This window comes from Lathyrus oleraceus, chromosome 4 (assembly GCF_024323335.1).
Source record: "Lathyrus oleraceus cultivar Zhongwan6 chromosome 4, CAAS_Psat_ZW6_1.0, whole genome shotgun sequence".
Taxonomy (NCBI): Eukaryota; Viridiplantae; Streptophyta; class Magnoliopsida; order Fabales; family Fabaceae; genus Lathyrus; species Lathyrus oleraceus.
This window is the reverse complement of record NC_066582.1, coordinates 478816576-478888664: the sequence shown is the minus strand read 5'-3', so window position 1 is coordinate 478888664 and position 72089 is coordinate 478816576. Positions and strand designations below refer to the sequence as shown.

Sequence of the window (72089 nt, the reverse complement as noted above, 5' to 3'; positions counted from 1 at the left end):
GAAGCATTTTGGTCCGTTTTTCCACTAAATTTCCACTGGTAGAAGCTAGGCATAAAAAGGGTGCAGAAGCATTTTGGTCCCTTTTTCCATTAAACTTCCACAGGTAGAAGCTAGGCGTAAAAAGGGTGCAGAATGTATTTTGGACAGTTTTTGCACTAAACATCCACTGGTAGAAGCTAGGCATAAAAAGGGTGCAAAAGCATTTTGGTCCGTTTTTGCACTAAACATGCACTGGTAGAAGCTAGGCATAAAAATGGTGCAGAAGCATTTTGGTCCGTTTTTGCACTAAACTACCACTGGTAGAAGCTAGGCATAAAAAGGTTGCAGAACATTTTGGTCCGTTTTTGCATTAAACTTCCACTGGTAGAAGCTAGGCATAAAAAGGGTGCAGAAGCACTTTGGTCCGTTTTTGCACTAAACTTCCACTGGTAGAGGCTAGGCATAAAAAGGGTGCAGAAGCATTTTGGTCCGTTTTTCCACTAAACTTCCACTGGTAGAAGCTAGGCATAAAAAGGGTGCCGAAGCATTGTGGTTCGTTTTTGCACTAAAGTTTCACTGGTCCAAGCTAGGCATAAAAAGGGTTCAAAAGCATTTTGGTCCGTGTTTGCACTAAACTTTCACTAGTCGAAGCTAGGCATAAAAAGGATGCAGAAGCATTTTGGTCCGTTTTTCCACTAAACTTCCACCGCTAGAAGCTAGGCATAAAAAGGGTGCAGAAGCATTTTGGTCCGTTTTTCCACTAAACTTCCACCGGTAGAAGCTAGGCATAAAAAGGGTGCAGTAGCATTTTGGTCTGTTTTTCTACTAAACTTCCACTAGTAGAAGCTTTGCATGAAAAGGGTGCAGAAGCATTTTGGTCCGCTTTTCCACTAAACTTCCACTGGTCGGAACTAGGCATAAAAAGGATGCAGAAGCATTTTGGTCTGATTTTCCACTAAACTTCCACTGGTCGAAGCTAGACATAAAAAGGGTGTAGAAGCATTTTAGTCCGTTTTTGCACTAAACTTCCACTGGTAGAAGCTAGGCATAAAAAGGGTGCAGAAGCATTTTGGTCCGTTTTTGCAATAAACTTCCACTAGTAGAAGCCAGGCATAAAAAGGGTGCAGAAGCATTTTGGTCCGTTTTTGCACTAAACTTCCACTGGTAGAAGCTAGGCATAAAAAGGGTGCAGAAGCATTTTGGTCCGTTTTTCCGCTAAACTTCCACTTGTAGAAGCTAGGCATAAAAATGGTGCAGAAGCATTTTGGTCCGTTTTTGCACTAAACTTCCACTTGTAGAAGCTAGACATAAAAAGGATGCTGAAGCATTTTGGTTCGTTTTTCCGCTAAACTTCCACTTGTAGAAGCTAGGCATAAAAATGGTGCAGAAGCATTTTGGTCCATTTTTGCACTAAACTTCCAGTAGTAGAAGCTAGGCATAAAAAGGATGCAGAAGCATTTTGGTCCGTTTTTCCACTAAACTTCTACCGGTAGAAGTTAGGCCTAAAAAGGATGAAGAAGCATTTTGGTCTGTTTTTGCATTAAACTTCCACTAGTAGAAGCTATGCATAAAAAGGGTGCAGAAGCATTTTGGTCCGTTTTTCCACTAAATTTCCACTGGTAGAAGCTAGGCATAAAAAGGGTGCAGAAGCATTTTGGTCCCTTTTTCCATTAAACTTCCACAGGTAGAAGCTAGGCGTAAAAAGGGTGCAGAATGTATTTTGGACAGTTTTTGCACTAAACATCCACTGGTAGAAGCTAGGCATAAAAAGGGTGCAAAAGCATTTTGGTCCGTTTTTGCACTAAACATGCACTGGTAGAAGCTAGGCATAAAAATGGTGCAGAAGCATTTTGGTCCGTTTTTGCACTAAACTACCACTGGTAGAAGCTAGGCATAAAAAGGTTGCAGAACATTTTGGTCCGTTTTTGCACTAAACTTCCACTGGTAGAAGCTCGGCATAAAAAGGGTGCAAAAGCACTTTGGTCCGTTTTTGCACTAAACTTCCACTGGTAGAGGCTAGGCATAAAAAGGGTGCAGAAGCATTTTGGTCCGTTTTTCCACTAAACTTCCACTGGTAGAAGCTAGGCATAAAAAGGGTGCCGAAGCATTGTGGTTCGTTTTTGCACTAAAGTTTCACTGGTCCAAGCTAGGCATAAAAAGGGTTCAAAAGCATTTTGGTCCGTGTTTGCACTAAACTTTCACTAGTCGAAGCTAGGCATAAAAAGGATGCAGAAGCATTTTGGTCCGTTTTTCCACTAAACTTCCACCGCTAGAAGCTAGGCATAAAAAGGGTGCAGAAGCATTTTGGTCCGTTTTTCCACTAAACTTCCACCGGTAGAAGCTAGGCATAAAAAGGGTGCAGTAGCATTTTGGTCCGTTTTTCTACTAAACTTCCACTAGTAGAAGCTTGGCATGAAAAGGGTGCAGAAGCATTTTGGTCCGCTTTTCCACTAAACTTCCACTGGTCGAAACTAGGCATAAAAAGGATGCAGAAGCATTTTGGTCTGATTTTCCACTAAACTTCCACTGGTCGAAGCTAGACATAAAAAGGGTGCAGAAGCATTTTGGTCCGTTTTTGCACTAAACTTCCACTGGTAGAAGCTAGGCATAAAATGGGTGCAGAAGCATTTTGATCCGTTTTTGCACTAAACTTCCACTGGTAGAAGCCAGGCATAAAACGGGTGCAGAAGCATTTTGGTCCGTTTTTGCACTAAACTTCCACTGGTTGAAGCTAGGCATAAAAAGGGTGCAAAAGCATTTTGGTCCATTTTTGCACTAAACATGCACTGGTAGAAGCTAGGCATAAAAATGGTGCAGAAGCATTTTGGTCCGTTTTTGCACTAAACTTCCACTGGTAGAAGCTAGGCATAAGAAGGGTGCAAAAGCTTTTTGGTCTGTTTTTCCACTAAACTTCCACCGGTAGAAGCTAGGCATAAAAAGGGTGCAAAAGCATTTTGGTCCGTTTTTGCACTAAACATGCACTGGTAGAAGCTAGGCATAAAAATGGTGCAGAAGCATTTTGGTCCGTTTTTGCACTAAACTTCCACTGGTAGAAGCTAGGCATAAAAAGGTTGTAGAACATTTTGGTCCGTTTTTGGTCTAAACTTCCACTGGTAGAAGCTAGGCATAAAAAGGGTGCAGAAGCACTTTGGTCCGTTTTTGCACTAAACTTCCACTGGTAGAGGCTAGGCTTAAAAAGGGTGCAGAAGCATTTTGGTCCGTTTTTCTACTAAACTTCCACTGGTAGAAGCTAGGCATAAAAAGGGTGCCGAAGCATTGTGGTTCGTTTTTGCACTAAACTTTCACTGGTCCAAGCTAGGCATAAAAAGGGTTCAAAAGCATTTTGGTCCGTTTTTGCACTAAACTTTCACTGGTCGAAGCTAGGCATAAAAAGGATGCAGAAGCATTTTGGTCCGTTTTTCCACTAAACTTCTACCGGTAGAAGTTAGGCCTAAAAAGGATGAAGAAGCATTTTGGTCTGTTTTTGCATTAAACTTCCACTAGTAGAAGCTATGCATAAAAAGGGTGCAGAAGCATTTTGGTCCGTTTTTCCACTAAATTTCCACTGGTAGAAGCTAGGCATAAAAAGGGTGCAGAAGCATTTTGGTCCCTTTTTCCATTAAACTTCCACAGGTAGAAGCTAGGCGTAAAAAGGGTGCAGAATGTATTTTGGACAGTTTTTGCACTAAACATCCACTGGTAGAAGCTAGGCATAAAAAGGGTGCAAAAGCATTTTGGTCCGTTTTTGCACTAAACATGCACTGGTAGAAGCTAGGCATAAAAATGGTGCAGAAGCATTTTGGTCCGTTTTTGCACTAAACTACCACTGGTAGAAGCTAGGCATAAAAAGGTTGCAGAACATTTTGGTCCGTTTTTGCACTAAACTTCCACTGGTAGAAGCTAGGCATAAGAAGGGTGCAAAAGCTTTTTGGTCTGTTTTTCCACTAAACTTCCACCGGTAGAAGCTAGGCATAAAAAGGGTGCAAAAGCATTTTGGTCCGTTTTTGCACTAAACATGCACTGGTAGAAGCTAGGCATAAAAATGGTGCAGAAGCATTTTGGTCCGTTTTTGCACTAAACTTCCACTGGTAGAAGCTAGGCATAAAAAGGTTGTAGAACATTTTGGTCCGTTTTTGGTCTAAACTTCCACTGGTAGAAGCTAGGCATAAAAAGGGTGCAGAAGCACTTTGGTCCGTTTTTGCACTAAACTTCCACTGGTAGAGGCTAGGCTTAAAAAGGGTGCAGAAGCATTTTGGTCCGTTTTTCTACTAAACTTCCACTGGTAGAAGCTAGGCATAAAAAGGGTGCCGAAGCATTGTGGTTCGTTTTTGCACTAAACTTTCACTGGTCCAAGCTAGGCATAAAAAGGGTTCAAAAGCATTTTGGTCCGTTTTTGCACTAAACTTTCACTGGTCGAAGCTAGGCATAAAAAGGATGCAGAAGCATTTTGGTCCGTTTTTCCACTAAACTTCTACCGGTAGAAGTTAGGCCTAAAAAGGATGAAGAAGCATTTTGGTCTGTTTTTGCATTAAACTTCCACTAGTAGAAGCTATGCATAAAAAGGGTGCAGAAGCATTTTGGTCCGTTTTTCCACTAAATTTCCACTGGTAGAAGCTAGGCATAAAAAGGGTGCAGAAGCATTTTGGTCCCTTTTTCCATTAAACTTCCACAGGTAGAAGCTAGGCGTAAAAAGGGTGCAGAATGTATTTTGGACAGTTTTTGCACTAAACATCCACTGGTAGAAGCTAGGCATAAAAAGGGTGCAAAAGCATTTTGGTCCGTTTTTGCACTAAACATGCACTGGTAGAAGCTAGGCATAAAAATGGTGCAGAAGCATTTTGGTCCGTTTTTGCACTAAACTACCACTGGTAGAAGCTAGGCATAAAAAGGTTGCAGAACATTTTGGTCCGTTTTTGCACTAAACTTCCACTGGTAGAAGCTAGGCATAAAAAGGGTGCAAAAGCACTTTGGTCCGTTTTTGCACTAAACTTCCACTGGTAGAGGCTAGGCATAAAAAGGGTGCAGAAGCATTTTGGTCCGTTTTTCCACTAAACTTCCACTGGTAGAAGCTAGGCATAAAAAGGGTGCCGAAGCATTGTGGTTCGTTTTTGCACTAAAGTTTCACTGGTCCAAGCTAGGCATAAAAAGGGTTCAAAAGCATTTTGGTCCGTGTTTGCACTAAACTTTCACTAGTCGAAGCTAGGCATAAAAAGGATGCAGAAGCATTTTGGTCCGTTTTTCCACTAAACTTCCACCGCTAGAAGCTAGGCATAAAAAGGGTGCAGAAGCATTTTGGTCCGTTTTTCCACTAAACTTCCACCGGTAGAAGCTAGGCATAAAAAGGGTGCAGTAGCATTTTGGTCCGTTTTTCTACTAAACTTCCACTAGTAGAAGCTTGGCATGAAAAGGGTGCAGAAGCATTTTGGTCCGCTTTTCCACTAAACTTCCACTGGTCGAAACTAGGCATAAAAAGGATGCAGAAGCATTTTGGTCTGATTTTCCACTAAACTTCCACTGGTCGAAGCTAGACATAAAAAGGGTGCAGAAGCATTTTGGTCCGTTTTTGCACTAAACTTCCACTGGTAGAAGCTAGGCATAAAAAGGGTGCAGAAGCATTTTGATCCGTTTTTGCACTAAACTTCCACTGGTAGAAGCCAGGCATAAAACGGGTGCAGAAGCATTTTGGTCCGTTTTTGCACTAAACTTCCACTGGTTGAAGCTAGGCATAAAAAGGGTGCAAAAGCATTTTGGTCCATTTTTGCACTAAACATGCACTGGTAGAAGCTAGGCATAAAAATGGTGCAGAAGCATTTTGGTCCGTTTTTGCACTAAACTTCCACTGGTAGTAGCTAGGCATAAGAAGGGTGCAAAAGCTTTTTGGTCTGTTTTTCCACTAAACTTCCACCGGTAGAAGCTAGGCATAAAAAGAGTGCAAAAGCATTTTGGTCCGTTTTTGCACTAAACATGCACTGGTAGAAGCTAGGCATAAAAATGGTGCAGAAGCATTTTGGTCCGTTTTTGCACTAAACTTCCACTGGTAGAAGCTAGGCATAAAAAGGTTGTAGAACATTTTGGTCCGTTTTTGGTCTAAACTTCCACTGGTAGAAGCTAGGCATAAAAAGGGTGCAGAAGCACTTTGGTCCGTTTTTGCACTAAACTTCCACTGGTAGAGGCTAGGCTTAAAAAGGGTGCAGAAGCATTTTGGTCCGTTTTTCTACTAAACTTCCACTGGTAGAAGCTAGGCATAAAAAGGGTGCCGAAGCATTGTGGTTCGTTTTTGCACTAAACTTTCACTGGTCCAAGCTAGGCATAAAAAGGGTTCAAAAGCATTTTGGTCCGTTTTTGCACTAAACTTTCACTGGTCGAAGCTAGGCATAAAAAGGATGCAGAAGCATTTTGGTTCGTTTTTCCACTAAACTTCCACCGCTAGAAGCTAGGCATAAAAAGGGTGCAGAAGCATTTTGGTCCGTTTTTCCACTAAACTTCCACCGGTAGAAGCTAGGCATAAAAAGGGTGCAGTAGCATTTTGGTCCGTTTTTCTACTAAACTTCCACTAGTAGAAGCTTGGCATGAAAAGGGTGCAGAAGCATTTTGGTCCGCTTTTCCACTAAACTTCCACTGGTCGAAACTAGGCATAAAAAGGATGCAGAAGCATTTTGGTCTGATTTTCCACTAAACTTCCACTGGTCGAAGCTAGACATAAAAAGGGTGCAGAAGCATTTTGGTCCGTTTTTGCACTAAACTTCCACTGGTAGAAGCTAGGCATAAAAAGGGTGCAGAAGCATTTTGATCCGTTTTTGCACTAAACTTCCACTGGTAGAAGCCAGGCATAAAACGGGTGCAGAAGCATTTTGGTCCGTTTTTGCACTAAACTTCCACTGGTTGAAGCTAGGCATAAAAAGGGTGCAAAAGCATTTTGGTCCATTTTTGCACTAAACATGCACTGGTAGAAGCTAGGCATAAAAATGGTGCAGAAGCATTTTGGTCCGTTTTTGCACTAAACTTCCACTGGTAGTAGCTAGGCATAAGAAGGGTGCAAAAGCTTTTTGGTCTGTTTTTCCACTAAACTTCCACCGGTAGAAGCTAGGCATAAAAAGGGTGCAAAAGCATTTTGGTCCGTTTTTGCACTAAACATGCACTGGTAGAAGCTAGGCATAAAAATGGTGCAGAAGCATTTTGGTCCGTTTTTGCACTAAACTTCCACTGGTAGAAGCTAGGCATAAAAAGGTTGTAGAACATTTTGGTCCGTTTTTGGTCTAAACTTCCACTGGTAGAAGCTAGGCATAAAAAGGGTGCAGAAGCACTTTGGTCCGTTTTTGCACTAAACTTCCACTGGTAGAGGCTAGGCTTAAAAAGGGTGCAGAAGCATTTTGGTCCGTTTTTCTACTAAACTTCCACTGGTAGAAGCTAGGCATAAAAAGGGTGCCGAAGCATTGTGGTTCGTTTTTGCACTAAACTTTCACTGGTCCAAGCTAGGCATAAAAAGGGTTCAAAAGCATTTTGGTCCGTTTTTGCACTAAACTTTCACTGGTCGAAGCTAGGCAGAAAAAGGATGCAGAAGCATTTTGGTTCGTTTTTCCACTAAACTTCCACCGCTAGAAGCTAGGCATAAAAAGGGTGCAGAAGCATTTTGGTCCGTTTTTCCACTAAACTTCCACCGGTAGAAGCTAGGCATAAAAAGGGTGCAGTAGCATTTTGGTCCGTTTTTCTACTAAACTTCCACTAGTAGAAGCTTGGCATAAAAAGGGTGCAGAAGCATTTTGGTCCGCTTTTCCACTAAACTTCCACTGGTCGAAACTAGGCATAAAAAGGATGCAGAAGCATTTTGGTCCGATTTTCCACTAAACTTCCACTGGTCGAAGCTAGACATAAAAAGGGTGCAGAAGCATTTTGGTCCGTTTTTGCACTAAACTTCCACTGGTAGAAGCTAGGCATAAAAAGGGTGCAGAAGCATTTTGATCAGTTTTTGCACTAAACTTCCACTGGTAGAAGCCAGGCATAAAAAGGGTGCAGAAGCATTTTGGTCCGTTTTTGCACTAAACTTCCACTGGTAGAAGCTAGGCATAAAAAGGGTGCAGAAGCATTTTGGTCCGTTTTTGCACTAAACTTCCACTTGTAGAAGCTAGGCATAAAAATGGTGCAGAAGCATTTTGGTCCGTTTTTGCACTAAACTTCCACTGGTAGAAGCTAGGCATAAAAAGGATGCAGAAGCATTTTGGTCCGTTTTTCCGCTAAACTTTCACTTGTAGAAGCTAGGCATAAAAATGGTGCAGAAGCATTTTGGTCCGTTTTTGCACTAAACTTCCACTTGTAGAAGCTAGGCATAAAAATGGTGCAGAAGCATTTTGGTCCATTTTTTCACTAAACTTCCACTTGTAGAAGCTAGGCATAAAAAGGATGCAGAAGCATTTTGGTCCGTTTTTCCGCTAAACTTTCACTTGTAGAAGCTAGGCATAAAAATGGTGCAGAAGCATTTTGGTCCATTTTTGCACTAAACTTCTACTGGTAGAAGCTAGGCATAAAAAGGATGCAGAAGCATTTTGGTCCGTTTTTCCACTAAACTTCTACCGGTAGAAGTTAGGCCTAAAAAGGGTGAAGAAGCATTTTGGTCCGTTTTTGCACTAAACTTCCACTGGTAGAAGCTAGGCATAAAAAGGGTGCAGAAGCATTTTGGTCCGTTTTTGCACTAAACATCCACTGGGAGAAGCTAGGCATAAAAATGGTGCAGAAGCATTTTGGTCCGTTTTTGCACTAAACTTCCACTGGTAGAAGCTAGGCATAAAAAGGTTGCAGAACATTTTGGTCCGTTTTTGCACTAAACTTCCACTGGCATCGGATGGCAACGTTGTTCGTAACAAGAGGAAAGCGCTGGCATGCAGTGTTATAGACGAGTCAAGTGTATAGTGATGCCTGCATGAAGTTTATGAGGCAGGAATCTGCCGAAGCCAGCAGCCATCGGGTTACGGAATTCGACCGCCATGGCCACACTTTTAGTGTCAAGGAAACAATTGACCACAACCAGGGGCTGCCCAGACAAGAGTATAGGGTCCTAATACCAGACTGTTGGTGCGACTGTGGTCAATTTCAGGCCTATCGTATGCCTTGCTCCCATGTCATTGCAGCGTGTTCACACGCCCACTTGGATGCATTGTCGCTAGTGTCTTTCATCTACAAAGTTGCAACATTGCTAAATGTATACGACAATTCCTTTCCGGTGGTAGCATTGGAGGCATATTGGCCAGAGTATGACGGGGAAATTGTTTGGCACAACTATTCGATCACATATTCGAACATGCGACATTGGACTTTTCATTTTTAAAGAGTGAACTTCAGTCATTAGACTACTTAACAATTTATTTTTACTGAAATAAAAGAACTGATTTATTTTTATTTTTATTTTTTTCTGAAAGCAAAAATAAGTTGCAAAAAATTATTTTAAAACCCTATCCTCCCTTCCCCTTTAAACTCCTAAACAAACCCTAAAGATTCATCGTACTGTCAAGGACTGGGCACTCAAACAAACAATTCTACTGAGTATTAAGGTTTAATTTTGGAATTGAAAGAAGCAATTAACAAAGGGTATGACTAGGGGTGGCAAAATGGGTCCGGCCCGTTGGGGATGCCCGTTTTGCCCGCACTTTAGTGCGGGGCGGCCCAATGATTTAGTCTTTCACCCTCTAATGTGTCTGTCCCGCCCCTTTTTTTTCACGGGATTTTGCTGGCACGAGCATTTACATCAACTTTTGCATTTTTTGACTTAAAAAGTGAAGTGTCCACGAACTTTCCCCTCCCCGTCCTCACTTTTTTTAGGGCGGATCTAATTTTTAGGCCCCCATCCTCAACTATGACCGGCCCTCTTTTTTATGGCCTTTTGCATGGCGGACCTACAAGGGTCTGATGACCATGAAAAAATTCGAGGCGATTCAAAGCTTGTTTGCGAACATGTTAGTTCTCTACATTGTATGCATTTTCAAATTGTTCACAAAATACTACATAGTGATTGTTACTTATTTTGTACTCATAAAACATGTCTGTCTATGTACATTAGACATATTAATAGATTATTGAAAATATATCTTTTCTTCTATTGTGTTGGTATACAAGTCATTTTTTTACTTGATAGCTCTAATTTGTTTAGATTATTGAAAATATAGCTTTTCTTCTATTAAGTTTTTATATAAATATACAACTATAACATTGATAACATTTATGTTCAGCATGGGTGGACATAGTTTATTGTCTAAAACGTTGTGTTGTTTGTCATGGATAATCTTTGGTGCTCGGTTATGTTGAATAGGTGAATGAAGATGCCAATGTGTAATAAATATTATTTTGCTGCTTAAGGTTGATGTATGTAACATTTTTTTTTGATAAAGTTATCTTGCTGAATTGATTTTAGAGTAGTACTATATGTTAAATTGGTTTAGAAGACTATATAAAACTACTTATCGTTGGAAATCTCCCAAAAATCTATGGAGAATTTCAATAAATCTTGATGAATAAGATTGTTATCACTCACACAATAACAAAGAAAAGAGAAGAACAATGGAGAAAGAAAGAAAGTAAAGAACGATGAAGGAGAAGAAGAATTAATTTTTTTGCAGAGTTTCTCTCTGTCCATAAACTATGGAAAACTTTTTATTCACTTTGCAACTGCAAAATACTGTGAATACAATGTTATGAATACTTTATTCACCTCATTACAAAAATAAGGGTTATTCCCTCTATTTATAGATTTAGGTTAACTTGGACCTCAAGTCAAAACGCAAAACTATAAAAGCCCAAAATAAGCTAACACTACTAAAATAGGCATAAGTCGAAATCCTGTGTGAAGCAGCATGCTTCGATACTTGAACACAGTAACACAACTCAACATACTAGGTGGTTCCACACTGCCTTGTTCTGTCGAGCAACCTGCTTCGACAGAAGGAATTACAATTCAACACAGCACCCAATTCATTGTGTCTAAGTTATCTACATTCATCATAACTCTTAGTCTTTTGAACATTTCGACCTGCACTTCCTTCGTCATGATGTCTGCAATCTGATTCTCAGTTCTGCAATGTTCCACATTCATCTTCCCATCTACTACCTGCTCTCGAAGATAATGGAACCTCATTTCGACGTGCTTGCTTCGACCATGTGCTATCGGATTCTTCGCCAGATTGATAGCTGACATGTTGTTGATCTTCATGGTAATTGCTCCATGACTCTTCGTTGTTATTTCTTCGATCAGATTTACCATCCACATTGCTTGACATGCACAAAGAGAAGCAACTACGTATTCTACTTCGCACGACGATAATGCCACTATTGGCTCTTTTCTCAAACTCCAAGAAACTGATGTACCTCCTAGCATAAACACATAGCCAGTTGTGGATTTTCGATCCTCAACATCACTACACCAACTTAAGTTGGTGTATCCCACTGATTTGCATTTTTTCCTTCATCAGCTGCAGGAAACAAAATTCCATAGTCGAGAGTTCCTTTTAGATACCTTAGTATCCTCTTCGTCGCTGCTAGATGTGATACCTTTGGCTTCTGCATGAATCTACTCACCATACCTACACTGTATGCTAAGTCAGGTCTTGTATGACAAAGGTATCGAAGTGACCCAATAAGTCTTCTATATTGGGTTGGGTCGACATCATCTTCATCTGAATCTTTCGACAGTTATAATCTGGGCTCAATTGGAGTCGAAGTTGGGTTGCAATCTTGGAATTTTTTACTCAAATACCCCATATTTAAAAAAAAACAAAATAACTCAGTTTTAAAAAAAAAATCAAATCTACCCCAATTTCAAGAAAAAAATACATAAGGCATAGGCGCCAGACCAATTAGCGCATACCCTTAAATTTTAAGTGGGGGCGCCAAGTGGATTGGCTACAACACATGGTGTTGTGAATCCAATTGGCGCCCATGTTTAAGTTGGAAGAGGTGGCGTCAATTGGTCTGGCGCCTCAGTGTAATGTGCATTTTTTATAAATAGAGGTGTTGTGTCATTCATTTTTCCACATATCATTTCACCATATTGCAAATATGTTTGGTGTTGGTCGCCGCTATGGAAAAGTGATTTATTCGAGAGACAAGTCTCTGATGTTGATGCTCTTCTGGAACATCTGTAGTTTTGATCAACTGAAGAGGGAGCTGGTTTATTGGTTAGATGGAAAAATACCAGAAGGGAAAAAATTAGAAGTATTGAGAGACTCGATAGTATATTTGGTTAGGTGCGAGTAAAAATTGGTAAGGATGCTAGGGAAATGATGTTTGGACGAGATGACATCAGTTTGGTTGTTGTAATCAGTTAGAAATGTTATTTTTAAATCCAAGGTTACAGAAATTGAAAGGAGGTACTAAATTATGATGCAGATGTTGCTCCTAGATTGAGACATTTGTTCTTATTGTGTCCGGGTTGACGCCATATACTACATAATCTTATCATTTTATCAGTCATATCCATTTCTGTTCTAATACGTGTGTTGTTTGGCCGTCCTTTTTTCTTTTTTCACATCTCATCATTGTGCCAAACTATGTCACCTTCATATGGAGTCAAATATTCCTCCATTGGTAGCACTGAGAAGCTTTTGTTATACACATTCATGATGGTAATGGCCTTGTAAACATCAGATAGATGATTGTAAACGTCCTGGAGAGTACGTGTGCATGCCGCAATGACATGGGAGCAAGGAATCGGAAGGCCTGGAACTTTCCACAGTCGCACCAACTTCTGTTTAGTTTGACAGAATATGATAAATTTGGCCTCCTCTCATTGGGGTCTATTGTTTCATGTACACTGAAATTTTACATATGACGGTCAAAGACTGTAACCGCGTGTGTGCTAGCTTTGATACTTTCCTCTTTCATCACTTTTATACAACATTCACTGAATATTTGACCTGATATTAACATTGCACTCCATCTTTCACATCTGGTTGCGAAGGTAGATGCCAATCTAAAATAGGTTGTTCTGACTAATGTGGTTATTGGTAGATTTCTAATGCCTTTGAATACGCCGTTCGTGCATTCCATAAGGTTTGTTGTCATGTGGCCTCATCGTCAGCCTCTATCAAATGCCCTTGTCCACTGCTCTACTAGTATATTATCCACCCACCTTCCTGCATTTACATTAGATAATCTAATCTCATCACGGTAATGTTGAAATGACGGCTGAGTTAGAGCATACCCTGCATTCACCACTTTTTTGCGAAGGTTCTTGTCTTTGATTGCATGCATGAAGTTTTGTGCGATATGTATAATGCAATAGACATGGGTAGAAGGAGGATCATGCCATCCATTATCATGGTTATCGTAAGCACTCTTAATGGCAACATGTCTATTTGAAAATCAAACAGAGATTGGTTTGTGGTACGACATGTGTTCTGAGATGTCGAAGGAAGAAACCCCAACCACCAGCAGTTTCACCCTCAACCAGAGCAAAGGCAATGAGAAAGACATTATTATTGTCGTCTTGTGCAACAACCATAAGCACATCCCAGATCCCCTGGAAAACCTAGGAGAATGGCATCTACGCAAAGTTAACAACCAATGAAACTTTAACCCATGGCAAAGCTTCGCTAGATCTGAGTGTCTCAAATGAAAGCACCGCCAAGACCATGTCTTAACTGACGTTGTGATGCCAACTGAAGAAAAACCAAGTCGTAATTATATGGCTTGGTACATATCAGTTTGATTTGAGTTCATCGCCGAGGTTATGTACCTATACGATCCACGCCAGGAAACTTACACACCAGAAGGCTCAACATCTAATCCCCAACAACATTACTAGACCGACTACTCACAACCCCCTATCCATCAAAATTTCCAATCCATAAACACACAAACCTACAACCCTAACATGCCAAACACCCAACCACAATACCAAGAGCATATCCCGTACCACCACCAACAAGTAGATCATCATCAAGACACCTAACATCGTTATGCACCCAACACATCACCCTATCATAACCACCTTAGCCAAAACACTCAACGATCATTTAACACCAACCATCCCCCTTCTACTATAGCCAAGAAGCCCAAACATCTCAAAACCAAAACCTTCAACAACCATATGTCTACCAAACACCACAACAATCATTTCAACCTTTCCTTAACGCATCATTCACACCAATTTCTCCCTTCAATCGTTCTGGTCTCCCTCAAACAATTCAAACACGACCCAACTACTCTGGCATGGGTCATGAGCTGAGCTATGGCGGTACCCCTTCGATGCATACACAAGACTATGCTGATTTGTCTGACTATCTCAGGCAATCTCCTACAATTAGTGGTGATGTTCCTAGGCCCTCAGATACTTAAACACCTGGGGTGAATCATCAACGTGGGTTAGGGCCATGAGTTCGGGTAGCTAGGGGATGTGGGACCGGAGGTCGGTTAGGTGATCCAGGTCATTGATATTAGTCTTTTTTGTGTAAACGAGTATTAATATTAATATGAATTGGTCCGATTTTGACTTTATCTAAAATGTACAATTTTTATCAAAAAATTTTACAAAACACACACACATGTGTCAGACCAATTGACGTCTCCTTTAAAACTTAACACACAGACGCCAATTGGATTGACAACGCTAGGTGGACTAGTCAATCCAATTGGCTCCTCCTCTCTAAGATTAAGAGCAGACGCCAATTCATCTGACGCCTCTTCTTCAAAGTGGGGTATTTTGGGAAATAATTTGAAAAGTGGGTTATTTTGGGATTTTTTTTTGAAAAATAGGGTTATTTGGGTAAAAAAATCGCAATCTTGCATCTCAAATCTCTTGAGTATTTCTCCTGCATACCTTCTTTGATGCATCACCAAACCTCTACCACTCTTGTAGAATTCGATGCAAAGGAAATATGAAATTTCACCCATATCTGACATTTCAAATTCCTTGTCGGGTCCACCTTTGAAGTCTTCGATCTCCTTCTTGCAGCTACTTGTTATCAACAAGTCATTGACATAGAGACATAGTATAAATAATTCACTCTTGCTTCTTCCATGTTCAGATTTGCACTTCAGGAATTCCCTCTCCCTTAGAAAGCCATCTATCTTCTTGTTCCAGGCTCTTGGAGCTTGTGTAAGCCCGTACAGGGCTTTATGCAGCCTGTACACGTTTCTTTCTTTGCCTAGTTTCACAAATCCAGCTGGTTGTGCAACATAAACTTCTTCTTCTAAGTGGACATTCAGGAATGAACATTTCAAATCCATCTAACACATCTTCCAATTGTTTATGTTCGCTAGACCAACAACCAATATGATTATTTCAATCTTAGCAACAGGTGCAAAAACCTCATTGAAGTCGGTTCCTTCTTTAAGAAGAAATCCTTTCGCCACAACTCTCGCCTTGTGTCGAGTCACTTCTCCTCTGGGATTCAACTTCACCTTGTATACCCACTTTACATGGTTTTCCTTCTTGTCTTGGGGAAATTCGACAAGTGACCAAGTGTTATTGACTTCAATTTATTTTAGCTCTTCGTTCATTGCTTTCATCCACTTAGAATCTTTCAATGCCTCAGCTGCATTGACTGGTTCAACATTTGCATAGAAAACATAATGTACCAGATCACCTTCTTCATTGACCACATCATCTGATGTAACCACACATTCTTGTAACCTTGCAGGCATATGTCTTGTTCTTTGAGGTCTGCTTGTGCTTGCTTCACCTCTGAGTTGGTTCATCATAAAAGATTCTCACTGAATCTTTCTTGACATTCTCAGTCGAATCCCACTCCTTAAGCTCATCTATGATCATGTCCCTGCTGATCACGACTTGCTTATTCACTGGGTCGAACAACTTGTATCCTCCAATCGAATGATATCCTATAAGGATCATTAGATTCGACTTGTCATCAACTTTTCTTCTCAACTGATCTAGCACATGTCTATGTGCTATAGATCCAAACACCTTCAGATGACTCAAGCTAGGCTTGACACCATACCAATATTCTTCTGACGTGATTCTTTATAGCTTCTTCGTCGGATATTTGTTCAGGATATACGTCGCAATCGACACAACTTCTCCCCATAAATTTTTGGATAGATGCTTTCCATTCAACATACTTCTAACCATATTCATGATGGTTCTATTCTTCCTTTCTGCAACTCCATTCTACTGTGGAGTGTAGGATGGCGCCACCTCATGCAGAATCCATTCTTTCACATATAATGCGTCGAAGTCTTTCGACACATATTCTTCACCACCATCAGTCCTCAAAATCTTGATCTTTCGACCGCTCTATCTTTCGACTATAGATTTAAACTTGGCAAATACTTCAATCACTTAACTTTTCTTCTTGATCAGGTAAGACTGTAACACCTCAAAATTTGCCCTCCTCTCTTGGGACTAGCATTAACATATTTGCATTTCATTTTAGGACATTAGGCATTTCATGTTGCATATCATGTGGTTACATTATGCAAGCCATCTTCCCAAGTCTTGATCAGAAGAGGAGGAAGTCAAGTGCAAGCTAGGGTTTTACTGATTGATCATTGGCCATCTGAGGATTGGGCTGTGAATTAGGGTTGCATGATTCCCAAGGGTATTGGTCTTCATGTTGATTGAAGTGGTACATCATCATCATCAGGGTTGGATGTCATCAAGTGGTTGAAGAAGATTCCTTGAGATTAGGGTTTTGACCACTGGTCAACCCTAATCAGCTGCATTGGGCCAATCAGGGCTGGATCAGGAGATGAGGTTTCTGATGGTTATGAGGTTCATTTTGTGATTATATGATGATTATTGAGGCTAGGGTGTCACCCTTGAGCCATTTCAGTTGAAGATTGGGGCTCAGATTGATCTGTGCATTGCCAGATTCATCTGTCAGATGAAAAAGTCAACTGTGGTCAACTGTACATGATCTGATGGATTTGGAGGTGGAAATGAGTTGGATACATTTCATTCATGTTGGAACAAGTGTTGAATGACATCTCAAAGCTTAAAACTGAAGGAAATCAAGTCAGGACAAAAACTGCCAAAAATAGCAAGTGACTTGTAATTGAAGTTTCCAAAAATGGAAAGTTTTGGACTTCAAAGCCACGTGTCCAAGGAAGCTTCAAATGAAAATTTGTCCAACATGAAAGTTGTAGATCTTGCTCTCACCTTTCCAAAAAGTCCAAGAACATGAATTTCTCATTTGTGGTTGGCAAGTTATGGATTGATCTAAGCACAAAAAAGTTGAATTTCAAAGTGGCATAACTCTTGATTCACAAGGCCAATTCATGTGGTTCTTTTTTTGAGCAAACTCCATTTGACATGTACTATCATAATCCATCATTACATTTCATGAAAACTCATCACATAAAAAGTCCATTTTTCAAGTGATTTAATTTTAAAAAGTGGAGGGAAAAAGTGATTTTGAGAAATATTCATGGTTTACACATAATTTCACTTGCATTGGCTTACAAACATCATTTGAAACTTGCTTCAAAACATATTTTTTGAGTAAACTTGAAGAAAAATTCATGCACTATTCACCATGCATTTTCATGCATAGGGTGAAAACTCAATTTGCCAAAACACTCCCTAATTCATTCATTTCATTAACATTTGGCTTAAGTGTGATTAGAGAGTGATTAGTAGAGCATATATATACTCTAATCATAACAGAATTGGGGAGGTTAATCATTTTTTCACCATTTTTGGATCTTGAAACTTTTTCCCTCCAAATTTTCTCTCAATCAAAACTTGAAAATTCTCCACATAGCATAGCATTTTTCTTCCATATTCTGGTTTATTGAGTGTAGTGGATGCAGAATCAAGCATTGGATCATCAAATTCGAGCAAAATTTGTGTACATTTCAAGCAAACTCATGAAGATGGAAGTGGAAAATTAATCAAGATCTAGTTCGTTTCAAGCTTCAATTCACACATAAAGCTTCAAGTTATCATCTCAGGAGCTGATTTGGATCATTTAAAGCCTTGGATCGTGCACATTTAGGGACTGCTCTTCAAGAGGTTCAGTTTTCGAATCTCTCAATTCTTAATTCCATTAACATGTTTAGATAGAGTTTTTCATGCTGATTAATCTGATATAAAATTCGTGTGAAATGGATAAAAAATGAATGAGTTATGCTTGCTTAAAGTTTGACATGTCAAAATGTTTTTGCTCGGATCTCTTAATCCATGGATTGTTAGGTTTAGATATTGATTGATCTGTAATCTACATTGAAAGAGCTTTCTGTTGATGTATGCATCTCAAAATTCTGGAAAATTTTCTGAACACAGCTCCGCCGTCTTCGCGAAGAAGATGGTGGAAACCACCGCTGGCCATACGCGTATCACTATGCGCCATACGCGTATCACTGTGCGTCATACGCGTATCACTATGCGCCATACGCGTATCACTGAGCCACCACTGGCCATACGCGTATCACTGTGCGCCATACGCGTATCACCTGCAGCATGTTTTCAAACTTAAAATCCATTTTATTTTTCCCTACAATTTCCATATGCATTGTTTTCCAAACTTCAAAAATTCATAAGTTCTTCATTTTTTGTCCAAATTTGATGAGACTTTTTGCATTATTCTCCTTGTGATGTGTAGTTTTTTATGGTGATTTTTAATATTTTTTTTCACGTGTAGAAAAATAAATTGCCTAGGGTTTTCTCATGTATGTCCATTTTTGATACATTTTGGTAATTGATCCATGAAATGCTCATATCATAAAATAAATTTGTGCCAATTTTTTGTGATGATTCCTGACTGGTTGATGGTCATTTATATGTAAATTTTGTGGATTTTTGATACCTGGCCTTTGAGTTATGATTTTTGGAACATAGGTGTGACAATTTGTGTCACACCTCTTGATGTCAACTTGTGGAATTTAATTGATTGGCCTATACATGTTAGAATTGAATGAAATTTTGCACGGTGTTTGGTTGACATGTTAGGATGCTTGTTGAATTGTTGTGGAAGTTTATGTTGTATTTTCTAATTGATCATGATTTTTCATTTCTGGTGATTGAATGTGCAAGTTCATATGACCTAGGTTGGTAGAATGATTGGGAAATGCTCATGTTGTACTGTATGGTCATGAAATTTGATATGCATGTAATAGACACATGTTAGGAGCTCCCTGTTTTGGTTTCATCCATTTCTTTGTTGTTTTCAATGAGATATGAATTTTTGAAGTGGAAGCATGTGTTGATGTTGTGATTTGAAGCATGAAATTGTGACTGTTTTTGTTGATTTTCATTGACATGGTTCCATTTGCCCAATTAAGCTCAAATTTGACATGGTAGACCTTGATTGACCCCTGTTTAGGTGTATTTAATTTGAAAATTTTTGGATGTGTTTTGGTATGGATTTGAATGCAATACTTCTGTTGGTATGTTTGATGCTTCATATGAACCAATGTGCCTTGTTTTGTGCATAACATGAACATGATGGATGATATAAACATGAGACCAAGGATGTTTGCTCTTGTTTGATGTTAATTTGATGTTGGATGGTGGATACCTTGCTGTTTTAACTTTTTTCTTGCTTTGGGACCCTAGGCTTGGCCTAGTGGTCTAGTTGCTAATGTTTGCTTGATTTTTCAGGATTAAAAAGCAATGCACATGGAGAATGGTCCAAATCAATTTTGATTGATGATTGTTGATGTTTGTATACTAACATAACATTGTTTTGTAGGTGGTGAAGTTTAGGTTTAAGCTTTGAGCTTGCCTTGCTTTGTGTTGTATTGTTTAAACTGTTTGATTGTTTGCTGTACAATTTGTCTGATTGAATACTGACTGAGTTTGATTGTTTCCAGGTACTTTAGTTGCTCAGTTCCTTGTGAACTATTGCTTTGCTTTGCTTAAGCAACTTGCATTTGAGGTATAACCTTCTTACTTCATGTAGTCTGGAGACCCGGCTGTTACCGGGCCGGGCAAATTGTCTGAAGTCCTCCTTAAGAGGCAATGATTGTGTATGTTTATTTTTAAGCCCAAGCAGGAAAAGTCCTTCAAGTAAGGCAATTGGTGGAAGGTAGGGGCAAGCAACCTGTCCCCCACTATTCAGTTGAGTCTTCTCCTTGCTCCCATTACATGGTTGTAGCATTGAGATCAAAAGCCCAAGATCTGTTGTGTCAGAGTCATCGAGTATAGAAGGGTTCCCCTATTCTGGACCCATGCTCATTTGTCAGCTCTCCCTGGTTAGGGATATGAGCTGTGAGGTCTGATCCTCACTTCATCCTTTCATCTGCTTCACCTTAGCCTCGTAATGGCAAGGTTAAGAGCAAACACAGCCTGTACAGACGATTGCTTAGGCAGTCAAACCTGATTGATTGAGCCCCCTTGTTTGGCTATAGTGCGTGTTATGTGGATATCTGATTGACATGCTTGTTTGAGATACCTGTTCTCATTTGATGATATATGATTGTATGCTTGTGTGCTAGCTTCTTTCCTGGTTAGGTTAGTTTGCTTATGCAAGTAGGATAGAAAACCGAACTTAGGGTTAACTTTGCATGACAACATTAGGCTCGAGTCTCAGCTCCCTAGTGTCGTGTTTTTCCCTCTGTTTCTGGTTAGGAGAGAGTTTTCCCCTGTTTAGGGGAACTACATCGCCCTGATCCTCGTTCCAGACGAGGTATGTAGGCAGGTGGTCGTGCGAGACCACTCCGGGCAACCTTTTTCTTTTTTTTGCGTGTGTTTACTTGTTATCTGACTATGTGTTTTGGTTCGGATGCCGACGTAAGCCCAGTGATTGGCAGTCGGGCTCCACGTTTGCCGTTTTGAGTGTGTTTTGGTTCGGATGCCGACGTAATTCCATCCAGTGGTTGTCGGGCTTCATGTTTGCCATCTGACCTGTGTGTTTGTTTGTTGTTTGGCGTGCGTAAGCCGAACTACAGAGGCTCTGATTCTTGTTCCAGACAAGATATGTAGGCATAAGGTGCGATACCTTATCGAGCCCGTTTCTCCTAACCCCACCTGCGTTCCCCGTGTGTGTGTGTGATGTTTAGCAACCTTTTCTTTTCTTAGGACGTGGATCCCTAGGAGTACCTAGGACGTGAGGGGTGCTAATACCTTCCCCTTGCGTAACCGACTCCCGAACCTTTCCTCTCTGGTCGCGAGACCATGTCTTTCCAGGTTTCTCTGAGCGTTTCCTTTCCCTATCTTGGGATAAATAACGTTTAGTGGCGGCTCTGTGTGTTTTTATTTTTAGGCTCGCCGGTTGATTTTTCGCAGGATGCGACAGCTGGCGACTCTGCTGGGGACTTGCGATGTAGACCTATGCTGGTCCATCGTCCCTAAGCGAGTCTCTCCTAGCGTTTTAGGATTGGTTTGGGTTGCTTATTTTGTATTATTTATTGCATTTATTATTCTAACCAGTGTGTATATATTTGCATTAAATGTTTGCATGCATCATACTATCATGTTGTTGCTGTCCTCTGCAGGTGGTTCTGTTGTGTGGGGTGGGTGTTCTGAGTGGGGCTAAAACCCAGGCCCGAGTATACACCTAGGACTAGTGTGGTCTCACGTTGCCTCTTTCATGTTAAGTCAACATGTGCCTGGCGGCGTGATGTGCCACAAGCCGGACGAGGCTCACTTGATAGTGCTCATCTCTGTGGATATTCCGCTTTGTTTGAGTCACTCCATTTGAGTTGTTGACTCTGGTGACCGATCATTCCCGGATCTTTGGTTTAGACGATTTTAAGGGAGCTACAATGGCACACCCGAAAGGGCAAACCCATTGAGTATCTCCGCCCGATTGTCGAGACCATTATCCGCCTTAGGATGACTTGATTAGAACTTACCTGTGAGGGGAGGGTTGTTCTGTCAGATGTTTGTTCAGATAGCCTTCAGATGGTGACTTTTGATCTGTGATTCAGAGACATAATTATAAGTCGGATTTATGGTCATTTATTGCTGTGACGCCGGAGTGCTGTCCGTGACGTATCAGTGGGGATCCGTTTATTTCGGATTCCCCGGGCCGAGATATTTTATCAGTGGGGATCCGTTTATTTCGGGTTCCCCGGGCCGATTCAGATAAGGGTGATGTGTCTACTCGGATATGGTTTGGTGATGATGGTGATGATGATGTATCTGTCTTCCGTTTATTTCGGAACCCGTGGGTCAGAATTGGGATTGTACATTCCTCAGATGGTTATGATCAGTTCAGAGCCCAGATTCAGTGCAAATGATCAGATGGCTTGGAGGATGGCAACGCATTGCATTCATTCATCAGCATCATTACATTTTGCATTAATTGCATCTAACACATGTTTACCCATATGCAGGGACATTTTTGATCGACATCCTGGTTGAGAGATTTTCTGCTCCAATATGAGGACCGGTTTGAAGAACAACATTGCTTACAGTTTCTTTGATCCAGAGATTGGTGTGCTCAAGGATATGATAGCATTGATTACTCCTGACCATGTGGGAATGTTTAGAGAGTCATACGGCGGTATTCTGAAGATGGTTTTCAGACTCACTGACTGCGACAGGAGCGCCATCCACACTCTTCTTCAGTTCTATGACCCTGGGTTGAGGTGTTTCGTTTTTCCAGACTATCTGTTGGGACCTCTGATGGAGGATTATGTCAGCATCCTGGGTATTCAGATCCGTGATCAGATTCCTTTTCATGTCACCAGAGCAGAGCCAGATGTCCTTGGAATTTCACGTGCTCTCTATTTGAGTCCGGAAATGGTCAAGGAAGGTTTGAAGGAAAAAGGAAAGCTACCCGGGTTTCATTTGAGTTTCTTGGAGGCCAATGCCAAGGAACATGCTGCTGTGGGTAACTGGAAGACGGTCTGTGCTCTGATTGCTGTGAGCATTTATGGGATTGTGCTGTTTCCTAACCAGAAGAATTTTGTGGACCATAATGCTATCAGATTGTTTATGCAGAGAAACCCTATTCCTACCCTGATTGGAGATGTCTACTATTCAGTGCATAACAGGAATGAGAAGAGGCGTGGGGGTCTGGTCAGATGCTGCTCTCAGTTGCTCTTTAGATGGTTCATGGGGTATTTGCCTTCCCGAGGTGCTTTTGTTCAGATTGACCCTAGTGTCAAGTGGTCCTTCCGATTGATGGGTCTGCGGGCTGATGACATTGCTTGGACTCATAATGGTTTAGCTGGTCAGGACTTCATATGCAGTTGTGGGAGTTTACCTAATGTGCCTTTGGTGGGAGTTCAGGGTTGCATTAATTACAACCCGATGCTTCTCCGGAGACAGATGGGGTTTGCTATAGAGGGTCCTCCTCTCGGGCGAGAGATTCAGGAGTCCTTCTATTTCCCGATTGATGGTAACCAGACCAAGCTGAGGCAGGTATTGGACGAATGGCGAGATATCCAGAGGAGGGGTAAGGTTCCTTATGGCAAAGTCAACTGCCGGTATTTTCCACTATTTGAGGATTGGTTGCGGAAGAGGATTGAGTCTACATTTCTACCATTTCCGGGGGGTGATCTTGTGTGTCCTATGATTGAGGGTCCAAGTGCTTCTGTCAGCATGGAGGAATTCCTCGAGATGAAGAGGGCCAGAGATCAGTTGCTTGCAGAGAAAGCTGAATTGGAGAGAAGTGTTGCTCGGTTTCAGGCAGCTAATCAGGAGCTCAAAGCAAAGATGGAAAATCAGGATAAGCGACATGCTCTGGAGACCAAACGCTTTGAGACGGATACAGCTTATTATGGGAAGATCAGCCAAGCCTTAGCATCGTCCAACAGGGAGCACGATATCACCAAGGAGAAGCTGTTCAGAGCATCGAAGGTGATTGAAGATGAAAAGAGGAGGCAGATTATTGTCCGGGATCAGAGAGATGACAGAGTCCGAGTCCTCATTGCTGAGTGGGAGACCAAGCTGAAGGTCAAGGAAGCAGAGAATCTGAAGATCATTGCCGAGAGAGACCACTATATGGCAGAGAGAGACTACTACTTCAGGCAGATGAAGATTCATCAGAAGGAAGTTGGGAGACTACAACAGGAGAACACCGAGCTCAGGTTCGCCGCAGAGTTCGCGAGGATGGAAGATGAGATAGGGCCATCTGTGGGACCCTCATCCAGTTAGATCTTTCATTTGTGTTGGATTACCGTCAGGCTTGTTGACGGAATTCACTTGTCTGTATTTCTTTCCTATTCTGGAGGATTGTATTTGATTTTATCTGGTTGATGTATGACTATGGCACTGTTTGTGCACTCTTTGGTTATGTGATGGTTATTTTCAGTCAGTGATTAATCTTCAAGCTTTATTTGCTTTGCCGTATGCACTCACACAGGCACACACATGGTTGGGGGTATCATGCTAAATCACATATCTCCGATCTGCACGATAAAATCAGACGCTGAATATCAGAATATTGATGCCGGATTATTATTTGTCTCAGTGATGCCAGGATCGAGAGACAAAGTGTCCTTCATATGAATAGACACTGCATCCATGCATTGATCATAATGACTGTGCTTTATTTTGCAGGTGTTTGTTATTAACGTGCTTGCTTGTGAGGAATCATTGCTCGCGCTCGAAGGACAGTACCTTTGCGCTCAACACGCCCTCACAGATATTATACCAGAAGGAATACTCCCAGACTCATGGAGCTTCCCAGTGCTGATATGCTGGAACTGAAGGAGAAAATGAACGAACTGATCAATATAATGCAAGGTTTTGCCATTGGTCAGAAGGCTCTCGCAGATAAGGTTGAGAAACTCGAGCGGGTTTCTGCTGTGAGCAGTGGGGTCAACCTGGATGGAGTCTCCAACCAGGGGCAAGGATCTCGTGATGGTGGGAAGAGGACAACAGTTGGTCTGGTGAATAATGCTGGTGGTGTTGGTGGCCAACCGGGGCAGAATACGAAAGACAACTTTGTGCCTCCGTTTTATGGTTTTGACGAAGATCAGGAGGAAGATAGAGAGGCTGACCAGTTCTCTATGCGAAATGAGCCTTTTGTGCCTTATGACATTCCTCCTCAGAACAAGGAAATTCAGCTGCTGGCTGAGAAGATAAAAGTGCTTGAGAGCTATGCCACGCCTGGGGTGGTAAACATGTCCAACATGGGATTGGTGGAGGGAATTGTGATTCCTCAGAAGTTCAAGGCGCCTGCGTTCGATAAATACAACGGTAGTTCCTGCCCGGAAACTCATCTCCAGGCATTTGTCCGCAAAATCTCAGCATACACCGCGGATCAAAAACTGTGGATGTACTTTTTCCAGGACAGCCTGTCTGGAGGCTCCTTGGAATGGTACACCAAGTTGAGATCGTCCGATATCAAAAGCTGGCAAGATTTGGGAGATGCTTTCTTTAAGCAATACCAATTTAATGCTGATATGGCTCCGAGTCGTACCCAGCTGCAGGGTATGTCTCAAAAGCATAACGAAGGATTCAAGGAGTATGCTCAGCGATGGAGAGAACTGGCTGCGAGGGTGCAACCTCCTCTGGTGGACAGGGAGATGTCGGATTTGTTTATGGGGACCCTGCAGGGGCCGTTTGCAGAACGAATGGTGGGGTGTCCTGTTACCAACTTCTCTGATATCGTGGTAGCTGGAGAAAGAATAGAGAGTTGGTTAAAGCTGGGCAAAATTCAGGGTGCGTCTTCTTCTTCTTCAGGGTCGAAAAAGCCGTTTGGTAACAATGGTGGACAGAGGAAGAAAGAGGGAGATACCAGTGCAGTGTACGCTCAACGCGGACCCAGTAGGGACCGTTACTTCCAGCACAATGCTGCAGTAACAATTCCTGCTGAGTCTCATTCAGCACAACCGCAACAACAACAACAGCAGCAACAGCAACAAAGACAACAACCCTTTCAGCAAAGACAACAAAGGGCTGGTTATCAGATCCGAGGCAGAGCGCAGGATCGTCAATTTGATAGGCCTCCAGTGAGTTATGCTTTCTTGTTTAAGAAGCTGCAGGATTTGGGCCTTGTGCAGACCAGAACTCTGGCACCTTTGAGACCTGATCAAAGGCCAGCCAGTTATGATGAGAATGCTAAATGTGAATTCCACTCGGGTGCGCCCGGGCACAACATTGAGAACTGTAAAGCTTTTAAGCACACAGTTCAAGACCTGGTGGATTCCAAAGCCATTAATTTTGCGCCATCTCCCAATGTCAACGCAAATCCCATGCCTGCGCATGGTCAGAGGGGGGTGAATGCAATTTCTGAGGAAAGTCGAGTTGGGCTATTTGATGTTGATCAGCTGAAGACGCCTTTGGCTGAGGTCAAGAGGCAGTTGTTAAGAAATGGGGTTTACCCGGGCTGCGGGTTTGAGTGTGCTGAGTGCACTATTTCTGCAAATGGTTGTGAGCTTCTGAGGAAGCATGTCCAGGGGCTGATGGACGATGGGGAGATTGTGATCGAGAAGTCTGAAGGGAAGAAGGAGGAGGTCTCCACCATAACCATTTTCTATGACCCGGTTGATTTGTCTAACCTGGTGGAGGAGGCTCCAGTTACCATCACGGTACCTGGGCCGATTCCATACGACAAAGAGGATGCCGTGCCATGGCATTATGGGGGAGAGGTATATTGTAATGGTGAGAGGTTGGAAGAACAATCTGCTAGTGAAACCACCGTGCTAAAGGTGGATAATGCCGGTCCCAGCGGTTTCACTCGCAGTGGAAGGTTATTTGCTCCCGATGCTTTGAGGAGGGGGGAGGAAGAAAAAGATAAAAAGGAAAAGGCCGAGGCTTTAGCCAGGGCAAAGGGGAAGGCTGTGGCAGATAGCGGTAATACTCCTGTGATGACACCGACGCCTGCGGGGTCGGATAATAAATTTGATGATGAAGCTGAGGAATTTCTGAGGATCATCAAGAAGTCGGAGTATAAATTGGTGGATCACTTGCAGCAAACACCTTCTAAGATCTCGATTCTTTCACTGCTATTGAGTTCTGAGGGTCATAGGGAGGCTTTATTGAAAATTCTGAAGAAAGCCTATGTGCCTCAGGAAATCACAATCAACCAATTGGAGACGGTCGTATCCAACGTGCATGCTAGCCATGGGTTGGGCTTTACTGATATGGATTTGACCGTAGATGGAAGGAACCATAATCGAGCGCTACACATTGCGATGGAATGCAAGGGAGCCGTGCTTTCGCATGTGCTGGTTGATACCGGTTCCTCTTTGAATGTGTTGCCTAAGAAGGCCCTGGCAAAGCTTAATTGTGATGGGCTGATTTTGACCCCGACTGATTTAATTGTGCGGGCTTTTGATGGGTCAAAGCGGGCCGTATTTGGGGAGGTGGAATTACCAGTAAAGATTGGCCCGGAGGTGTTTAAGTCAACCTTTTATGTTATGGACATCCAACCAGCTTACAGTTGCTTGTTGGGTCGCCCATGGATTCATGATGCGGGAGCAGTTACGTCGACTTTGCACCAAAAGCTGAAATATGTTTGGGGAGGCCAGGTCGTTACTGTTTGCGGAGAGGAGGACATCTTTGTCAGCCACCTGTCTTCTTTCAAATATGTTGAGATGGACGGCGAAATATGGGAGACGCCTAGCCAGTCATTTGAAACTGTTAAGGTGGAGAATGCCCTGTTCGCCAAGCAAGAGGAAGAGAAACCGTCCATCGCTTCTTATAAGCAGGCTGCTGAGGTGGTCAAGAGCGGTGAGGCTCCTGGTTGGGGCAAAATGATGGAGGTCCCTGAGAAAAAAGACCGTTTTGGGGTTGGATATCAACCGGGCCGAGGCTTGGGACGAGGAAGAGGGGGTCGTACGTCTGTAACTTTCACGAGTGCCGGAATGCTGGATCCGGACCACATCTGCATGATGGGTGAAGATATTGACAGCGACTGTGACATGGACCGATGGATAACGTCGTGCGAACCAGGGATGGAAATCCACAACTGGAAGGCCGAAGAAATCATCCGGGTCACTCTCCTCGAAGAGTAATATTTTTCTTGTTTCTTTCTTATTTGCATGCAAACCTTACGTGTTGCCCGACACGTAATGGTTCATTGTAAGGGCCACCTCATGTCATAATTTGCAAAATTCTGCATCATTAATAAAAGGATGTTTTTCAGTCAAAAGCGGTGTTCCCTGTTTTTCATTTATTTTTGCAGTTTAAAAAAATAAAAACAAATAAAAATGGCAATGTTTTCATTTTTCCTTTTTTTAAATTTATCACACCGGTTCTAAAGCAATGCATGAATCAACATTCATGCAGATGCGATTCCTCTCCGGATCTCATTGATAACAATCCTGTTACGCCTCTATATGATTTCGACAATCCGATCTATCTTGCTGAAGAAAAAGACGAAGAAGATTGTGAATTGCCGGAGGAATTAGCCAGGTTGTTAAGACAAGAGGAGAAGGTGATTCAGCCGCATGAAGAGCCGATTGAGGTCGTGAACTTGGGTACCGACGAGGTCAAAAGAGAGGTGAAAATCGGGGCTGCTTTGGAGGAAAGTGTTAAGGGCAGATTGGTGGCATTGTTGAAAGAGTATGTCGATATCTTTGCCTGGTCTTATCAAGATATGCCAGGGTTGGATACCGATATCGTTGTGCACAAGCTACCGTTGAGAACAGATTGTCCTCCAGTGAAGCAGAAGTTGCGCAGAACTCGACCTGACATGGCAATGAAAATTAAAGAGGAAGTGCAGAAGCAGTGGGATGCTGGTTTCCTTGCTGTCACTAACTATCCGCCATGGGTTGCGAACATTGTGCCAGTCCCGAAAAAAGATGGGAAAGTAAGAATGTGTGTGGACTACCGGGATCTGAATAGAGCTAGTCCGAAAGATGATTTTCCATTACCTCACATTGACGTGTTGGTAGACAATACAGCTCAATTCTCGGTGTTTTCCTTCATGGATGGCTTTTCTGGCTATAATCAGATCAAGATGTCGCCAGATGATATGGAGAAAACAACGTTCATCACACCATGGGGTACCTTTTGTTACAAGGTGATGCCATTCGGTCTCAAAAACGCCGGTGCTACTTATCAGAGAGCTATGGTGACTTTGTTTCATGATATGATTCATCATGAAATTGAATGCTATGTTGATAACATGATAGCAAAGTCCCAAACAGAAGAGGGGCATTTGGTTGATTTGGCTAAGTTGTTTGACCGGCTGAGACAATTCAGACTGAGGTTGAATCCGAATAAGTGCACGTTCGGAGTGCGGTCCGGTAAACTGCTGGGGTTCATTGTAAGTGAGAAAGGAATTGAGGTTGATCCTGCAAAAGTAAAAGCAATAAAAGAAATGCCTGAACCGAGAACAGAGAAGGAGGTTCGTGGTTTCTTAGGTAGATTGAACTACATTTCACGGTTCATATCTCACTTAACAGCCACGTGCGAACCGATATTCAAATTGTTGAGAAAAGATCAAACGGTTAGGTGGAATGATGATTGCCAAGCGGCGTTTGAAAAAATAAAAGAGTATTTGCAGGAGCCTCCGATTCTGATGCCTCCTGTGGAGGGAAGACCGTTAATTCTGTACCTGACAGTCCTCGAGGGGTCTATGGGGTGTGTATTGGGGCAGCATGACGAGTCTGGTCGAAAAGAGCATGCCATATACTACCTTAGCAAAAAGTTTACCGACTGTGAAACAAGATATTCACTGCTCGAGAAAACTTGCTGTGCTTTGGTCTGGGCTGCTCGCCGACTAAGGCAGTACATGTTGGTTCATACCTCTTTATTGATTTCCAAGATGGATCCGATCAAGTACATTTTTGAGAAGCCAGCATTGACCGGGCGGGTTGCGAGGTGGCAAATGATTTTGACAGAATATGATATACAGTATACCTCTCAGAAAGCGATCAAGGGGAGTGTATTGTCTGATTACCTCGCCCAGCAACCCATTGATGATTATCAACCGATGAGGTTTGAGTTCCCTGATGAGGACATCTCGAGGTGCTCCAATCGAAGGATTGAGAGCGACTGATCCCGGAGGAGGGGCCTGACCCCGAATCCGAACGGATTCTGATGTCTGATGGGGAGGTTAAGGAGAATAAGATTTTGTTGTCCGGATAATGTTTGAATACACCAACGACGGTGTGATTGAGTAGGAAATTGGTATCCTGGGTATCGAACGTCGGTACGTACATCTACTGGGGCCACTCCTTTCTCATTGGTGTATGGGATGGAAGCGGTATTACTTGTTGAGGTTCAGATTCCCTCTTTGAGAGTCCTGATGGACGTGAAATTGCAAGAGGCTGAATGGGTAAGCACCCGGTACGAAGAGTTGAGCCTGATTGAGGAAAAGAGGCTAGCATCCATCTGTCATGGGCAGTTATACCAGCAAAGGATGAAGCGTGCTTTTGACAAGAAGGTACGACCTCGGGTGTATCACATGGGTGATATGGTGTTGAAAAGGATCCTTCCTCCTCAAAACGATCGAAGGGGCAAATGGACACCGAATTATGAAGGGCCATTCGTGGTCAAGAAGGTTTTCTCTGGTGGAGCCTTGTTGTTGACGACCATGGATGGCGAGGATTTTCCATCCCCTGTGAATGCGGACGCAGTTAAAAAATACTTCGTATAATTGACCCGCTGAACGAAAAGAACAAAATAGTCCAGGCAAAAATGGGCATCCCAGCGAACCAAAAACAGAAAAAGGTTCGGGCAAAAATTAGGGATATAGATGAAAAATTGTACACCCGGCAAGTCGAAAACCTGAAAAGGCGACTTGGGCAAAAATGGGTATCCCGGTGGACTGAAAACCTGAAAGGGCGGTCCAGGCAAAAGAGGGATTGAAACGAACAACTGCGTCCCGCATGATCGTTTGCGCTTTGGTTAAAGCATCATGGATAATACCCGGTAAGGATCAGTCAGAATCGTCTTGTTCAGAAGGCAGAAAGCATGGAGAGTCTGAGGACATATGGGGTGTAACCGAGTTGGAACTCGATGAGATCACGAGTTTCACATTGCCATTAGGATAGATTTTTCCTTTTGTGCAATTACCTCTTTTCAGGAATTGCTTCCTTTGTATTGCTCATTTGAGCCACACTTTTCCGATCAATAAAATGCATATTCAGTCAAATAATTTTGTTTTTGTTTTTCATTACCGCTTTGATTGCAAGAACATCCGATTATTTTGATAAAGAACTTTGCATTTTAAAACATACAGGTTTCCTTCCAATGCATGTTTATAAGATTGAAAGCTTGAAATCTTATTTGGAAGGATGAGTGACCCAAGTGTTGAGATCTTGACACGCCTGGGGCACGGTTTTATCTGACGGTCTGTTTTGCAGGTACTGTTAGATATTCTTCACTCACTTGCAGGTTGTGGTGTGGAAGCTTTTGAAAACAGATCCCCAGAGAGTTCGCTCAGGAACTAATGAATGAAAGAATGACGAAGACGTTGCGGCGTACGACGATCCTTGATGGTAATCAAGAAGACTCTTCAAAGTCGAAAAGATTGGAAAGTATGTAATTCCCCGCAGAGCCCGATCAGGGGCAAAGCAAGTTAGAGAACGGTAGAGGACGACGAGAGACGTCCGACGACCCTTGAAATTAACCAAGAAGACTCTTCAAAGTCGGAAAATTGAAAAGAATGTATAACTCCCAGGAATACGCTTTCTCGTCGAGCGCGGCGCGACCTTGGGATACAAGATGATGGAGCAGAAAAGGTCCAGACGAGTCTGGAAATTCCCCAAAAGTGGAAAGCTGATGCGAGGCTGGAAGGTAGATACCGTGGTTCGACGAGTCGACGGGTGTTCTGTACCAACTTTTCTCATTTCCCGGCTAGGTCCCCAAGCAGAGTCATAGGACTAGCTTCCCAGCGGATTCCAATGTCTGTGGACTTCTCCAGCCGAGTCAGGATGGTTATTCCTGGCGGGTTTACGACGATGTTTCCTCAGCAGCCAGGCCAGAAGGTTGTTATCCCCGAGTGGAGCGGGTCTTTTTCAATGAAATATATCTCCAACAGTGTTCATCCTACCAGTAGATTGAACAAGTTTCCGTAGCGGACGGAGGGATTTCTGCATCCCCAGCTGAGTTGATTCTACCTATGGATTGCATGGGTTGTCCCCAGCGGAGTGGTATGCGGTTCCCTAGCAGGATCAGGATGGTTATCCCCAGCAGGTGATATATTGATGTTTCCCCAGTTGAGCCTGGAGGTTGCTATTCCCCTAGCAGGGCCTATGCGAGTATTTCCCCAGTGAAGTCGGCAAGTATCTGGGAGGGTTTCCCGAAGCGGAGTCAGGATTGATATCCCCAGCAAGTCAAAGACTGTTGTATCCCCACAGAGTGTTGGTGGTGCTTATCCCCAGCAGTTTCTCGAGTGGATTGGGTGCAAAGGAGGTTCTTCCCCAGCAAGGGTTGCCTTATTCCCCGCAGCAGCGTTATTCCCCAGCAGGGTGGAAATCCGAGTGGTGGCGAGTTCTCAGCAGAGTGTCTCGTATTCCCCAGAAGGGTCCCTTGAGGGGGATGTTTTTGTTTTTTATGCATTCATCATGAAAAAATAACATGGCATATTGCATAGAGAAATGAATAATCGCGTGGCATTTCCATGTTTATGGAGCATTACGCAGAAAAAATCAATCATGCATCATTGCAAGCATAAGCTAGTCTCAAGCCGTGGTTACCGTTTGAGAAGTGGTTCTTGCCAGACAGTGAAGGTGTTGCTCCGAGGAGTTTAGCCTCATGGTTTGACCAAAGGTATTTCCCCAGTAGTACGATACTGGGGGAGGTTTCTGTCGTGCGAGACAGATGGTGAAGGTGTTACTCTGAGGAGTCTAGCATCAGAACGTCAGAGCAGCAATGTTCCCCAGTAGTGCGATATTGGAGGAAATGTTTCCGTCGAGCAGAGATGGAGATGGAATCAGAAGACGTTGCGCGATCAACGCGATTTTCGGGGTTCAATCAAGAGAAGAGTATATGTTGAGGCATTTTCGGGGTTCAAATGGAGAAAAGGAGATACTGAGGTATCTTCTGGGGTTCAAATGGAGATGGAGTTGAAGATTATATCCGGGATGAGGTCCTCAGGATTATCTTCTGTTCATGTGTCACCGTAGACTCGGGCCGAGGCCAATGGGGGTCGTTATAGGTGTCTTCTGAGGAAGAGATACACATGCTACCTTCTTTATGAAGGTTTACCCTCTGACATGTCGCCCTCAGAGTGGTTTGGTGTTATTTCCGATGTTGCCAGCGGAATTATCACGAGAGATTGGAGAAAAGGAGATGCTGAGGCATTTTCTGGGGTTCAAATGGAGAAAAGGAAATGTGGATACATTTTCTGGAGATGGGGTTCAAATGGAGAAAAGGAGATGTTGCGACATTTTCTGGAGAACGGGGTTCATATTGGCGATCGCGAGTTATCGTCAGGCGACTGGGGTTCAAATTGGAGATCGGGGTTCATTATGTTGGCAAAAAGAGATGCTGAGGCATTTTCCGGGGTTCAAATGCAGAGATCTGAGGATCGTTTACGCAAAAGAAAATTTCGGGGTTCAAGAAAAGCAAAAGAAAAAGAAGAGTTGAGAATCCCGCGTGGATGTGTGGTGTTCAGGCCATGGTTATCCCTGTGTTACCATTTATTTCGGTATCCAGGTCGACGTTTTTCGAGATTGTTTCTTCGCCGATGCTGACAGGCGTTGTTAATTATCATCCCATCAGAGTGCAAATTGTTCGTCTGTTCTTGGTATTCAATCACTTTTCATCCTGATCATCCGAAAGCCGAGGCTATTTCGTATCGACAGGTTCACAGTGGGTTGAATAGGGGCAGCTGTAACACCTCAAAATTTGCCCTCCTCTCTTGGGACTAGCATTAACATATTTGCATTTCATTTTAGGACATTAGGCATTTCATGTTGCATATCATGTGGTTACATTATGCAAGCCATCTTCCCAAGTCTTGATCAGAAGAGGAGGAAGTCAAGTGCAAGCTAGGGTTTTACTGATTGATCATTGGCCATCTGAGGATTGGGCTGTGAATTAGGGTTGCATGATTCCCAAGGGTATTGGTCTTCATGTTGATTGAAGTGGTACATCATCATCATCAGGGTTGGATGTCATCAAGTGGTTGAAGAAGATTCCTTGAGATTAGGGTTTTGACCACTGGTCAACCCTAATCAGCTGCATTGGGCCAATCAGGGCTGGATCAGGAGATGAGGTTTCTGATGGTTATGAGGTTCATTTTGTGATTATATGATGATTATTGAGGCTAGGGTGTCACCCTTGAGCCATTTCAGTTGAAGATTGGGGCTCAGATTGATCTGTGCATTGCCAGATTCATCTGTCAGATGAAAAAGTCAACTGTGGTCAACTGTACATGATCTGATGGATTTGGAGGTGGAAATGAGTTGGATACATTTCATTCATGTTGGAACAAGTGTTGAATGACATCTCAAAGCTTAAAACTGAAGGAAATCAAGTCAGGACAAAAACTGCCAAAAATAGCAAGTGACTTGTAATTGAAGTTTCCAAAAATGGAAAGTTTTGGACTTCAAAGCCACGTGTCCAAGGAAGCTTCAAATGAAAATTTGTCCAACATGAAAGTTGTAGATCTTGCTCTCACCTTTCCAAAAAGTCCAAGAACATGAATTTCTCATTTGTGGTTGGCAAGTTATGGATTGATCTAAGCACAAAAAAGTTGAATTTCAAAGTGGCATAACTCTTGATTCACAAGGCCAATTCATGTGGTTCTTTTTTTGAGCAAACTCCATTTGACATGTACTATCATAATCCATCATTACATTTCATGAAAACTCATCACATAAAAAGTCCATTTTTCAAGTGATTTAATTTTAAAAAGTGGAGGGAAAAAGTGATTTTGAGAAATATTCATGGTTTACACATAATTTCACTTGCATTGGCTTACAAACATCATTTGAAACTTGCTTCAAAACATATTTTTTGAGTAAACTTGAAGAAAAATTCATGCACTATTCACCATGCATTTTCATGCATAGGGTGAAAACTCAATTTGCCAAAACACTCCCTAATTCATTCATTTCATTAACATTTGGCTTAAGTGTGATTAGAGAGTGATTAGTAGAGCATATATATACTCTAATCATAACAGAATTGGGGAGGTTAATCATTTTTTCACCATTTTTGGATCTTGAAACTTTTTCCCTCCAAATTTTCTCTCAATCAAAACTTGAAAATTCTCCACATAGCATAGCATTTTTCTTCCATATTCTGGTTTATTGAGTGTAGTGGATGCAGAATCAAGCATTGGATCATCAAATTCGAGCAAAATTTGTGTACATTTCAAGCAAACTCATGAAGATGGAAGTGGAAAATTAATCAAGATCTAGTTCGTTTCAAGCTTCAATTCACACATAAAGCTTCAAGTTATCATCTCAGGAGCTGATTTGGATCATTTAAAGCCTTGGATCGTGCACATTTAGGGACTGCTCTTCAAGAGGTTCAGTTTTCGAATCTCTCAATTCTTAATTCCATTAACATGTTTAGATAGAGTTTTTCATGCTGATTAATCTGATATAAAATTCGTGTGAAATGGATAAAAAATGAATGAGTTATGCTTGCTTAAAGTTTGACATGTCAAAATGTTTTTGCTCGGATCTCTTAATCCATGGATTGTTAGGTTTAGATATTGATTGATCTGTAATCTACATTGAAAGAGCTTTCTGTTGATGTATGCATCTCAAAATTCTGGAAAATTTTCTGAACACAGCTCCGCCGTCTTCGCGAAGAAGATGGTGGAAACCACCGCTGGCCATACGCGTATCACTATGCGCCATACGCGTATCACTGTGCGTCATACGCGTATCACTATGCGCCATACGCGTATCACTGAGCCACCACTGGCCATACGCGTATCACTGTGCGCCATACGCGTATCACCTGCAGCATGTTTTCAAACTTAAAATCCATTTTATTTTTCCCTACAATTTCCATATGCATTGTTTTCCAAACTTCAAAAATTCATAAGTTCTTCATTTTTTGTCCAAATTTGATGAGACTTTTTGCATTATTCTCCTTGTGATGTGTAGTTTTTTATGGTGATTTTTAATATTTTTTTTCACGTGTAGAAAAATAAATTGCCTAGGGTTTTCTCATGTATGTCCATTTTTGATACATTTTGGTAATTGATCCATGAAATGCTCATATCATAAAATAAATTTGTGCCAATTTTTTGTGATGATTCCTGACTGGTTGATGGTCATTTATATGTAAATTTTGTGGATTTTTGATACCTGGCCTTTGAGTTATGATTTTTGGAACATAGGTGTGACAATTTGTGTCACACCTCTTGATGTCAACTTGTGGAATTTAATTGATTGGCCTATACATGTTAGAATTGAATGAAATTTTGCACGGTGTTTGGTTGACATGTTAGGATGCTTGTTGAATTGTTGTGGAAGTTTATGTTGTATTTTCTAATTGATCATGATTTTTCATTTCTGGTGATTGAATGTGCAAGTTCATATGACCTAGGTTGGTAGAATGATTGGGAAATGCTCATGTTGTACTGTATGGTCATGAAATTTGATATGCATGTAATAGACACATGTTAGGAGCTCCCTGTTTTGGTTTCATCCATTTCTTTGTTGTTTTCAATGAGATATGAATTTTTGAAGTGGAAGCATGTGTTGATGTTGTGATTTGAAGCATGAAATTGTGACTGTTTTTGTTGATTTTCATTGACATGGTTCCATTTGCCCAATTAAGCTCAAATTTGACATGGTAGACCTTGATTGACCCCTGTTTAGGTGTATTTAATTTGAAAATTTTTGGATGTGTTTTGGTATGGATTTGAATGCAATACTTCTGTTGGTATGTTTGATGCTTCATATGAACCAATGTGCCTTGTTTTGTGCATAACATGAACATGATGGATGATATAAACATGAGACCAAGGATGTTTGCTCTTGTTTGATGTTAATTTGATGTTGGATGGTGGATACCTTGCTGTTTTAACTTTTTTCTTGCTTTGGGACCCTAGGCTTGGCCTAGTGGTCTAGTTGCTAATGTTTGCTTGATTTTTCAGGATTAAAAAGCAATGCACATGGAGAATGGTCCAAATCAATTTTGATTGATGATTGTTGATGTTTGTATACTAACATAACATTGTTTTGTAGGTGGTGAAGTTTAGGTTTAAGCTTTGAGCTTGCCTTGCTTTGTGTTGTATTGTTTAAACTGTTTGATTGTTTGCTGTACAATTTGTCTGATTGAATACTGACTGAGTTTGATTGTTTCCAGGTACTTTAGTTGCTCAGTTCCTTGTGAACTATTGCTTTGCTTTGCTTAAGCAACTTGCATTTGAGGTATAACCTTCTTACTTCATGTAGTCTGGAGACCCGGCTGTTACCGGGCCGGGCAAATTGTCTGAAGTCCTCCTTAAGAGGCAATGATTGTGTATGTTTATTTTTAAGCCCAAGCAGGAAAAGTCCTTCAAGTAAGGCAATTGGTGGAAGGTAGGGGCAAGCAACCTGTCCCCCACTATTCAGTTGAGTCTTCTCCTTGCTCCCATTACATGGTTGTAGCATTGAGATCAAAAGCCCAAGATCTGTTGTGTCAGAGTCATCGAGTATAGAAGGGTTCCCCTATTCTGGACCCATGCTCATTTGTCAGCTCTCCCTGGTTAGGGATATGAGCTGTGAGGTCTGATCCTCACTTCATCCTTTCATCTGCTTCACCTTAGCCTCGTAATGGCAAGGTTAAGAGCAAACACAGCCTGTACAGACGATTGCTTAGGCAGTCAAACCTGATTGATTGAGCCCCCTTGTTTGGCTATAGTGCGTGTTATGTGGATATCTGATTGACATGCTTGTTTGAGATACCTGTTCTCATTTGATGATATATGATTGTATGCTTGTGTGCTAGCTTCTTTCCTGGTTAGGTTAGTTTGCTTATGCAAGTAGGATAGAAAACCGAACTTAGGGTTAACTTTGCATGACAACATTAGGCTCGAGTCTCAGCTCCCTAGTGTCGTGTTTTTCCCTCTGTTTCTGGTTAGGAGAGAGTTTCTCCCCTGTTTAGGGGAACTACATCGCCCTGATCCTCGTTCCAGACGAGGTATGTAGGCAGGTGGTCGTGCGAGACCACTCCGGGCAACCTTTTTCTTTTTTTTGCGTGTGTTTACTTGTTATCTGACTATGTGTTTTGGTTCGGATGCCGACGTAAGCCCAGTGATTGGCAGTCGGGCTCCACGTTTGCCGTTTTGAGTGTGTTTTGGTTCGGATGCCGACGTAATTCCATCCAGTGGTTGTCGGGCTTCATGTTTGCCATCTGACCTGTGTGTTTGTTTGTTGTTTGGCGTGCGTAAGCCGAACTACAGAGGCTCTGATTCTTGTTCCAGACAAGATATGTAGGCATAAGGTGCGATACCTTATCGAGCCCGTTTCTCCTAACCCCACCTGCGTTCCCCGTGTGTGTGTGTGATGTTTAGCAACCTTTTCTTTTCTTAGGACGTGGATCCCTAGGAGTACCTAGGACGTGAGGGGTGCTAATACCTTCCCCTTGCGTAACCGACTCCCGAACCTTTCCTCTCTGGTCGCGAGACCATGTCTTTCCAGGTTTCTCTGAGCGTTTCCTTTCCCTATCTTGGGATAAATAACGTTTAGTGGCGGCTCTGTGTGTTTTTATTTTTAGGCTCGCCGGTTGATTTTTCGCAGGATGCGACAAAGACCACAGTTTTCGACTGAAATCATCTCTGAATGTAACAAAGTATTTGTTACCTCCAATCAAGTCCACCTATAGAGAACCACATACATCAGAGTATATGACTTCAAGAATTGCCTTCGACCTTCTTCCTACATCCTTACTGAAGTTGTTCTTATGCTGCTTCGCCTGCACACATTCTTCACACACTTCGTTTGGAATGCCGATTTCTGGTAATCCTGAAACCATATTTCTTCTCTTCAGATCTCTAATGTATTTGAAATTGAGATGACTAAGTCTGTAATGCCATATCCATTCATCTTTGCTGGCTGTTGTTGCAAGACACTTATGCTCCATCACATTTAGTTCAATCTTGAAGGTTCTATTCTGAGACATTGGAGCCTTCAAGATAACCTTCCATTTGAGTCGAGAACTCTTATCATCTTGTCTTCAATCGATACCTTGTAGTTTTTTCGACTAACTGCCATATGCTGAGCAAATTTCTCTTCATGCCTGGTATGTACAACACATTTGAAATTACTGACCTCTTGCCATCTTTCCTCATAATCAGAACATCACCAACACCTTCAGCTGCTAGAGTGTTGTCATTTGCAAATTTCACAATGTTCTTCATTAAGGGTTTTATGTAGACAAACCAATCTTTCCTTCTAGACATGTGTGATGAGCATCCTGAGTCTAAGTACCACTGATCCTTGAATCTCTCTTCATCTATTGTTGTAACCATCAACACCGTCTCTTCTACTTCATGTTTCGCCAGCTTTGCATAAGCTTCTTGATTCTTCTGCTTTTCTGGACAATCACCATAATAGTAACCATACTTCTGACAGTTGTTGTCATACCCCAAAATTTGCCCGTTGATATTACAAAGCATTTTCCAAGACCCTCTGACTTGTTCTGCAAGGCACTGATATCAAATGGACAAAAGCCCACTCACAACAGGCCCAATCCACAGGCGGCCCAAAATAACTGGCTCGCTAGGCGAGCAGCTCCTTCGCCTAGCGAACATTGCCTCATGCCACTCGCCCAGCGAAGAGTTGGACCCAGGAAAAAGCCCAGACCTAGTTGGCTCGCTAGGCGAGCAATTCCTTCGCCTAGCGAAGCTCGCGAAAGTTTGAAGTTTTGGACCTCATTCTAAGCCCATTAGGTCACCACTACCACTACTATAAATACCTACTCCTCTGCCACGAAAAAGGGACAGAGACGGACGAAGACGGACGGAAACACGCATCCAGAGGGAGAAACACAGAAACCCTGCTAATCCAAAGAGTTCAGAAGGCGGAAACCCTGAAGGCCGCTTACCCGCTCCGAAGCTACCGTCGCCCCACTCAATCCGGCTCGCCAATTCAAGGTTGCAACTCGATTTGCAAACAGGTTTGCAGCACTATTATCGCTTTAGTTTCTTACTTGGCATATGATTTAGGATTCTTAATCGGTATTTGATCATCACTTTAGGTTCTTATTTTGCATGTGGTACCGCTTTAGTGTCTTAATTTGCATGTGATGTCGTTTTGTGCTCTCATTTGGCATATGGTACCACTTCATGTTCTTAATTTGTGGAGGATATTATAATTGAATTCATAAACATTTTGAAGTTTTGCATGAGAATTTAAATGTGCCTGAATATTGTGAATGCTGAACCATGTAATTATGTGTTGGATGCCATAAGCCATGCCGCAGGTTGAAGTCATACTATTCTGAAATTCAAAACCCGCAGCCGCTCGCTAGCACATCGCTAAGCGAGCATGTAGCGAGTATTCGCTAGGCCGTCGCTAGGCGAGGCAGGCGCGAACTTGACAGTAGCCAGCTTTTCTGTTATGACTTTTCATTCATGTTTTATCATAGCCAGGCATTTTTTATTTGATCCTATTACTGTTGTGATTTCTTTTGCGGTGTAATCCTCGATTGCACCCTGATTTGGTATGCTAACCCGTTTGTTGAATTTTGCAAAGGTTCATATGTCCCAGAAAAAAAGACCGCCGTTAGGTCTTCCACTTTATTTGTGGGATACCCTTGTGGAGGCCCACCCTAAATTGCTTAATTAATTTTAATGTGTTAATTTTAATAATTAATTTTAATGTATTAATTTTAATGTATTATTTTTAATGTATTGATTTTAATGTGGAGATTCATCATAATCACCTAATTAACTTTAAAATGCGGCCGTTAAATAAGTGATCTTGGACCTCTCTTTTGTTACCCTACGATTACGGTATAACGGTCATGTCCCGCGAATGTGGGGATACACTTAGCAATGGCCCTTCGGTTAAATCATCATAAAATAAATCATGGTCCCTCGGATGTTGCCTTCGAAAATACGATTTTGTCCCTCGATGACCCTTCGGTGTAGCCTACGGTTAAATGATGATCGCCCCTTCGAATGCTAAGGTATCCTTACAACTGTTGCCTTCAATGACCTATCGATGACCCTACGATGACCCTTAAACATCCAAAGGGTAAAATTACTTACTTCTCAATAGTAAGGACAGTTTTACCCTCATAAGGATAGGAAACGTTCATAACGACCTCAGGAAGGTATAACTCTCAATTACTGGATCATAACCTAAAACATTTTTCACCCCTCACACTTTACACTTTACAAATCCTAGAAAATCACCACTTGGTATACATTCATACTAGAATCATTACCGAGTTATATTTTTCTAAACCATTTTCAAAATCAAATGAGATAAATACTTTGTATACATTCATACGAGAATCATTACAAAGTTAAACTCTCTTTCAAACATTTTTTAAGCAATTCACCGACACTTTTCAGACAAAAATATAAGTGATCCAGTAATTAAGAGCCCATGGATAACCATGGATACAAAGGGTGCTAACACCTTCCCTTTGTATAATGTACCTCCCGAACCCAAAATCTATTGAGGTCTTTCCTGTTCTTTTCCCCCTTTCCTTATTGGATAAAAGAAAAGTCGGTGGCGACTCTTGCTATCCGCGACATTGCGATAAAAAGCAAAACACCCCAAGTCAGTTCACCGTATGACAGAACTGGCGACTCTGCTGGGGACCATTACAAGAGAGGTTACCTTAAAAACAAGATCACTTATTTAAAATTGTCTGATTTACTTTTAAGGGATTGCTTGGGTATTCTTGAGTGAAAGATCCTACACCCGGATCTAGTGTACCTTAGGTAAGTAGCAATAGATCATCGCGACTATCCGGCGTATACTGGAATGGTTAAAATGATGGCTACGGTTAATGTGACACTTTGGTTGTCCTGATGTTCCTCATGTTTACTTGAGGAAAAATTTGGCTTCCGCGTGGTGTCATCAAAGCATTAACCAGACCTTTAGAACCCTAATTGACTCATCCTAGCCATTAGAAAGTAGTGAGATGACTGGCTTCGGTTTCGACTGAGGTTGGTTGATACTCGATACTACACTCTTTGAGATTGGACTTTAGGGAAGCTTCGGTCAACCACTTGGTGTTGCACTGAAGTGGACTTAAGGAAAGGTCGATGATTTGAGATCCTTCTAGAACCCGGTTACTATTCTAGGACAGGTTGAACCTACTAAACTTCAGTGGGGAGGGTACTTACCTATGAACTCATGCAAGCCTTAAAACCTAGGAATGATGGTTGTGTGACTTGCTTGTGCTTGTTATTTATTTAACATCATAACATCATGACATCATAACATTGAACTAACCATTTCAAGGACTTAGGGATTTAACTTTGCTCTGTTTTGTATGAAAAAAAAAAAAAAAGTTTCCCTTTTCGGTAGTTTATGCAAAGTTAAATTCCAAAAGGCCTTGAAAACATTTCATGCATTGCATAGCATAACATAGCATAACAGGTACTCTAAAGGGATCAGTGTTCTCACGGTTTTCCTCCAAACAGAAAAATGGACCTCGAACAAACTGTCAAGGATCTCCATGCTCAGAATGCTCAACTCCAGGAGATGATCTTGAACTTATCCAGGGGGCAGGAGGAACTGAAAGCTCTCTTGCTCGAGAAAAAGAAAGACAAGAAAGCTGTGAGTTTCATTAACCCGGGAAGAAGGCGTAAAGGACAGGCTACGGGAATCAAATTTGGAATCCCGAATGGTCCAGAAGAGGGGGCGGAGAATGATTCAGAGGAAGAGGATGCTGATTTCTCCAACCCTGAGGATGATGATGAGAAGTACGAAAATGAACAGTACTCTCCAAGAGATGATAAGTACAAGTTGTTGGAAGAACGTATGCTAGCTATGGAGGGTCAGAAGATGCCCGGTCTGGATTTCGAAAGTTTGGGTCTGGTCTCCGATGTGACCATTCCTCGCAAATTCAAAATCCCCACTTTCACTAAGTACGATGGTGCGTCTTGTCCTCAGATGCATCTGAGAGCTTATGTGAGAAAGATTCAGCCGCATACCACTGACAGGAAGCTATGGATCCATTTCTTCCAAGAGAGTCTGTCTGGCACCCAGTTAGAGTGGTATTATCAGCTTGAGAGCTCTAACATCCGCACCTGGACTGACTTAGCGACGGCCTTCTACGAGCACTACCAGTATAATTCTGAATTGGCACCTACTCGGCTACAGCTACAAAATATGACCATGGGCTCTAAAGAAAATTTCAAAGAATATGCTCAAAAATGGAGAGATTTGGCTGGCAGAGTCAAACCTCCTATGACTGATCGAGAGTTAGTGGACATGTTCATGAGCACACTGACTGGCCCGTTCTACAGCCATCTATTGGGAAGTTCTTCATCAGGTTTCACTGAACTTATCTTGACCGGTGAACGGGTTGAAAGCGGCATTCGAAGTGGAAAGATACAGGCAGCTACCTCTGCAAGCACCAAAAAGTCCTATCAGGGAAAGAATGAATCCAAGGCTGTGTACAGTCAAAGGGGTCGTAGCAAGAAGAATCGTGACCATACTGTTGGGGCAGTTACGATCGCAGCACCGCCATCTCAGAACTTCCAACACAGACAAGACAGGCCGAGAAGGCAGTTTACCAAGATCAATATGACTTTAGCACAGGCACTACAAGGTATGCTAAAGGCCAACTTAATTACCCTCAGAGATCCTCCTATGAAGCCCAACACTACTTCTCCTCGTTATAATCCCAACGCCAGGTGTGCGTATCACTCCGACAACCCTGGGCATGATACAAACGATTGTTGGCCGCTGAAGAATAAGATTCAGGATATGATCGACGATGGGGCAATTGAATTTGATTCTCCGGTTACTCCTAATGTCATCACTGCCCCTCTGCCTAACCATAACGAGACTGTCAATGCTGTGGAAGATGCTGATAGCGATTGCAACCTGGACAACTGGATTTTCCCAACAATTGGTGACAGACTCGATAGTTGGAAGGCTGAAGACACTATCCCAATTTCCTTTAGTCAGGAATAATTGTTATTGCTTATTTAATGTATCAAATTTGGTTAAATGTTTTGTCATTTTCATAAGCATATTCATATTCAATAGATCAATGGACTTTTTGCATTCAAATATTGCGCTCTTTATCTTTCCTGTCATTTTTCAAACAAGCTATGTTTCTTGCACACACTCACGTAACAATTTGCCGATCCATATCCACTCTGGATCCTGTTGGTAATGACTCTGCTACTGTTCATTATGACTTTGAAAATCCGATCTACCAAGCCGAGGATGGAAGCGAGGAAGATTGTGAAGTCCCTGGAGAACTTGCCCGACTACTGCAAGAAGAAAAGACTATACAGCCGCATGAGGAATCAATTGAAATTGTAAATCTGGGTACTGAAATAAACAAGAAAGAAGTCAGAGGTTTCTTGGGGCACTCGAATTACATTGCCCGATTCATTCCACACTTGACTGCCACCTGCAAACCCATCTTCAAATTACTGAGACAAAATCAAGAGATGGTATGGAATGATGAATGCCAAGAAGTTTATGACAAAATCAGGAAATATCGCCAAGAACCTCCAGTTCCGATGCCACCAGTTGAAGGAAGACCTTTAATTACGTATTTGACCGTCTTAGAAAATTCAATGAGGTGTGTTGGGGCAACATGACGAGTCTGGTCGAAAAGAGCATGCCATATACTGCCTTAGCAAAAGGTACCGACTGTGAAACGAGATACTCACAGCCCGAGAAAGCTTGCTGTGCTTTGGCCTGGGCTGCTCGCCGACTAAGACAGTATATGTTGAATCATACCACCTTATTGACTTCTAAGATGGATTCTATCAAATACCTATTTGAGAAACCTGCTGTCTCCTGAAAGAGTTATCACTGACAATGGTACTAATTTGAACAACAAGATGATTACTGAACTCTGCACGCAGTTCAAAATAAAACACCATAACTCTTCTCCGTACCGGCCAAAGATGAACGGCGCCGTGGGGACTGCTAACAATATCAAGAAGGTCATGCAAGAAATGACAGTAACATACAAAGACTGGCATGAGATGTTACCCTTTACTCTTTACGGTTATCGCACTTCAGTGCGCACTACGACAGGGGCAACTCCGTTCTCTTTAGTCTATGGAATGGAAGCCATCTTACTAGTGGAAGTTCAGATTCCCTCTCTAAGAATCATGAAAGAGGCGGGCTTAGATGAAGATGAATGGATTCAGACTCGACTCGATTAGATAAATCTGATTGATGAGAAGAGACTTGCGGCTGTTTGTCATGGGCAGGTATATCAGAAGCACATGACCCAAGCATTTAACAAAAAGGTCAAGAGACAGGTGTACCAACTTGGCGCCTTGATGATCAAGCGTATCATCCTACCAAAAGGTGATCTCAGGGGCAAATGGACTCCCACATACGAAGGGCCATTTGTAGTTAAGAAGGTATTCTCTGGTGGAGCCATGATGCTTGCTACAATGGACGGCGAAGAGTTCCCGCATCCTGTGAACGCTGACATAGTTAAAAAAAATACTACGCATAAAAGAGACCCGCTAGGGCGACGTACCTTGGCAAAAGTAAGGGCATCCCGGCGAACCAAAAGGGTTCGGGCAAAAATTAGGGATAAACATATAAAAACGTACACCCGGCAAGTCGAAAACCTGAAAAGGCGGCTTGGGCAAAAAAGGATATCCCGGTGGACTGAAAACCTGAAAAGGCGGTCCAGGAAAAAATTAGGGATTAAAGCGTATGACTATACCCCGTTCTCTGTCTGCTTCAACCAAGTTCAAGGGACTGAACAAGCCAATCACTTCTATCCGATAGCAGGAGATGAGATGCTTGAAGACATAATGACAGTGGTGGAATTAGAATCGATAGGACTTTTTCTGCATAGCTTTCTCTTTGTTTGCCTGACAATTTCCTCTTACTAGGATTTCTGTCTCCTTGTACTCAAATTGCCTATTTATAGGCCCTCTTTCAAAATCAATACAATTTTATTTCCGAAAAGATGCTTTTGTTTTACTTTCTCTGTTTTGTTTGCGTAAACGTCCGTTGATTTAACTTGAATTGATATATGCATTTGAATATGATCAATGTTTATCAAAATACATGCATAAAATAACAATGACAATTACTGAAGGACTTCAGGATCAAGGAGAAGGTCTAACCAGGCTTTCCAATGAATCTGTTGCCAATTCTATTCCCCGGCTAAGCCAGTTATTCCCTAAAAGCAATTGGCACTACTAGACAAATGGGTCATCTCTTCTACCCCCAGCCAGGCTCTGTTGAATATCTCTGCCATCAGATAAAGGTCAAATACCCCCAGCTAAGAAAGGGTCATCAATACAAATATCTCCGACCAGAAGACTGAGATTTATTCCCCCAGTAGAGTCCCCTGGAAGAACGTTTCAGACGCATAGGGCCTTCGTTACATCACTTCACATCACATACCTACATACAATTTTCGTTCCGCATCATATACATTACATCATTTCATAACATATACATGTATACAATGCTCTCATTCATTCCAGACACATAATTCACTCATTACATCATTTCACAGCCTACGCATGCATACAACATTTGCATCTCATGCATCATGACATGGCATGAAGCTAACTTTATTTTTCAGGTCAATTATCCTCCTGACATAGTCAAAACAAAGGTCCATTCAGACGGACATCCTTATCAATTACATTCAGGATTCAACTACATCTTTCAGATACACTCCATGACAACATTCATTCTGACATCCTCCTAACGATGGCATCTATAAGCCCATCCCAGACATTTATTGCAAATTCAGCATATACAAATACTATCAGATGCTACCTAGTGTACGGTACATTTCTGAAGTGTAGTCTAGTGTACGACTACCCCCCTTTTGTCATCAGATTCAGCCTAATGGACGGCTCAGTCTGCTCAGGTACGGTCTAATGTACGACCCAGTTAGACATTCGTCTCCTCAGATGCTACCTAGTGTACGGTACATTTCTGAAGTGTAGTCTAGTGTACGACTACCCCCTTTTTATCATCAGATTCAGCCTAATGAACGGCTCAGTCTGCTCAGATACGGTCTAATGTACGACCCAATTTGACCTTCGTCTCCTCAGATGCTACCTAGTGTACGGTACATTTCTGAAGTGTAGTCTAGTGTACGACTACCCCCTTTTATCATCAGATTCAGCCTAATGAACGGCTCATTCTGCTTCGATACGGTCTAATGCACGACCCAGTTAGACATTTGTCTCCTCAGATGCTACCTAGTGTACGGTACATTTCTGAAGTGTAGTCTAGTGTACGACTACCCCCTTTTATCATCAGATTCAGCCTAATGGACGGCTCATTCTGCTCCGATACGGTCTAATGCACGACCCAGTGAGACATTTGTCTCCTCAGATGCTACCTAGTGTACGGTACATTTCTGAAGTGTAGTCTAGTGTACGACTACCCCCTTTTATCATCAGATTCAGCCTAATGGACGGCTCATTCCGCTCAGATACGGTCTAATGTACGACCCAGTTAGACATTCGTCCCTTCAGATGCTACCTAGTGTACGGTACATTTCTGAAGTGTAGTCTAGTGTACGACTACCCCCTTTCATCATCAGACACAGCCTAACAGACGGCTCATTCTGCAACTCAGATCTGATCCAGCGTATGATCCATTCTGATCCCTTATCCCCAGCAACGTATAACACACTCTGACTCCCCAGCGAAGTCGATAGCATAATGGATGACTCACTATACGGTCTAGTGTATGACCCGGTATGACATCCATGTCTTCAGACATCGTCTAGCGTACGACACAATCTGGAAATCTCCTCATCAAACTACCTGGATGGCATCTTTAAGCCCATCTCCACCAAGACTAATTGGCAAGTGCAAATTTTTGGGGCATTCTAGTGTTCAATAATCTTTCACCTCCAGACCACGAACGGCACATACCATTCTACTCTCTCGGTTCAAGAGTATTGAACAGGGGCAGCTGTCATACCCCAAAATTTGCCCGTTGATATTACAAAGCATTTTCCAAGACCCTCTGACTTGTTCTGCAAGGCACTGATATCAAATGGACAAAAGCCCACTCACAACAGGCCCAATCCACAGGCGGCCCAAAATAACTGGCTCGCTAGGCGAGCAGCTCCTTCGCCTAGCGAACATTGCCTCATGCCACTCGCCCAGCGAAGAGTTGGACCCAGGAAAAAGCCCAGACCTAGTTGGCTCGCTAGGCGAGCAATTCCTTCGCCTAGCGAAGCTCGCGAAAGTTTGAAATTTTGGACCTCATTCTAAGCCCATTAGGTCACCACTACCACTACTATAAATACCTACTCCTCTGCCATGAAAAAGGGACAGAGACGGACGAAGACGGACGGAAACACGCATCCAGAGGGAGAAACACAGAAACCCTGCTGATCCAAAGAGTTCAGAAGGCGGAAACCCTGAAGGCCGCTTACCCGCTCCGAAGCTACCGTCGCCCCACTCAATCCGGCTCGCCAATTCAAGGTTGCAACTCGATTTGCAAACAGGTTTGCAGCACTATTATCGCTTTAGTTTCTTACTTGGCATATGATTTAGGATTCTTAATCGGTATTTGATCATCACTTTAGGTTCTTATTTTGCATGTGGTACCGCTTTAGTGTCTTAATTTGCATGTGATGTCGTTTTGTGCTCTCATTTGGCATATGGTACCACTTCATGTTCTTAATTTGTGGAGGATATTATAATTGAATTCATAAACATTTTGAAGTTTTGCATGAGAATTTAAATGTGCCTGAATATTGTGAATGCTGAACCATGTAATTATGTGTTGGATGCCATAAGCCATGCCGCAGGTTGAAGTCATACTATTCTGAAATTCAAAACCCGCAGCCGCTCGCTAGCACATCGCTAAGCGAGCATGTAGCGAGTATTCGCTAGGCCGTCGCTAGGCGAGGCAGGCGCGAACCTGACAGTAGCCAACTTTTCTGTTATGACTTTTCATTCATGTTTTATCATAGCCAGGCATTTTTTATTTGATCCTATTACTGTTGTGATTTCTTTTGCGGTGTAATCCTCGATTGCACCCTGATTTGGTATGCTAACCCGTTTGTTGAATTTTGCAAAGGTTCATATGTCCCAGAAAAAAAGACCGCCGTTAGGTCTTCCACTTTATTTGTGGGATACCCTTGTGGAGGCCCACCCTAAATTGCTTAATTAATTTTAATGTGTTAATTTTAATAATTAATTTTAATAATTAATTTTAATGTATTAATTTTAATGTATTATTTTTAATGTATTGATTTTAATGTGGAGATTCATCATAATCACCTAATTAACTTTAAAATGCGGCCGTTAAATAAGTGATCTTGGACCTCTCTTTTGTTACCCTACGATTACGGTATAACGGTCATGTCCCGCGAATGTGGGGATACACTTAGCAATGGCCCTTCGGTTAAATCATCATAAAATAAATCATGGTCCCTCGGATGTTGCCTTCGAAAATACGATTTTGTCCCTCGATGACCCTTCGGTGTAGCCTACGGTTAAATGATGATCGCCCCTTCGAATGCTAAGGTATCCTTACAACTGTTGCCTTCAATGACCTATCGATGACCCTACGATGACCCTTAAACATCCAAAGGGTAAAATTACTTACTTCTCAATAGTAAGGACAGTTTTACCCTCATAAGGATAGGAAACGTTCATAACGACCTCAGGAAGGTATAACTCTCAATTACTGGATCATAACCTAAAACATTTTTCACCCCTCACACTTTACACTTTACAAATCCTAGAAAATCACCACTTGGTATACATTCATACTAGAATCATTACCGAGTTATATTTTTCTAAACCATTTTCAAAATCAAATGAGATAAATACTTTGTATACATTCATACGAGAATCATTACAAAGTTAAACTCTCTTTCAAACATTTTTTAAGCAATTCACCGACACTTTTCAGACAAAAATATAAGTGATTCAGTAATTAAGAGCCCATGGATAACCATGGATACAAAGGGTGCTAACACCTTCCCTTTGTATAATGTACCTCCCGAACCCAAAATCTATTGAGGTCTTTCCTGTTCTTTTCCCCCTTTCCTTATTGGATAAAAGAAAAGTCGGTGGCGACTCTTGCTATCCGCGACATTGCGATAAAAAGCAAAACACCCCAAGTCAGTTCACCGTATGACAGTTGTAACACTGAATGTGACTCTTATCTGGCTTTTGACCATCACTTATTCCTCTACCTACAACACCACCTCTTTGGTTGCCTTGGTTCCATGGTTTTCTCTAATTCTACCAGTTTCCTTCTTGCTGATCTCGACCAGTCGAATTGTTGTAACCTCCTCTGCTTTTGTTTCCATTTCAGATTCCTTTGCATTTCCTTTCTTTTGTTGATTGCGCCTGTAAAGCCATATCACTCTCCGACTTTCCTACAACTCTTTTAGCCATTCTTTGTTCATGAGATTCAAGCTTCCATTGAAGCTCTTCCTTTGTCAGTTTTGACAAATCATTCGACTCTTCTATGGATACTACCACGTGGTAGAACTTTGGAGCCAACGACCTCAAGATCTTTCCAACGACAGATCTTGATGTCAACACATCTCCACATACCTTCATTTGATTCACCAGTTTCGTAACCTTGGTGAAGAAATCAGTTATGCTTTCATTGTCTTCCATCTGAAGTAATTCATACATTCTTTTGTGAGTTTGTAACCTCACCTCTTTCACCTTTTCCACGCCTCCAAACAATTTCTTCAGAATTCCCATGCTTCTTTCGCTGACTCTGCATCACTAACCTTTTCAAAGTTACCTGCATCAACACATTGATGAATTATAAAGAGAGCTTTATAATCTTTCTTCTTCAATTATTTATGTGCAACCTTTTCTTGATCTGTCGCGTCTTCTGCAAGCGTTGCTACTCATTCCTTCACAAGATCCCAAAGATCTATATAACAGAACACAACCTTTATCTGCTTGCACCAATTCTCATAATTTTTGTTCTTGAGAATCAGAAGATTTGCTGGAAAATGCCCGTTTGGATGATTCATTGCCATGGTGTTTTTCTTCTCGCAAATCGTTTAAACCGGAGCTCTTGATATCAGATGTTGGAAATCCCCTAAAACCTATGGATAATTTCAATCAACTTGATGAAAAAGATTGTTATAACCCACACAAGAACAATTAAAAGAGAAGAACAATGGAGAAAGAAAGAAAGTAAAGAACGATGAAGGAGAAGAAGAATTAAAAATTCGACAGAGTTTCTCTCTGCCCACAAACTGTGGAAAACTTCTTATTCACTTTGCAACTGTAAAATACTGTGAATACAATGTTATGAATACTCTACTCACATCATTACAAAAATAAGGGTTACTCCCTCTATTTATAGATTTAGGTTAACTTGGTTCTGAAGCCAAAGCCCAAAATAGCTAACACTACTAAATTAGGCATAAGTCAAAATCCTGTGTGAAGCAACATGCTTCGACACTTCCACACACTAATTCAACTCAACATACTAGGTGATCCGATACTTCATTGTCCTGTCGAGCAACCTGCTTGGACACAAGGAATTACAATTCAACACTTACTAGCTTAATTGATTTATCCGTCTATAAACTAATTTGGATCAATATTTATCTATTATTTTAGAAACAAGTAATATGAGTTTAGAGTCAGAAATATGAAAGTGAAAATACAAGCACTACTACGAAAAATATATTTAACAACGGTTGATAAAGGAATACCATCACAATTGAACAATCGTTGTGAGGTAGGGCGTGGTTGTAAGTGTGTTGTCTTTTACCACAGGCGTGTGATAATTGTGATAAACTAATGAGCGCTCTATCTATCACAATAGCTAAAGTAAACAACTCTTGTGCAATAAATAATTGGTACACTACCTATCACAACGGTTATTGTAAATAACTGTAGTGAAATATTTTATTTTATTTGCTATATTACAAACATGTATTTTCTTATACTTGTATTTTATACATATATTACCTAAATATTATTTACATCAAAGTCAAAAATATTATTTACAAACATATATACATCATTGTCATATATTATTACAACCATCAAATAAAGCCAAAATCATATATTTATAAAAATCAAAATCAAAGGTATACATTAATACCTTTTTTAAGTAGCGCATTGAAAATAAACGCCCAATATCTACGGATGTCCTTTAAATAATGGGGGGAGAAATATGTCTTGTTGTTAACCGTTTCCATAAAAGTGAAGCAAATTGAAAATCACATAATTTAAAATATAATAGAAAACGTTTAAAACAATATATGTCTTGGACTGCTTTCATTTCTGGGTATGCTAGTTTAGCGCTTGTGAGGAGTGTGATGTCAAATATGGCTTGCAAATACTCTTATTACAATGTATAAAAAAAAATAGAAAAAATAACAAACTTTATTAACTTGAAAGTAAAGCTTCTTTTTATTTAGAAAACATACGAAGCTTGGAAGAAGTTAGATAAAAGTCCTTCCATTAGTATAAAATCCAAACAGAAAGATAGTTTCAAACACTTTAGTTATAAATAATCATTAAAAACCAAGACAAACTTTACACCTAAATGAAGACCAAACCTGATTAAGTACGGACATACTACCGTCATATTTTCTACAGACAAATTTTTTTCATTAAGGTAGTAAATATAACCCAACCAGTAGCAAACAAATGATATGTCAGTTAGCATATTAGTTACGTGGATAATTATAAGTACCATGGCATTCTTAATTTTTACGGTTTCCACTTTTAAAGCACAAACTTTGAACATGACAAACTAACAAGAATGAGTTGCAAGACTCATTTACTGATGAACAACACCAGCTCCAATTAAACAATACATATAAGGATTAGACAAAATATAAGCAAGAAAACTCAAATATATTTAGTCCAAAAAATTTAGACAAAACATATTTTGCTCATAACCTCTAACTATATATATTATTATTATTATTATTTTTTTTTTTACCATGACATGTACAAATGATACGCTCCATTGACAAGGTGGGAATGTGGCATCGTTTGCCTTGTTGAAATATTAAATTTGATTTGTGTCTAATCTTATTATTTGATTTTTTGGCTTAGTTATTTTGGGCTTAATTTATTTTGCGTAATATCTTTAGAAAAGTCTTATAGTATTTGGAGTGTCTAGATATTTCTTAGTATTGTAATATTTTCTAGAATACTCTTTGAATGTCTAGAGTTGAGAACTCTCTAGAATTAGTGTGTCTAGAGTTCTCCTTAGAGTACTATAAATAGATGTAATCCTACACTTTTGCATCAAGAAAAAATACAAAATTCTCTCTTCCATAAATAATTATCTTACCTACCAAGTTTCTATTCAAGCCTCTAATATTCCCACACACTTTCCCTAAACACAAAAATAGTTTATTTCCAATAAAGTGGCATAAGAGCTTCAAGGTCCTAAAAAAATGGCGAATGGAGGTTTCCCTTTCCAAATGCCGATGCTCACAAAGAACAACTATGACAATTGGAGTATCAAGATGAAGGCGCTACTAGGAGCTCAAGATGTGTGTGATATCGTTGAGAAAGGTTTAAAGGAGTAAGATGAAGCCTCGCTAAGTCAAGGTGTAAAGGAGACGAAGGAGTCAAGAAAGAGAGACAATAAAGCTCTCTTCCTTATTTATCAATCGGTGGATGAAGATACATTTGAGAAGATCTCCAACGCAACGACGACCAAAGAAGCATATGACAAACTTCAAACTTGCAACAAAGGAGTGAAACAGGTGAATATGATTCGTCTTCAAACTCTTAGAGGTGATTTTGAACGTTTATTTATGGAAGAGTCTAAGTCAATTTCTAATTATTTTTCTCGAGTATTGACCGTAGTTAATCAACTTAAAAGAAATGGCGAAGATGTTAATGCGGTGAAAGTCATGGAGAAAATACTTCGTATTTTCAATCCAAGTTTTGACTTCATTGTAACCAACATTGAAGAAAATAGAGATTTAAATACCATGATTATTGAACAACTCATGGGTTCCTTACAAGCATACGAAGAAAAACAAAAGAGAAAAATTAAACAAAAGGAGGCTATGGAAAAACTACTACAAATCAACATAAAGAAAACAAATTATGCGAATTATAAGAGTCAAAGAGGACGAGGTCATGTCCACGATTGTGGGCGTGGACGAGGACATTGAGGAGAAGGAAGAGGCAGTTACAACAACTAATCTAACAATAGAGAAAGAAGTTGTAATCCACAAGCAACAAGAGGTCGTGGAAGAGGAAATTCATGGTCGAGGTGTGACAAATCACAAATCAAGTGCTTCAACTGCAACAAGATCGGTCACTATGCATCTGAGTGTAGATTCTCGAAAAAAGTTATGGAGAAAGCTACCTTTGTAGAAGAAAAAGGCGGAGAAGAAGAAACTTTGTTGCTCGCGTGCCAAAACCAAGTTGAAGAGAAAAGAAACAAATTGTACCTCGACACCAACGCAAGCAATCACATCTGCGACGATCGAAGCATGTTCGTAGAGATCAATGAAGCGACAACTGACAATGTCTCATTTGGAGATGACTCAAAGATACCGGTCAAAGGAAAAGGTAAAATTCTTATATGCTTAAAGAACGTGAGTCATCAATTCATATCCAATGTCTATTATGTTCCTAACATGAAGAATAATATTTTGAGCTTGAGACAATTATTAGAGAAAAGATATGACATCCACTTGAAAGAACATAGTATTTTCTTAAGAGATTGTTGATATAACTTGATTGCTAAGGTGCCTATGTCAAATAATAGAATGTTCCTCTTGAACATTCAAAATGATGTTGTAAAGTGTCTCAAGACTTGCTATACCGACTTTTCGTGATTATGGCATCTACGATTCAGACATCTCAACTTAGGCAGTCTAAAATATTTGTCAAAGAAGGAAATGGCGAGAGGCTTTCCTAGTATAAACCACCCATACCAACTACGTGAAGGATGTCTAGTTGGGAAGTAATTCCGAAAAAGCTTTCCAAAGGAATCAACGTCAAGAGAGACAAAACCACTAGAGCTCATACACAATGATGTTTGTGGACCAATCAATCCAAACTCTTTTGGTAAGAGTAAATACTTTATCCTCTTTATTGATAATTATTCTAGAAAAACATGGGTTTATTTCTTGAAGGAGAAGTCAGAAGTGTTTGAAAACTTTAAGAAGTTCAAAGCCCTTGTGGAGAAAGAAATTGGTATTTCCATTAAGGCCATGAGATCTGACAGAGGAGGAGAGTTCTTTTCAAATGAGTTCCATAAATATTGTGAAGACCATGGAATCCTCCGCCCACTAACAGTGCCAATATCACCACAACAAAATGGAATAGCAAAGAGAAAGAATCGGACCATGCTTAACATGGTGCGAAGCATGCTTAAGATCAAGAAGATGCCTAAAGAGTTTTGGGCCTAAGTAATGGCATGTGCGGTTTATCTAACAAACTGCTCCCCAACAAGAAACGTGCATGAGAAGACACTACAAGAAGCATGAAGTGGAAGGAATCCTGGGATCTCTCACCTCAAAGTGTTTGGAAGCATTGCCTATACTCATGTTCCTGATGAAAGGAGAACAAAGCTCGAAGATAAAAGTCAGAAGTATGTATTCGTCGGTTACGACTCAAGCTCCAAAGGGTACAAGCTCTATAATCCAAATAGTGGAAATATCGTCATAAGTCGTGATGTGGAGTTCGAAGAAAAAGATTGTTGGGATTGGAGTGTTTAAGAAGACAGGTACGATTTTCTTCCTTACTTTGAAGAAGAAGACGAAATGGAACAACCAATGATAGAGGAAACTATTACACCACCGGCCTCACCGACACCATGGTTGGATGAAACAAGCTCAAGTGAGAGGACACCACGACTAAGGAGTATTGAAGAGCTTTATGAGGTAACCGAAAACATAAATAACATTAACCTTTTTTTTCCTTTTGGGTAATTGCGAGCCTCTAAGCTATCAAGAAGCAGTTGAAAACATAAAGTGGAGAGACACCATGGAAGAAGAAATCAAGTCAATCACGAAGAATGATACATGGGAACTTACTACACTTCCACGAGGACACGAAGCAATCAGAGTAAGATGGGTGTACAAAGAGAAGAAGAATGCAAAAGGAGGCGTGGAGAGATACAAAGAAAGATTGGTGGCGAAAGGTTATAGTCAAAGACAAGGAATTGACTATGATAAGGTATTTTCCCTCGTTGCTCGTCTTGAAACTATTAGACTGATCATTTCTTTGGCATCCCAAAATGAATGGAAGATCTATCAAATGGATGTGAAGTCGACCTTCTTAAATGGTTTTCGCGAAGAAGTTTATATCGAGCAACCATAAGGCTATGAAGTAAAAGTGAAAGAAGAAAAAGCCTTGAAGTTGAAGAAGGCATTGTACGGACTCAAGCAAGCACCGAGAGCTTGGAATGTTCAAATCGACAAGTACTTTCAAGACAAGAACTTCATCAAGTGTCCATATGAGCATGCACTCTATATTAAAGCGCAAAGTGGAGATATTTTGATTGTGTGCTTATATGTTGATGACTTGGTCTTCACAGGAAATCATTTAAGCATGTTCGAAGAGTTCAAGAAAGACATGTCAAATGAATTTGAGATGACAGATATGGGTCTCATGGAATATTATCTCGACATCAAAGTAAAGCAAGAAGACAAATGAATTTTTATCACCCAAGAAGGGTATGCCAAAGAAGTCCTTAAGAAGTTCAAGATGGATGATGCCAATCCAGTTGGCACCCCGATGGAATGTGGCAGCAAGTTGAGTAAGCATGAAAATAGAGAGATTGTTAATACAACTCTTTACAAAAGTTTGGTTAGAAGTCTGCGTTACTTGACAAGTACAAGGCTGAATATTCTCTATGATGTAGGAGTCGTAAGTCGCTACATGGAAGCTCCAACAACAACTCACTTCAAGGCGACAAAAAGAATCCTTCGATACATCAAAGGTACAACAAACTTTGGCTTGCACTATTACTCTTTTAACAATTTTGAAATTATTGGCTATAGTGATAGTGGTTGGAGTGGAGACTTGGATGATAAAAAGAACACTACTGGTTTTATGTTCTTTATGGGAGACACTGCTTTCACTTGGATGTCAAAGAAGCAACCTATCATCACACTGTCAATTTGTGAAGCTGAGTATGTTGCTGCCACATCATGTGTTTGTCATGCAATTTGGCTAAGGAATTTGTTGAAAGAGTTAAAAACTCCACAAGAAGATCCTGTCGAAATATGTGTTGACAATAAATCAGCACTTGCTTTGGCAAAGAATCCTGTATTTCATGAAAGAAGAAAGCACATCGACACCCGTTACCACTTCATAAGAGAATGCATCGAGAAGAAGGAGGTGAAATTGAAGTATGTGATGTCTAGAGATCAAACTGCCGGCATTTTCACCAAGCCACTCAAATTGGAAACTTTCATGAAGCTAAGGAATATGCTTGGAGTCACAAATCAAGTTTAAGGGGGGATGTTGAAATATTAAACTTGATTTGGGTCTAACCTTATTATTTGATTTTTGGGCTTAGTTATTTTGAGCTTAATTTATTTTGGGTAATGTCTCTAGAAAAGTCTTGTAGTATTTGGAGTGTCTAGATATTTCTTAGGATTGTAATGTTTTCTAGAATACTCTTTGAATGTCTAGAGTTGATAACTCTCTAGAATTAGTGTATCTAGAATTCTCCTTAGAGTACTATAAATAGATGTAATCCTACACTTTTGCATCAAGAAAAAATACAAAATTCTCTCTTCCATAAATAATTCTTCTACCTATCAAGTTTCTATTCAAGCCTCTAATATTCCCACACATTTTCCCTAAACACAAAAAAGGTTTATTTCCAACATGCCTGTTTTCATGGGATGACGTTACTTGGCTTCTAGGAGACATCTTCATCAACTATATAATCTCTTCAATGTTGGTTAAACACCTTTTAATGATAATGTTGGAAGTGAATGATCTTTCATTGACAGAAACATTCTCCCCGTTCATGGCAGGAGCAACCTCCGCCACTCGACGACCACGAGTATTCTTTAGCTCCATGAATATGCAAAAGCTTTATTTCTCACACGCATTTAGTCTTTTCTTTTATCATGATTGAAACAAGGTTTAAAAAAAATGATATTAGTAGGTATGGATACAAGTCTTGGTTTGTTTCTTTTTGAGACTTTCATTTTCTAGATCTAGAGCTTGGTTAGATATTCATTGTTTCTTCTCTTGAGGGAGATATCATATGGATGTCTATGGTTAAATTTAAGTTTTGATGTTGTTGTCATTCTCATGGAGAATTAAATTTAAATTGGTTGTAATTGATTCTTAAAAATGGGATTCTTAAATATGGGTACTGTTTTTATCATATTTAAAAGAATTTGGGGAGGTACCCCGCAATTTAATGTAGTTTTTTTTAAATTTTATTTAAGTTTTATGGCGTGGCATATAATGTGGCGTGTTTGGTCAACTTATGTTAGTTTAAATAGATGGTAGGGACTAAAAGTGTGAACGGAAAATTTTAAGAGAATCATTATTTGAAGAAAATTTTTATATGGATTAAAACTGAATGATGAGTTATTTATTGGGATGAAAAATATATTTAACCCTAACTTGTTTTATCTTATATTCAAGTGGATTGTTCGTTGGATGTGTCATGAAGACGATTTTTTTTTTCTTTTAAAATCGTGGGAAGAAAAACTCTTTTGATTTGTTTTTTTTTATTGTCTTGAGAGAGGATCATATAATGAATGTGGTGCGGTCGGATGCCTTTTTGCTAAGCCACAAGTTACAAAATATAGTAGGTTTTTTTAGGGTTAACATTCTAATTAATTTTAAAATGCCCTTGCATATTTGTTAGCTGATCAAAATGAATCTAATATCTAACTAATAAAAACAATCCCTAATTACTCTCTAATTTACCCTTTTGATCAAATCTATTTTTAACTAAAACAAAAGGGCATTACTGACTTTTTCAAAATTCCTAAACTATTAGAGATTTGGCAATTAATTTTGCTGAGGTGTCATTTCTTAGTTTATTCTCACATATATGGTTTATACAAAATACAAAATGGGATACACGAGGAACGCTTTGGGATACGCAGACACCAATTCATTTTATGCCTCTTTGAATTCCAATTCAATTTGGAAAATTGAGTTTCATTTATAATTGTTTTGGGAATTAGAAAACCCTATCTACACCATGGCTTTACAAATTCATTCTTCTTCCCCTTTCAACTCATTCATGATATCTTTTTGTTTCCCCTTTCAATTCATTCACAAATTGAAAACCTATTTTCGTCACTCATTCATAAATTCTTTCTTCTTCCTCTTTCAACTTTTCCATTCGGTAAACTCCATAACCTTTCCACAATTTCATTGATAATCATGTTTCTTCTATTTTTTGAACGTATTGTAACCTACTAATTAGGTTTCAGATTTTTTCAGAATTTACATCAACGATGGCGCGACCGATTGAATCCGTGATGGACATTAACGATTCTAAAGATTTGTGGAAGATTGCTGTTCGTTGTAGACATCTCTGGACTGTGAGAAGTTCGTCAAACAAAGAACACCTTGAACTAATTTTGGTTGATTCTAAGGTATTATTTTCACTGTTAGTTGTTTATGTTATAATTTTCGTACTTATTTCTATATAGTTAATGATTATCTGAAACAAATTTGGCACATTTTTATTTTTTATGATTAAAAGCTGGATATGATACAAGCAATTGTACCATCCCATCTGGTGTCGAAATATGTGGGCGATCTTGCCGTAGGAGCTTCATATATCATGCAGAACTTTAAAGTCTCAAACAACGATTTCTCCTTTAAGTCTACTACTCATGGATACAAGTTGGTATTTTGTGGTTCAACTTATGTTAAGAAAACGGAGCTCCCGGAGATTCCTATAGATTATTTCAACATTCTTGGTTTGGCGTCCATTGCTGATGGAAAATTCCAGCCTAATGTATTGGTTGGTACGTTGATATTTATATATATATTATTCATCTATTTTATTTGGATTATCTTGTATGTATGCTTACATTGTTAATCAAACATTTGAAGACATAGTTGGAGGAGTTACTGAAATTCTGCAGACTCAGATAAACTCAGATAACAACAAAAGCAAGTTTGTGTTTATGATCACTGACATGAGGTATGAAAACATTTGAGTTCGTATACTCAAAAAACTATTTACATTGTATTCGTTTCCTTTTTGTTGGTTTCCATTCTGTTAAAAATCATAAAGTGTTTTGCTTTTGTTTGTTGTGGTGTAATTGAACCACAACATCTTTGCTTTTTTTATTGGTAGCAAAATTGTCGTGCAGTGTACACTATGGGGTAATTTTGCATTGCAATTTTATGAATACTACAAGAATCATGGGGAAGATGTGAACATTGTTTTTCTATTACAAAACGCAAGGATAAAGGCTGCGCAAGGTAAACGTTATCGTGTTTTGTTGATAATTAAAATACCCAATGTATTTGCTTCATTATGCTGATATTTAGTTGGTGTTGAAGGAGGTTTTCCTTTAAATGTATCCAATGCTTGGAGTGGCACAAAGCTGATCATTAATGATATTAGTAATGTTGAAATTAAGAAGCTGAAGGATAGGTATTTCACAAACATCTTGGCGTATCAGATTTCCCTTATGATTTTTTCGTACAATGTCGTACATGGTGATAGAATTTTACTCTATATTGATTCTTTTATATAATGACTCGCAGCCTAAATGCTGAACTGCCAAAGCTTTCTTCATCAAGTTTGCAAGTTGAAACAACTCAAACCTCACAGTATTCCGATTTTGATAAATTTATATGGAAGGCCGAAGTCATTAGTTTGGCTGAGATCGCGATGCTTAAACAAGTATGCAGGCTGCACATGAAACTTTAATCTGTTCTTAATCTTTATGTTATTTATATAATATAAGTGAAAATTCATTTTACAGGAAACAACATGTGTCACCATAGCGAAGTTGGAGAAGTTTGAAGTTGGTAATTCCGGTTGGTATTACGATGGTTGTGCCGAATGTACCAAGAGCGTCGCTGTAAAAGATGGCAAACTTAAGTGCTATGCAAATCACATAAGTTCTGAACCCGTGCCAAGGTATTCATTCATCGTTGTGTTTTGAAACTGTTTCAATAGGAGTTATAAATTGAGTTCAATCTATTTAAATGGGATTTATATATAGGTACAAGCTTGAAGTGTTGGGAGTTGATGGTAAATTCAAGTCCCGTTTCGTCTTTTGGGATAGTGACTGTTTCAAGTTAATTGGAAAATCTGCTCTACAGATGAAAAATGAATTAGTGGAGGTGATATGAGTGTCTTCAAATGTTGTACAAGAAATTGCTAATAATATATTTTGTTAATATGTATAATTTTTGCTGAAATTTAGGCCGGTGAAGACAATCCGTTAGAATTCCCTTTTGGTCTTGATGCTATGTTGAAGAAGGAGTTGGCAATTAGAGCTGTTTTTCAACCGAAATTTAATCGTCTTTCGGTTATTAGCTTTAAAGACGATGAAGATTCACGTAAGAAAGTTAAGGACACCTTCAAGTCTCATGAGGTATGTATTAACATATTATTGGCAAATGTTTCAATCTCATTGATTTGTATCTTAATTCTGATTTGAGTTAACAAAAATACCCTAATAATTCCATTATCTCTCTGCAGGATGTATCAAAAATTCCAATTTCATTGTCTTCCTCACAAGATGATATGAAGAGTTTATCGGTAAGTTATATTTTATATTTTATATCTTATATCGAATTAGTTGTCATATATTCCTGCTTTCAATATCTAATTGAAGACACACATGATTTTCAGGAACCTTTATCTGTATCTGCTGATTTCGACCCCAATGCTGCGAATTCTGTGATGACCCCCTGTAAACGTATAAATCCTGAAGCGTCAGAAGATGTTGAAAGTGTTCAACTTTCCTCTACGAAGACGATGAAACCTGTAAAAAAGGAAGATGGTCGATAGATGATGATTGAGTTATTTGTAATATTTCATGGAATTTCATAGTTTTGATTTTGTTATATTTTAGTTTTAAATCGACAAATGTTTCAAGACAATCCAAACTATTTGGAAGTTGATTTTTTGTCTATCTTATGCGTTTCAATTATGATGTTTTTGGTTCTTCAAACAAATATATCAGAAATAATGTTATAGTTGTTTGGATTAAATCCTGATTCTCATCATGGAAATAATATATCTCTTATGTGAGACACATTTTAGGATCAAGTTTTATAATTGAAGCACTGTTGTAACAGTATTTTGTTGTAGCAACATTTAATAGTCTATAAAACTACAGGGTAATAAATTATTATTTTTTCTATGGCCAGGATATTAAAAAAATGTCATTTTCATCCGTTTGAACTTTAGCAAATTTTTTAGTATAACTTTACATATTTTTAAATATTCTTTATACTTTAGCAAATTTTAAAATAATCTTTTTATAAGTAATTAAATTTTTTAGTATAACTTTACATATTTTTAAATATTCTTTATACTTTAGCAAATTTTAAAATAATTTTTTTTATAAGTAATTAATTTTTTTTTATAAGGTCAGAGGGAGTATATATTTTTTATCTTACTTGCTTAGTCTTTAAATCTTCTATTAGATATTTAAAGTAGATTAGCCAATTGTTTGTAAAAAGTGAAAGTTTGATGTGATATTACAATGTGTCTTATAGGTAGTGTAGCTATGTTGTAGTATTGAATGATGAGAATATAAAATAAGTGTCACTATAAGGTTTTGCATGTGTCAATATTACTTCTAATGCACACAAAAACTTTTCATGTTTTCCAATGCTTCTGCGTTTTACAATGCTAAGATTATAATGAGTTATGCATGCTTTTTTTACTTTTTAAGTGTGTCTTTTAGTCTACCTATGTACCATTAATCATAACTCTATATTATAATAATGTCTTATATATATAATTAGAAAACCAATACCACATAATATATTGAATAGGCTTACCAATTATTAATGTAACAAAAACTAATTATTAAACCAATACCAAATGATATTTTAAACCATTTTCTTTTACTGTATGAATATACTACTATATGATTTAATTTATAAGACTAATTTTTTAAAAAAAGAACATTAAAACTTGCATGACTATTAGCTTTTAGGTTCATGACTTTTACTCTAATTGTTCTTGCGGCATGTTATAGGTAGAAGCTTTGTTCCTGTTAGAATGGCTACCACCCAAACATAAAGATTTCCAACTTTTGTTATATTCTAACATGGTTTCTATTCTTCTTAAGATAATCTGATATCATCATCTACATTCACTACAATTCTCCAACAAAATGGAACCACCTTGCTAACTCCAATAAAGAAATTGCAGCTTTGGCACGACGTAAAAGGAAGCAAATTCTTAAAGATAGAAGATCGAAAAAACTCCGAAACATAGATAACTTTTATAACCACTATGAAGCTTCTCAGATGTACTACGCTCCATCGAGGCCAATCATCAGAACACCACTGTCTAATATAACTTCAATTATTCTTAATGAAAGAAATATGTTTTCACATTCTCCTGGAATTGCAACAGGCAGTGGTATTTCAATGAAGAATTTTGAAAGTGTCTCTACAAAACAGGCTGCGGCTTTTGCACGGGAAAGGAGAAAACAAATTCTGCAAAGAAGAATCTCACAATCTCATGATGAGAACTTTGACAAGAATTCTCCAAGTTGTTTCAGGATCAATACTCCATCATTTACTCATTTAGTAACACCACCTTCCAATATAACTTCTCCACATTCTAATGCAAGAAACTTGAACATGAGTGCGCAACCAAGTACTTCTGCTTACAAATCCAAAAAATAACTGAATGTGGGTGCTATTCAATCCATGAGTGTGAAACTTTTAAATTATTTTGCCAATGAGAATCATGATCCCTCTTCTTCATCCACACCCAATTCTCCTGTACATGATGCATCTACTTTCAATTCTGTTCCAAATTTTAACATTGCTATGCATAACTCTGTTGATGATACATCCACTGATGATTCTATCAGTGACAGCTCTTGCGAATTTAATGTTGCAGATGGAAATTATGATTCCAGTTCCAGTCTTGATGGTGACGAAGCCTTTCAATACAATTCCTCATCAATTGATTCTTGCAATATTGGTATGTTTAACTCTAACATTTGTTTTACTTATAACTTTTCATTTAACAGACTTAGCAAATTTAATAAATGCATTATAATATTCAAAAACGTTTCTTTTAAATAGATTATTCTGATATTGGTGATCCTACGGTTGAGTGCACACATTGTGGAGCACTTATGTGGTATCAAGAAAAAACGAAGAAAGGAAAGAATTGTTCAGTTCCTAAGTTCCAACTATGTTGCGGAAACGGAAAAGTTGTTTTGCCACTTTTGAAAACACCACCATTATTACTTCGGCGTTTATTGTTTGATAATAGCGAAAGCGAAAGTATAAATTATCAGCAATATTGTCGATTGTACAACATGATATTTGCTTTTACATCATCGGGTATGAAGGTCGACAACAGATTTCAAGATGGAAGGGGACCACCTAATCTAAGAATACATGGACAAGTCTGCCATCGGATTGGGAGCATGCTTCCTTTACCTGGAGAATCTCCAAAGTTTGCTCAACTATACATTTTCGACACCGACAATGAGGTTCAGAATAGAATTGAAGCAATAGGGTGAGTTTATATTCTTCATACGATTTACTTCATGATTAAAAATTCCATAATTCTAAAAAATATGCCATCACAGTATACTATTAATAGATTTTGAATAGACTAACCTTTGGAAAATCAATATGCAGGAACAACCCCTATATTATTCCAGATACTGTTAAAAGATTGAAGCTTATGTTGGATAAGTTCAACACACATGCTAAGTCTTTTAGGATGGCAGCAGATAGATTGAAAAATTGCAGTTTACCTGATCTTAAGTTGAAATTAATCTCTGACAGATCAACAGACGGCAGGATCTACAACCATCCAACTGTTTCAGAGGTCGCCGCACTTATCGTTGGTGATGTTGATACAGGTCATAAAAGAGATATTCTTCTTGAGAGACAGAGTGGACAACTGAAAAGAATAAGTGAGTTTCATCCAAGTTATTTGTCATACCCGTATCCACTGTTGTTTCCTTACGGTGAAGATGGATTTAGAGTTGGCGTTCTTCTTAGGGAAACTAATTCAAAAAAACCAATGAAGAGGAATAAGCTTACAATTAGAGAATGGCTTGCTTTTAGGATTCAATCTAGGAATAATGAAGCACAAACACTATTACTGTCAAGAAGGTTGTTTCAACAATTCTTGGTTGATGGATTTACGATGATGGAGTCCCAAAGATTAAATTATATAAGAAAACATCAAAAAAGGTTGCGTGTTTCTAAATATGGCAATTTGAATGATGGAGAACAGAATGCCAACACTCAAGGTTCCAACAAAGGTAAAAGAGTCGTTTTACCGTCGACTTATGTTGGAAGTCGAAGGTTCATGGAACAACTTTATTTTGATGGCATGGCTATTTGTAGTCACTTTGGTTTTCCGGATCTTTTTATCACATTTACTTGCAATCCTAACTGGCCTGAAATTCAGAGATTGGTTGCCAAAAATAACTTGAATTCTCAAGATCGTCCGGATATCATTTCTAGAGTCTTCAAGATTAAGTTTGATGAGTTGTTGTGTGACCTAACAAAAAAGCATGTGTTAGGGAGAGTTGTTGCATGTAAGTTTTAATTCTAATTATTTTATCTAATGATATACGTATTATCCGAATATTTAATGATAAACTTATTTTATTGCAGATATATACACAATTGAATTTCAAAAGCGGGGTTTACCACATTCCCATATCCTTCTATTCTTGCATCCCTCCAGCAAGTATCCAACTCCAGATGATATAGACAAGATCATTTCAGCAGAGATACCAACAGAACAAGATGATAAGCCACTATATGATTTGGTAAAGACACATATGATCCATGGTCCATGTGGTATAGCAAACAGGTCTTCACCCTGCATGAAAGATGGAAAGTGCTCAAAATACTTTCCCAAAAAGTTTCAGCCCCAGACCATTGTTGATCAAGATGGATATCCTATGTACCGAAGAAGAGAAACCGGTAATACGGTTATGAAAAAACAAGTTCAACTTGATAACAGGTATGTAGTTCCTTATAATCCATATTTGTTGAAAAAATATCAAGCACACGTCAATATGGAGTGGTGTAATCAGAGTACTTCTATTAAGTACTTATTCAAGTATATTAACAAAGGTTATGATAGAATTACTGCTGCGGTTGTTCAAACTGAATCTGATGGAACTTCGGTCATAAGAAATGTTGATGAAATCAAGCAATATCTTGATTGTAGATATGTCTCACCAAGTGAAGCGTGTTGGAGGCTTTTTTCATTTCCTATTCATGGTAGGTCACCAGCAGTTGAGAGGTTGTACTTCCATCTTGAGGGAGATAATTCTGTTTACTATACTGATTATGAATTGATTGATGAGGTGCTTGACAAACCAAGTGTGAAAGAATCAATGTTTACGGCGTGGATGGAAGCAAACAAAATATACTTTGAGGCACAAAATTTAACTTACTCTCAATTTCTGACGAAGTTTGTATATGATAGAAGATATAGACGGTGGAGACCACGAAAAAGGGGTCATACTATTGGCCGCCTAATTTGGGTTCCTCCAAGTACCGGTGAGTTGTATTATTTGAGAATGATGCTGACAGTTGTCAAGGGCCCTACTTGCTATGAAGATATAAAATTCGTTGATGGAAAGGTTCAGGATAGCTTTAGGGATGCATGCTTCCATATGGGATTTCTTAACGATGACAGTGAATATGTTGCAGCGATAAATGAAGCAAAAGATTGGGGTTCTGGACATTTTTTGAGAAAGTTATTTGTTACGATGTTGTTATCCGGTACAGTGAATAGGCCACGTCATGTTTGGGAACAAACCTGGAGGACTTTATCTGACGGTATTTTATATCAACAAAGACAGAATACTAATAGAAGAGGTAAATTTCCATTGTTTGTTTTTCCTTTGAAGAAATAGTTTTGGTCTGCACTATATGCAATAGTCTGAATATTTATTTAACTTATTTTATTTTATAGAGAATGTCTTTACTAATTATCAAAATATTTTATATCTTTCATATATGAATTTGTGTTGACCCATATGTTTTATATTAATTAATTAGCTCTGCGCATCATAAAACTAAGTGTAAACAGAATTTGATTAATATTACATCATACATTATATGTTAACTATTAAGTAACTAATGGCAGACATGATTAAGATACATACAATACCTATTTGTTAAATATTACCTAACAATTCATATATATCCTACATTTTGTAAGTATGTTGTTCCTTACAGGAACATTATATGCATTCATATTCCTAACTAATTAAAATACAATTTTGTGTTGAATTTGATCTTCAAATTTTAGAATAATGTTTCTAAGCTGAATCTAACTACTTATCTAATGCTATCCGTTGAAATTTTTGTAATAATATTAGATATACACTTTCAGGTTGTATATGTATTTTATGATATATATTCAAATTGTTACTATATAACTGCTTATAAAATGTTGACAGAATTGCAACTATCAGACACTGAGTTAAAGAATTTGACACTCATTGAGATTGAAAATATGATGCAATCAAATAGAAGAAGTTTACATGAATTTACATGTATGCCATATCCGGATAGCTATGTCACAAAGCATGTTGGCAACCGGCTGATTTACGATGAACTTGATTACAATGCTGAGAATGAGCAAAAGAATTTCGAAGAGCTTTTTCATGCACTTACAGGTGACATTTTATTTTTATTATGAATTTAAAAATCTCTTATATTTTTTCTACTTATAATTATAACTTGATAATTTAAAGATGAACAACTTGCAATATATCATACCATCATGGATGCTGTCAACAAAAAAAGAGGAGGTGTGTTTTTTTTACATGGTTACGGAGGAACCGGCAAAACTTTCATGTGGAGAACACTATCAAGTGCCCTTCGTTCACAGAAAAAAATTGTTCTTACTGTTGCTTCAAGTGGGATAGCATCATTATTATTGCCAGGTGGGAGAACCGCACATTCAAAGTTCAAAATACCCGTGCCAACACTTGACAACTCAACTTGCAATATCGACAAAGACACTGATCATTCACAACTACTTGAAGCCACCGATGTCATAATATGGGATGAAGCACCTATGTCTCATAGGCACTGCTTTGAGGCATTGGATAAAACCCTAAAAGATGTCATGAGCAAAAAGGGTTTTCAAAATGCAATTTTTGGTGGAAAGGTTGTTGTTTTCGGAGGAGATTTCCGACAGATTCTTCCAGTTGTTCCTAGAGCAAGTCGTTCTGATATTGTCCATGCATCTATTAGCTCATCCTATGTTTGGGAATATTGTCAGGTTCTAAAGCTCACAAAGAATATGAGACTTCGACATGGAAGGGATAATACAAGTTTTGATGAACTAGCAAAATTCTCAAAATGGATATTGCAAGTTGGTGATGGTAAGATTTCTGAACCAAATGATGGATTGGTTGATATAGAAATTCCAAAAGAATTATTAATTTCAAATTTTGAAGATCCAATAAGGGCTATCGTTGATTACACATATCCGAATTTGTTGGAAAAATTTCAAGATGTTACGTTCTTACAAGGAAAAGCCATTCTTGCCTCAACCATTGAAGTTGTGGATAGAATCAATCATTACATATTGGATCTGATACCAGGTAAATGTTAGTTAGCTTTTATCTTTTCTAAACATAAAACAATACACTATAGCAATTATTTTTAATAATGTTTTATGTTTTGTTTTATGAACGGATATTTCAGGGGAAGAGAAAGAGTATTTGAGTTTCGATTCAATTGATAGAACAGACACAACTTATAATGAATCTTATGAAGTTTTAACTCCTGAATTTCTTAGTAAATTAAGAACATCAGGAATTCCAAATCATAAGATCAAATTGAAGGTCGGTACACCTATTATGCTAATGAGAAATTTGGACCAGGTTGATGGACTGTGCAATGGAACAAGATTAATTGTTACAAGGTTAGCAAATCATGTCATAGAGGCAAAGATCATGTCTGGAAAGAACATAGGTAAGATTTTTTACATTCCAAGAATGTCTATGTCACCGTCTGATTCACCTTGGCCATTTAAGTTGATTCGGAGACAATTTCCAATAATTGTCTCCTATGCAATGACAATTAATAAATCCCAAGGTCAATCACTTGATAGTGTTGGATTGTACTTGCCTACTCCAGTATTTAGTCATGGTCAGTTGTATGTTGCTATTTCACGAGTTAAGAGCAAAAGTGGGCTAAAAATCCTAATCCATGACAAGGACAATTCACCGTGTTCGACTACTACAAATGTTGTGTACAAGGAGGTCTTCGAAGCACTTGGTTAACCGGTAAGCTTTTTATCTTATTATATTTTGACAACAATTTAATTACTTTATACTCTATTCAATAACTTTTTTGCTTACCTCGACTATATGAAATTAAATAAATTATCATGCTTACTGTATATGAGTCAAATGGTTCTTTTGTATGAACATCCTTCTAATGCTTTATGCTACTAATGTTATTTTACTTTTCATCTTATGAGACATTCACTTAAACTCATGAATTGTATTTGTTTGTCATGCAGGCATGCTAACCATCATGTGGTCACACACAATTCAATTGAATGAGACTACTTGATCCTCATTCGGCCAAAGACACAGTTGTTTGTTAACTTTTGATAGCAATTTTTTTACTTTGAATAATTGGACTATGGATCAAATTTCTATTGTTTTTTTTATTTAAGAATGTTTCAAATTTCAATTTATTTTAGTTTTAAATTCATTTTAGTTTTAAGATCCAGAATACTTTTCGAACTAAAGTTTACTATACTATTTGTCCAGAATAGCTATATAAATCTGCCCTTTTATTTTATCCAACATTTTCACACAAATGTTTCTCACATATTAAATGATTCATTAATTTGACAACAAAAAAATGTTCGCTCGCATATTTTATAAAAAATTTGTTTATGCAATATATTTTTAATTATATAAATATTAATGAACTTAATAAATATATATAAATTTGAAAAGTAATAGTGACAATCATATAATATAAATCCCGACGGAACCCGTGCGATAGCACGGGTATCCCACTAGTTTATAATTAATAAAATAAAATTACAAGTACTTCTAATAAAAACAAATTAAATTCAAACTGATTATTTATTCATCTTTATTTATTTTTCTCAATTATTTTGATAAAAAAATAAAAGAAATTAAAATGAAATAAAATAGATGCGCAAAATGTGGAAAAAATAGAAATGAATGCATTAAAATAATTTATGCAAAACATAATTCAGTAAAACAGACAGCCACATATCAAATATGGCAATTAAAAATACTTGGATGAAAATGCTCAGACAAATTAAAATGCGAACGAGAACGGATGTAAAAAAATAAAATGAGCATACTGAGTTAACCTATGCAAAACAAAGATAAATAAAATAGGCAGTGCAGACCCGTACTTGACATTTTTCGCCTTTTAATTTTACGTGCGATTGAAAATCGATTCAAACAATCTGTCTATACATTATTTAAAAAAATAATTTTTTCCTAAAAATAAAAAAAAAAGGTTTTTTTTTCTTCTGAAAATACGAAGAAAAACTGATAATAAATAAAATCTATTTTTTTTATAAAAAAATGATTTTTTTTCTTGAAAATAAAAAATAAAAATCTTTTTATTCTATTAAACTAGCTTACTTGGTAATTGCTAAGGATATAAGAGGTGCAGCGTTGTGGATTTATATTTGCGACTTTGTACTTTTCACCTTTAAAAAATGAACTCCAGTCATTAGACTACTTAACAACAATTTATTTTGTTTGTTAATCATTTGATTTACTTTTGTTGTAAAATTATAAGGTTTGTCCAATTTTGGCTCTGCATTTATTGTAAACAGTTGTTCTTCTGTGATATGATTCTATAATGCAGGTACAATGTTTCTGTTTTAGAAATCTGCAAAATATGGTTCTGTATTTTGTGATATGGTTATGTAGGTACAAACGAAAATATATAAAATAAAAATAAAATTCACCCCTCAATTTTTAAATAAATCTGACGTAATAATATATGACTAATACCCCTGTTTATAAATAAAATTGAGATGTTATGTTGGGCATGCCATCCAGATTTGTAAATAATAAAAATGTAGATTTTGGGGTTCGAACTCATGATCAGATAACTTACCCTTCGGTTTTTAAATAACCGAGGTGTTAAGTGACATACTTTCATATCACCCTTCATTACCTCGCCTAGGTAGTCGATGTTACATCTCTTTCGCATGCGTTGTTAAAAACTTTATTTGTAGTAGTGTCTAAATATTATCTCTATGAATGTGCATGCATATTGTGTATCTATGAAATACATCATACTAGAAAACTTTATAATGATTCAGTTTAGTTTTAAAGAATTTTATTATGGTACAATTTGGTGTGGTTCAATTATTTCCTTTACCTGAACTTTGAACAACTCTAATGTTATCCATATGAACGTGTAGAAAATTAGACCCTATTGCAATTGAAAAATCATGTAAACCTTAAATCTATCTCATAAGAGAACATTTTTAACGAATCCTAGCTCAACCAAAACACAAAGATAATCTAACTTCAGGTGGATGGGGACTGCATGAAAAAGGATAATGTATTGTACTGGTTACAAACACATGTTTCAAAGTGCAGCAAAATTTTAATCAAAAATATATAAAACACTATAAAACATATGATTAACATAACATATATAAAACATTGTGAAACACCACAAAATATATAAAAACGCCACAAAACACATGACTAACATAAAACACACATCTAAAATAGTAAACTCAAGGAAACTATATTTTTAAAAAGAGTATGATCATTGTAAACATTGCATATATGGGAAGACTACAACAATATATGGCTTATATGGGAAGACTACAACAATACATGTTCTAGTGAACACAGATGACTATATGGGAAGACTACAACAATACATGTTCTAGTGAACACAGATGACTATATGGAAAGACTACAACAATTCATGTTCTAGTGAAATTTCATTATGAATACTAACACACGTATCTTATATGGGAAAACTACAAAAATACATGTTCTAGTGAAGTTTCATTATGAATACTAACCACACATGACTTGTAAGCTTGTAACTTGTAAGTGCATCTTTTAACTACTAGTCTTTCTCTTCTCTACATAGATATGGATCGTAGTTGGATGTAAAAAAGTCGCTTAT

The 72089-nt window shown here is 39.2% G+C and overlaps 4 protein-coding genes across 4 annotated transcripts; all 4 read left to right on the top strand.

Annotated features, from left to right (window-relative positions):
• Window positions 1-53191: 53191 nt before the first annotated feature.
• On the top strand, window positions 53192-53923 carry LOC127138064 (uncharacterized). The gene is made up of 2 exons (XM_051064469.1): window positions 53192-53312; window positions 53424-53923. Exons 1-2 carry the CDS (start codon window positions 53192-53194, stop codon window positions 53921-53923), a joined length of 621 nt encoding a protein of 206 aa, XP_050920426.1.
• A 2548-nt stretch (window positions 53924-56471) lies between these two features.
• On the top strand, window positions 56472-57224 carry LOC127138063 (secreted RxLR effector protein 161-like). Its single transcript, XM_051064468.1, has one exon. It carries the CDS (start codon window positions 56472-56474, stop codon window positions 57222-57224), a length of 753 nt encoding a protein of 250 aa, XP_050920425.1.
• A 1968-nt stretch (window positions 57225-59192) lies between these two features.
• On the top strand, window positions 59193-61891 carry LOC127135669 (uncharacterized). Its single transcript, XM_051062321.1, has 11 exons — window positions 59193-59347; window positions 59458-59725; window positions 59814-59904; window positions 60061-60188; window positions 60270-60363; window positions 60477-60615; window positions 60698-60855; window positions 60941-61061; window positions 61145-61315; window positions 61423-61482; window positions 61576-61891. Exons 1-11 carry the CDS (start codon window positions 59207-59209, stop codon window positions 61732-61734), a joined length of 1530 nt encoding a protein of 509 aa, XP_050918278.1. The 5' UTR covers window positions 59193-59206; the 3' UTR covers window positions 61735-61891.
• Window positions 61892-63617: 1726 nt separating this feature from the next.
• On the top strand, window positions 63618-69208 carry LOC127138062 (uncharacterized). The gene is made up of 7 exons (XM_051064467.1): window positions 63618-63897; window positions 64002-64443; window positions 64569-65482; window positions 65562-66782; window positions 67370-67588; window positions 67667-68524; window positions 68628-69208. The coding sequence occupies exons 1-7, from the start codon at window positions 63618-63620 to the stop codon at window positions 69206-69208; spliced, it is 4515 nt and encodes a 1504-aa protein (XP_050920424.1).
• Window positions 69209-72089: the final 2881 nt, after the last annotated feature.

What these genes read in the sequence shown, in the direction of transcription:
- LOC127138064 (XM_051064469.1), top strand. Translation starts at nt 53,192, where the DNA reads ATGGCGAATGGAGGTTTCCCTTTCCAAATGCCGATGCTCACAAAGAAC. An exon ending in GTGTGATATCGTTGAGAAAG is followed by an intron (nt 53,313 to 53,423) that starts GTTTAAAGGAGT and finishes CGGTGGATGAAG; the next exon opens with ATACATTTGAGAAGATCTCC.
- LOC127138063 (XM_051064468.1), top strand. Translation starts at nt 56,472, where the DNA reads ATGGATGATGCCAATCCAGTTGGCACCCCGATGGAATGTGGCAGCAAG.
- LOC127135669 (XM_051062321.1), top strand. Translation starts at nt 59,207, where the DNA reads ATGGCGCGACCGATTGAATCCGTGATGGACATTAACGATTCTAAAGAT. An exon ending in AGATCGCGATGCTTAAACAA is followed by an intron (nt 60,616 to 60,697) that starts GTATGCAGGCTG and finishes TTCATTTTACAG; the next exon opens with GAAACAACATGTGTCACCAT. An exon ending in AGTTCTGAACCCGTGCCAAG is followed by an intron (nt 60,856 to 60,940) that starts GTATTCATTCAT and finishes ATTTATATATAG; the next exon opens with GTACAAGCTTGAAGTGTTGG.
- LOC127138062 (XM_051064467.1), top strand. Translation starts at nt 63,618, where the DNA reads ATGAGTGTGAAACTTTTAAATTATTTTGCCAATGAGAATCATGATCCC. An exon ending in ACAGAATACTAATAGAAGAG is followed by an intron (nt 66,783 to 67,369) that starts GTAAATTTCCAT and finishes AAATGTTGACAG; the next exon opens with AATTGCAACTATCAGACACT. An exon ending in CATATTGGATCTGATACCAG is followed by an intron (nt 68,525 to 68,627) that starts GTAAATGTTAGT and finishes CGGATATTTCAG; the next exon opens with GGGAAGAGAAAGAGTATTTG.